General features: G+C 38.3%; 1 protein-coding gene across 1 annotated transcript; it reads left to right on the top strand.

The window, feature by feature from the left end:
- Nucleotides 1-61,070: 61,070 nt before the first annotated feature.
- Nucleotides 61,071-61,586, top strand: LOC131687173 (uncharacterized). Its single transcript, XM_058971226.1, has one exon. The coding sequence runs from the start codon at nt 61,071-61,073 to the stop codon at nt 61,584-61,586; it is 516 nt and encodes a 171-aa protein (XP_058827209.1).
- Nucleotides 61,587-72,089: the final 10,503 nt, after the last annotated feature.

Here is a 72,089-nt window from a genome sequence, read left to right as displayed (position 1 = left end):
CGAGAGTTCATGGAGTCTTTGGGTGCCATTTTTCCAGGATCTGATTCGTGTCTATTTTTGGAATTGGATCCATTATTTTTCATAAAAGTTAATTCCAATATGTATTTTCAATAATATTATCTCAAAACTAGTATTCTCAATTTTCAAATGACATATTTAAATACATGTTTCATTCAAAATTCAGTAGAGATACGTCAGTTTTAAAAAAATGCACCTGGGATATAGTTTTTTCAAAATTTTCGTCTGTTCTACATTAAAATGGAAAACTATTTATAGGGAAACAAAATAGGATTGTCTTCTCAAACCTACACAAATACATTTCAACATTAAATTATCTTGGACACTAACAAATATTTCAATTTAGCTGAAGATCTTATGACATCTTAGAAATGGATATGGAAATAGCAGGATAAAATGATGGTTGGAACTGTGACATTATTTTTGTATATAGGGCGAAATTTTGATTCCTTGCATCTTTATAATAAATAATGCAACTAGTAATTTTTACACCATCATTAGTATAACATGAATCTTGCAAAAGAAGACAAATTTTCACTAGAATTTTGTTATTCAAGAATACAGTTGCTCTCGGTGATCCTACGAGTATAATATGAATATGAATTATATTAGAAATCTATTTTCTCAGTACTAGATAGATTACTCGGTGATCTGTGCATTCATATATCATCCAACGTCTATCTCACGATTGAATGCAATGCTTAATCCAAAGGGTCAATACATCAACTCTGTCTCTGAACCACAGAAAACTGAATAATTTTTTTTTCTCCCTATTATTTTGAAGAAAAATGAGTGAATTTTATATTAAAATATGAGATTTTTCGGTTTTCATAAAGCCATTTTCCGAAACTCGAACTTTTTTTATTTGTTGTGGCTCATCGACTAACTACAAGTTCAAACTTTACAAAACTTATTGAATTTCCCGTATCAGACAATTTTATCGAGAGTTATCATGTTCGCCGCGGCACTCCTCGACTTAGAAATGGTTGGACATCTACTCTTGGAACGCTCGTCTGTGTGGTTCTGTGTGGCTGAAAATATTTTTTTTTTCGTACACAATGAATGTATAAAGCGATCCTAACATTACACAAAAGATCTATTGTTACCTTTCCTTCAAAATTGTAAAACAAAATAACTTTCGTTTTGAGCACTTTACACCAGACGCTCACCATAAAACTTGTTGTGTTTTGACAAAATCATCCATATCTCAGAAAGTGAACAACGTATCGAAAAACAAAAATAATAGTGTCAAATGGTCACGTTATGCCTTTCATTTGAAACTAATTTCGTTAAGATCCGTTCAGCTGTTGCTGAGATGATTACATGACATTAGTGCACATACATTCATACCCACACACAAATACATACAGACAATGTCCCAATTTTTCGAGCTGAGTCGATTGATATAGGAAACTCGGCGCAAAGTTTGAGAGAATCCTATACATTTCTTTTGTAAGACATGTAAAACTGATAAAATTTTAATAACTTTCTCGGATGATTTTACAAAGTTGTAGACAATGATATTTTTATCGGATTCTCACTTTTAGAATAATATTTGAATACCTATTGTACCATCTAATGGTAAAAATGTAAACTAGTTTCATTTTTAATCGTAAATATTCATACAAAGAACTTTAAAATAAAAAGTTGTGTACAAATGAATGGAAAAGGCCTTTCTATCATATCCTAAGAGATGCTTTAGAGATTCCAATTTTTTCGAATGAAATTGTTACACAATGTCTTTATGACATGATGTCATTTTGGAGCACCCGAATGCGTCGAAGTGAAATTGTCGGAGTATGAGGCTAAAACAAGTACGCAGCCAGAAAAAAGTTTCGGGAGGGGCCCAAGAGTTTATAATAAGAATACTGATGTTCAAAACATATGTCAGAAATGATGTTTCGATATACACTGAAATTTTCTATGCGATTTTTGATGCTGTTTTTCATGTAATGCGTTTTTATGCAGAACCTCGATACATTGTATTACCATCATTTGTAGTCGTATTTGTATCTTTTGTAGAGTTTTTACTCCGGGGTTATGTAACAAGACCGTTATACCGTGAAGACAGTATTGTGAGTTGTGTTCTAGTTGTATTGTATCCATGCTAGTAACAGACTGCATTTGGAGATGCATGTTCCAGCAGAATGAAATAAAAAATATGTTTTAACGACATTCAATTAGCTAGACACTGGTTCTCACGGTAAAGAGGGACAAGTCTGTCTTTGCCAAGAGACATGATGTGGACTTGAGTAATTCGTAGTTATGCTGCCTAAGCTCGAGCCCCATCAGCAGAAGACAAAAGTTAAGCCTGTAAGGTATTAAGCCTGTTCTAATGACCCTGCCACTTCTAGTTTTCCGATCTATATACTTCACATCCTTGCTCTCACTTGAGTACTATGGCTCTAAATTTTCATAACTTTCCTTATACAGTAATCTCTAGCTAATTGAATGTCGCTAAAATGTAAAAAAGAAAATGTGACTACATAGTCGAAATAAAAAAGGAAAAAAAAATGAAAATAAAATAAAATTAAAAATATACCAAATGAATTCCTGCAGACAAAAATTGTGCTAAATTTTTATGCTCAGTGTTGCTAAAGGTATGAGCAACGAAGTATGTGAAAATTCGTTCACTCAAAGTGTGCTCACAGATATCCATGAATAACATAGCAAAATGGATTGAACAAACGCCACAGTGGGTTACTATGCGCAAACTGCGAACGAACCATGAAGGTCGAAGGTTCATCACATGGTAATGACTAGCAGGGACTAGCTGGAATTGTACAAAAAATCAATAGATAATAATGCCCTGGAAAAACAAATCATTCAATGTAAAACTCGTGATAATCGAATGTTATTTATTGATCAATACCATTGGCAAACACGTACGTAAATCGAAGCAGAAAATAGAAAGAATGTTAGTCCGACACTTCATATTGCTAGAGGCCTTATACACTACTGCGTACTTCGGAATTACTTCATTGAGTGCTTTGAGTTAAGTAATTGTGGGATCCTCTTCAGGCCCCTTCAAGCAGTACCTCAGTGACGATCAAAATGGCTTTACATCTGGGCGTTCGACTGCGACCTGCTATGCACAACATGACAGAGTGTTTGGAATGTCGCGCTCAAACCGATAGTATTTACACAGTACTATCGTAATCGCCAAAATGGAGAGACGGTGGTTTGTTGCAACTATTTCGATCTTACAGATCCAGAAATAGTGATTGTGAGGCACCCACATTTATTTCTAAGTCAGGAGTACCTCAGGGAAGTTACTTGGGACCGTTGATGTTTCTGCTTTACTTCAACGACGTTCATCTAACTCTGAAGGCTCCACATCTGTCTCTTGCATACGATCTTAAGACGTTTCTTCTCATCCGATCTACTAAAGATCGTAGATTGCTCCAACAGCCGTTTGAAACCTTCGGTGATGGGTGTATCATGAAAAACATGTGTGCAAATCCGACGAAGTGCTCGGTGATCTCATTCTTACGAGAAAAAAAGACCCAGTTTGTTTTAACTGCCGTCTGCTGGATACAGAAATTGAACGCGTTAGCCACGTGAAGGATCTAGGAGTGATATTAGATTCACAACTTACGTTTACATAGCACATATCATAATCTACAGTTAGCAAAGCATCGCGAACACCAGGATGCGCATGTTCAGGATTTCCAAAAATTTTACGGACATTTATTGTCTTAAATCGAGGTACTGCCCTGTGTGGCGGTGAATCCTGGAGTATTGCTGTGTAGTTTGGAGCCCACACTAAAATAACGGTGTTGAGAGAATCGACCCAATGCAAGCCACATGTCATTCAACACGAGTCATTTATACTGGGAAAGCAAGAAAAATTCTTCATAGGTGAAGAAAACTTTCTTGGAAATGGCGAACGGACGATTTGAGATGCGTTTTTATCATGCGTGCCAGCAACAACATTATTCCGTCTCAGTGGCAGATCCAGGGGGAGGATCTTGGGGGTCCGGATCTCCTCCAAAAATCTTCAACTTGTTGAGAAATTTTGAATTAGTTTCAATTTTATATTAGTTTCAAACTTAAAATCATTTCAAACTAAACTTGACACCCAAAACAAAAAATCAATGCTGAACCCAACCTCTCTGATAATTATTCAGCGCACAAACTGAATACAAAGCATTGTACTGGTGGCGCATTCGTCTCCGAGAAAATAAACAACTCAATCGAAGACTTCACCAAACAGTGGTCAAAATCCGATAACGTATACTCTACCATCAGGTGCTGATGAATATAAATGGATATTCTTTACACGAACCTCAACCACGTACGAAAACCGATATTATGCAAATCTTGGAGCTCAACTCCAGATCGCGACAACTTTCCTGGCAAAATCTAGTTTGTTTTCATGGAAAAGAACTATGGTTTGGCAAGGGATCTGTTCCTGTGCCAAGGAAACCAACGTTTTTGTGACAGATTTGGAAGTGTTAAAAATATCATAACAAAGAGATTTTACCCTTTAATTAATCCCACGCTGGGCTAGTCACGTTTTGGCCAGATCTAGCCAGTAGCAGCGGAAGCCAAAATGTGCGACAATGATTCAACGGTAATGGAACACAGCTCATCCTAAAAAAACTGAATCCATCACAGACTATTCCTAGTTTCGTCCAATAGACAAGTAGTGAGCGATCATGAAGAGCGTCTCCAGCGTTACATTGGTCGTATTAAGAATTAGTGTAATCAGCTAGCCAAGACCGTGACTTAAGATGTCGTTCGCCGGCTAATAAGCGGCATAAAAAAACGAGAAAGTCTTAATAATAACGAAGAATGATTCGTGTCTGATATTTTCATGATAATTATGTTATTATCTTTGTTTCACATTCTATTTATCCTTTTCCAAAAAGGTATACGCATTTGGAAGGCCCCATAAACTCATATAAAATAAATATTCAGAAAACAAACTGAATAACATAATTCAAATCAATAAAAAAAATATTTTACATTTTAGCGACATTCAATTAGCTAGAGATTACTGGGTAGGAAAAGTTATGAAAATTAGAGCCATTGTACTCAAATGAGAGCAAGAATTGAAGTATCGATCTCATGACCCTGCCATTAAGTCGCGTAGCCAGTAATTTGGTTTGAAGGGGGGTGGTGGTTTGACGAAAATTGTTGTTTTTTTTTAAAATGCTAAAATTTAATTAGAGTTTCATCAATTATTCAAAATTCAGAAACAAAAGTAGTCTAACATATGCCATTTTAGTCAAAAAACAAGGAGCACCAATATGGAACAGTGTTCAAACCTCTATAGATTATTTTCTTGTACAATATGTCAATGAAGTCAAAGAATGTAAACCTCTAAAGTGGGTCAAATTTTCGAAAACTTTCTCAACAGTCAAGATCACAAAATTTAGAAATCATCTACTTTGAAGGTTTAACAACTGCGAAGAAGTTTCCAAACATAAAACAGCGCACCTTTTGATATACAAATTCTAGTGATTGATTCTCCTATAAGTAATTGTGGGAAATTTACTCTTCAAAAATGGTAAGTAATTTGATGCCTCCACAAAAGATGTTGGTCATTTTGAACAATATTGTTGAAAATATGAAGGCTACATGAATGCAGCATATCATAAAAACATATAAAACAATATTTAGGAAAAAATTAAAGCCAGTTCTCTTCAATGTAACTATTTTGAAAGCTTCAGAGACTCATACCTTGAATGCAATGTGAATTTTATTGTTTGTATACCGCTGAAGAGATTTATCAAATACAGTGATATCAGAATAACTTGTTTAAAAGGTTTTCTTTTACATATAGCCTACTATATTTCGATATCCTGAATATATAAAGTATTCGTGTCATCAACAAGTTTGTTTGAACTAGCATTTTTGAAAACTTTCCTAAAGACATTAAGTCTCGAGCTAAATTTTCTTGAACATTGAATTCTCTATAATCAAGAGAATCAACCACCGAAATTATTTTATCAGAAGATGTGTTGCTTTACGTTGTAAAATTCTTCTTCAGGTGTCATCGAAATTTGACAGTTTCGAATGAAAGTGATCATGACTGTGAAAAAATTATCGAGCATTTATTTTGCTTTCACTATTCAAGCTCCTAACTTAACAACGAGTCCTAGTACACAAAATTTTATAACGCCATTCAATTCAGCACTCAAATATACACTAGCTTGAAATATTGAGACATTCACCGAAACGTACACGACGCACCAACTGCTTCCTAAAGACCGCTCTAAGGTTGCCAGTAAGTTTTTGGTGTAACTAGTACTTGTATTTGCTATTTGCGATAGTAATAAGCCTCCCATTTTTTTGATAAGTGAAGTTCTTTAAACCAATTTTACCAATTCTGTGATCTAAAAAGAATTTTTGAAATTCACTGAATGTGGAAAATTTGGCACCACTTGCATCTACTCAACCTGCGCAAAACGTTGCATAACGCAGGGCTGAATTTTGGAACAACTTGTGTTCTCATTCAGCCCTTCGTTATGCAATTTTGCGATATTATGACAGATCAGCTGAGCGCGGTCGTTCCCTTCGATCGGGAAAGGCCCCGTGGAATTTTGGGTAAATGCGCTAATATATTGAAATTTTTATTAACTCAAATCCTGCTTAGCTGCTATTCATATAATTGATAATACAACAACAACCAAATTCTCATAAAAACATATCCTGACCTGTTAGAGACAACCTGTAGACGTCATTTTTCATCATCTTCCATCTACTTTCCGAAATGTTATTCTTGTTTTAAATCATATTGAGTTTTTGTCACAACTCTACGCAATCTCAAAAAATGAATTTTCAGCAAATGTTGAATTGTATGCTAGTTTTTGGTGAGCAAGTTTACGTTTTATAGACAATCAACCTATTCAAATTAGTTTCCCATTCGAAACATTGTCCCTAAACCATATTTTGGAACATCTCTCCAAAAAAAAACTCATGAAAATTCAGGCAATCATTTTATTAAGTTACAAGTTTCTCTTCCTCCAATTTTCCAAAAATCATCATGATGCTTAAAACAATAGGTTCTCAATGTAATAATTATTGTCATATACTTCCAAAAATATTTTGTACAATATTTAATTAGATTAGTCAGCATGAATATTTTTTTTAAACACGATTTATTTTGGTTTAAGAGGGGGGTTAACCCCCAAACCCCCTCCCCCCCCCCCCTTGGCTACGCCACTGCTGCCACTTTTTGTTTTCCGATCTGTATACTTCACATCCTCACTTGAGTACTATGGCTCTAATTTTCAAAACTTTCCCTACCCAGTAATCTCTAGCTAATTGAATGTCGTTAAAATGTAAAAAAGAAAATGTGACTAACATAGTCGAAGAATAAATAAATACACTTAATATAATTAATAAAAATAAAAAGCAAAAAAATTGATGAAATGAATGAATTGATGAAATATATTTAAATATAATTAAATTTTAGTATTGGACAAAGTTGATAAAGTTGAATCTCATTTCTCGAGCAAGTTAAACATTTAAAAATAAAGCAAGTAGAAATCATATTTTTATTGAAGCAACAAACTGAAATCTTATGTTGGTTTCAGTTCTTGTGTTGTATTAAAAATGACAGCAAATTTTGATCTTATACGTTGCGTTTCTTAGACGATTTTTGTTTAGTTTGTATTTCTACATTAGAACCCTAAATTGAATTTCAAAAAGCACTCAATTTGATCACAATGGTGGTAGAAATAGTTTTCTGTTTGATATCATAGGGCAAATTCTCTGCTTTTGATTTGGCAATGCAAAGTTTTGAAAAAAAAAATCCTTGATCCGTTAGTGATCAATGAAAGTCTTGAAAAATAAAAATAAATCGAGGAAAAAAGATCTTCCTTGGGATTTTGTACATTGAAGTCACGTTTTATACAGAATCTGCCCTTTTTGCAACGGATTTTATTTTGCACGATCTTCCTATATCAAAACGACAAAAATGAAAATTGAAAATACCGCCAACTAGCCCCGGGCTCACCTACACATAATTTTTTGAGGAGCAGTTTCAGTTCCACTATACTGTAAATGCTTATCACACGCATCTTCACGATGTCTTCATGGGTAATAGAATAGTATATTCAATCAAAACTAGCCGATGTTATTAGTCAACCACACACAAATTTAGCAAGAATAAATACGCTGATTGAAGGGCACAATAGTCACAAACCGTCATAACTTGGAAAAAATACTGTAAATCTTCAATCCTACAGACCGGTACGTTGCCCAAGAAACCGCATCTAATTTCAGTTATCACGTGTACACTTCACCACGTCATTCGTTTCTTCAAGGTCATTGTCAAAATACTCGCGCGTCTGCATCACCCGTTTTGGTTTCAGAAAAGTTCGCGGACAGCAAAGCAACAAAAAGGAGACAGTCGCGCCAAGGGGTGCTCCTAAATTAGCTCACAGCGCAGACGAAAAAAAAACGAATCCAAAGAGGGTTACTAAACTGATGGATTTCCAAAAACTGCTAGCAAGCGTGACGTACGAGGAAATTTTCGACAATAACTTGTTTCAGCGCCGTCGAAATGTGAATTATTAAAACCCATTTATCAACCTCTTCGCAGCTCACGAGATCTATTTCTTGATTTTATTTTTTCTATTTTTCGCGTACGTTATTGTTTCGTGCTCGCCAAAATCCTTTTCTTCCGTTTGCGTTGTTGCGTGAAGATTACGATTCATTTGCTACGACGTTCCCTGCTTTAGTAGTGCCATGATTAGATTCGGCTGTGCATATCGACGGCACCTCGAATGGGAATGAAATTTAAAACTACAGAATACTATGCTACGATCGCAATATAGAATGTTTCGGTATCGAATTCGATTCAGAGTAAAATTTATGAAACCTAAATAAAAATTTGTGATGTTGTATGTACTTTTAAAACCTAACTGGGAAACTATGTGAAAATATACATTATTCCATCATCGTCCTACATTGTGAGCATCGAACATCGCGAATTTTCCCTTCTAAACTAGCTTTAAAACGATGCACCAAATTTCGTAACGCGAGAAAGAGCGCGCGGGGTTTTTCCTTCATGCATCCAAGGATTTCGAACTGTTCTATTCAATTTTGCTTTATTCGGTCGGTCTTACGATGGCTCGTCTGTTCAATTCACTGTGAGCATGGCTCGGCGTCTACCCGCTAGGTGTTGTTCCGTTTCGCGTATAGAGGATCCGGGTCCAAAGGGAACGCGAATATTTGGCTAAGAAGGAAATAATCCCGTCCTCCTTTGTATGATAGGTTGGTACACGATGCAAGAATTTTTTAATTGCCTCTTGCTATTCGCCTTGCGGAGCGGACTTCGTAGTACAGCCAAGAGCAGGAGTATGATGTATGTGCATGTACATAAATTATGCTACCTATGCAATCGTTCATTGTTAATTTTCTTTCTTTGTTCGGTGATACATAATTTCGTGAACTGTTGTGGTTGTAGGTTTGGCTGTTTTCCCTGAACTTGCATCTATCGTCGAGGTGTAGTTTTTTCTGCAATGTCGGCTGATGCCTGCCCTTCGATTGTTTTATTTATTTTCTCGGTGTCGTAAAGTGAAATATTGAAGATGTTCAAGCGTATTTGAGGATAATTCGAGATTTTTAAGTGCTATGCTATGGCAATTTAATTAAGGGGTCGTCCTGGTGTTTTATTGGATTTTAGTATGAATGTGAGAGAAAAAACTATTCAATTCTCATAATGGGATCGTTTTCAATAGATGTAGAACGCCCAATTTGGGTATGAATTGCTATTTACATGTAGTTTTTACGATAACATAAATCATTTTCCTTTCTTTCATTGTTTTGCAAGGTTGTGGAATAAAACAACAGATTTTCCCCACAGCTCTAAAGACACAATCATTCTAACTAGTATTTTTGATGAGAGAAGTAAGCTGCATTAGTTACGAAACGCGGAACAGCGATCAGCAAAAATAAAGTATTGAACTAGTCAATGCGATTTACTTTAGTTTAGCCAATCTCTAGATTTCTAATATTTGGCCGACCTTCAGCTTTGATGGTTTGAATCAACGACAATTTTTTAAGTTTTGAATAACTTTTGCAGACCTAGAAACATCTTGGGAATTTTGTTGTCATTTTTTCTGTTTTGGATGCTCTATGATGTATATTTGAATATTCAAATAAGCTCAACATTACAGCGAAGACCCGTTTTTATCAGCACCTTGGCTAATTTTGGATTGACAAAATGGGAACAATAACAAAACATATTTGTACTGTATCGATTTTGTTGGCTATTTTCGGCAAATTTGAGACTAAGAGAAACGAAAGCAATGAAATTGAAAGACGGATAGGTATTCTAGAGCGAATCAGTTATAAACTTAGAACGGAAAACTAGAACTTGGCAGGCTCATATGGGCATGATCGAAAGGAAATGTGAAGAATTTTTTGCCTTCTGCAGAGTAGGAGTTGGGCGTTTCACCCAAGTCTACCGCATGGTCTATGGTAGAACATAACTCATCATCATGTTTTACCGCCGACGCCGCCGATATGAGACCGCCGATATCAGCCTTCTTCGGCTGATATCGGCGGTCTCATATCGGCGGCGTCGGCGGTAAAACATAATGATGAGTTATGTTCTACCATAGACCATGCGGTAGACTTGGGTGAAACGCCCAACTCCTACTCTGCAGAAGGCAAAAAATTCTTCACATTTCCTTTCGATCATGCCCATATGAGCCTGCCTAGTTCTAGTTTTCCGTTCTAAATTTATAACTGATTCGCTCTAGAATACCTATCCGTCTTTCAATTTCATTGCTTTCGTTTCTCTTAGTCTCAAATTTGCCGAAAATAGCCAACAAAATCGATACAGTAGAACCTTGCGGCAATTAAAACATAGTAACACAAAACATATTTGTATATTTCTTTTCAATGAACCGAAGTGGTAATAATATTCTTTTTCAATCCCAAGACATAACCTTATAACCCTGTCTGGTTGACAAAATTAGGTAAAAAACGATAAAATCGGGGGCTGATAAAAACGGGTCTTCGCTGTAATGTTGAGCTTATTTATATATTTAGAATTTTGTCTAGATATATGAGTGATTTTTTGCGCTTACACAGTTCCAGTACGGATATAGCTGTTATGTACTATGTTTACATTGAATAAAAATACAACAAAATATTTGTGCTAAAATGTAACTAGGTACATCGAGGTTGACAAAGCTGTATTCCAGCCCGGGCCCCGTGGTGGTGGAGGAACGCTACGTGGGAAGCTGAGCTGCAAGCAACCGGGCGGGTCATAGGTGGTGGATAATGCTTAATCGCGATAGCAGCTAGTTGTGATTCCCGACCCGAACCAGCAGCGGGGGCTGACTGCGGGTGTGGTAGGACGAGGTAGGACTACCTGTTTCAGTGGTAAAAATCTACCAAACAGGGAACCCCAATTCCATAGTGTCATGCGACCCGTGCTATGGGTAAAATTGTTGAGGGGGTTTAAAACATTCTCAATGGCGAACGGAGCCTGGGAAGAGTTGGGCGAACTCCCCAGTATGCTGCATTACGCAGCGGAACGTTCACTCTACACACCGATTTTTTATTCACCGATGATCCACTTAATTTTGCCGAATTTTTGTTGGCTGGGGGTTTGCTGAGACTCTCGGCTGATGGTAGTTCGGTGAAGTTTTGTTGAGTTTCGATTATCAAATTTCGATGTGTACAGATGAACCTACCCAGAGGCCGTGTGGTATCCGGCCTAGAATTGAGCCACTGGAGTCCTGCTCCCATGTCGTAGGAGGCGACTGAAAGTAGGAGACCCTAAGTCAAGGTGTAGTTTCGTGCCGAGGACTTAATGACTGGAGGGTCTAAAATATGCCAGTCGCGCACGGAGCATTTTGGGTTTTGCCCTTACTGTGTTATGCGAATCTCTGACACAATGTGGACCATTATTTTCTTCGCAAATCGTGGGAATTAAATGATCATGTCCCATTTTAACCTGATATGGCTCGCTATATGCGTTAACATCCCAACTCGCTTGGTGTCCTCTAGTTGTTGTGCAATTTGTGTTGGAGATGAAATGTACTGTTCTCTAATCAACAATGGTTAGAATAACACAAATCAATCTCCAACATAAACGTACAGCAACTATGAATTTATCTCGACTTATGCAGGAAGGTTCCATAGCATTGATTCAAGAACCGTATTTCCATAAAGGAAACTTCTATTTTGGAAAGTTACTTAACACTGCCTTCATTGCTTACAACAAGACAGGCATGACTAACCCACGTGAAATGCCTCGTTCTTGCATTCTTGCAAATAAGGCTATTGACGCGTGTCTCATATCGGAGCTCACAACTCGCGATATCTGTGTTGTCACAGTTACACTGACTGTCGGAAACGTAGACAAAAAATATATATATTGTTCAGCATACCTACCGCATAACGAAACATCTCCTTCTGATGATTTCAAAAGCGTTGTATCATATTGTAGCAGAAATGGGCTTCCGCTCATTATCGGCAGTGATGCGAATGCTCATCACATCATTTGGGGCAGCTCGGACATCAATCTGAGAGGCTCTGAACTGATGGAGTACATAAGTAGTACAAATCTCCATATTCTGAATGTGGGAAACCGACCAACTTTTGCGAGGTCTGGGAGGGAGGAGGTGCTAGACATAACACTTTGCTCTGATAGAATTTTGCATGAACTGGGAAATTGGCAGGTTCCAAATGAAACTGAACCCTCTCTATCCGATCATAAATATATATTTTTCGATCATTTTGATGTCACCTTCAATGTGGTGACATATCGTAATCCTAAATCTACAAACTGGGACCTCTTTTTGGAAAACCTGGCGACTAAATTTCATAGATATTTTCCAACAATTAGTCTAGACTAGACGACTTAGATGACGTTGTGGATACGACAAACTCATTCATATTAGCATCCTACGAAGAAGCTTGTCCACTTCGTACTGTTAAATCGACTAGGAGAACCCCTTGGTGGAGGGCTGAGCTTGAAAGAATGAAGAAAGTTATGAGAAGAGCTTGGAACCGGCGTCAGCGTGATGACTCCAGGGCTTTCAGGTCAGCTCGTAGTGCATATAAAAAATGTCTTAGATCTGCAGAACGGGCTGGCTGGCAAAGCCTATGCACTAATGTCTCTAGTCTGAACGAGGCTAGCAGATTAAATAAAATTCTCTCCAAATCGAATGATTTTCAGATGAACTCCTTAAAAACCAGAGATGGTGTTTATGTGACGGACGAAAAAGATGTTCTTAATTGTCTCTTCGACACACACTATCCAGGTTGTATCGATCCGGAGTTGAACAATGTTCACAGATCTCATTCTGGTGATTCGGACTCGTGGGCGTTAGCACGCACATTGGTTTCCACTGAATCGGTCAAGTGGGCAGTTGACAGCTTTGCTCCATACAAATCACCCGGAAAAGATGGAATACTTCCCGTGCTACTGCAAAAGGGAATTGATATTCTTAAACATGTCTTGAAAAAGATTTTGCTTTCCAGTCTTGCTACCGGGTATATCCCGAAAGCATGGCGAGAAATAACTGTTAGTTTTGTTCCCAAAGGGAGCTATGAAGAAGCCAAGAGTTTTAGGCCTATCAGCTTAAGTTCTTTTCTTCTGAAAGCTTTGGAACGGATAATCGATCATCACATCAGGAACGTTAATTTAGTTGAATATCCACTGCACAAAATGCAACATGCATGTCAGTGTGGGAAATCCACGATCACTCTGCTTCACGATGTTGTTTACAACATTGAGAAAGCCTTCTCGCTCAAGCAATCTAGCTTGGGTGTATTCCTAGATATTGAGGGTGCTTTTGACAATGTGTCCTTCCAGTCTATTCTGGAAGCGACGCGCGGTCGTGGGATACCTGCATGTATCTCAGGTTGGATAAACGTAATGCTTAGTAACCACATACTTTGCTCGTCACTGCGACAGGCTGAGATACGGAAGTTGAGTATTTGCGGTTGTCCTCAGGGCGGCGTTCTGTCACCTTTGTTATGGAACTTAGTAACTGACGGCTTGTTGAAGAAACTCAATGAGCTTGGATTTCCAACCTACGGGTTTGCTGACGATTACCAAATACTAATTACTGGATTTTGCATCGGAACAATCTTTGACTTAATGCAACAGGCATTAAGAGCTGTCGAACAGTGGTGTCGACAAGTTAAACTATCAGTTAACCCAAGCAAAACTCCAATGGTTCTTTTCACGAAGAAGCGAATAACAACCGGGGTTCGTCCCTTGCAGTTCTTTGATTCTGAGCTACTGTGTGCGGATCAAGTCAAATACGTTGGAGTCATATTGGATTCCAAACTGAATTGGTCTGCTCACATTGAGTTCAGAGTCAAGAAAGCGTGCATGGCCTTCGGGCAGTGCAGACGAACTTTTGGAAAGACCTGGGGTCTCAAACCTAAATACATCTATTGGATTTACACGACAATTGTACGTCTAATACTGTCATACGGATGCCTTGTGTGGTGGCAGAGGGGAGAGGTGGTGACAGTCCAGTCAAAGCTAAACCATCTGCAAAGAATGGCGCTCATGGCGTTGACTGGTGCTTTCACCACGACTCCGACTGCTGCTCTTGAGGCACTTCTAAATATCAAACCATTACACATACACTTAAAACAAGAAGCACTATCATGTGCATACAGACTGCAGGTTACTGGGCTTTGGAACAGTAATCATGTTGATCTTGCTACCAGTCATACTCGATTGTGGTCACAAATGGTTACATGGGGTGAAGATATTCTTGCTCCCAGCGATACTACACTCACTTGTGGTTTTCCTTACAGGACATTCCATGTGAAGATTCCCTCTCGAGAGGAGTGGTTGTCTGGCTTTATTGAAAGACAACAACAAACGCAAGTGGTTTGTTACACTGACGGTTCTCTGATGGAGGGACGTGCTGGTACTGGTGTCTACTGTCGTGAAATGAGATTGGAACAATCTCACTCACTAGGTAGATACTGTACTGTATTCCAAGCAGAAATCTTTGCGATTATGTGCGGGGTGCAATCGGCCCTTCAACTGAGTTTGTCCGGCAGAGTTATAAACTTCTGCTCCGATAGTCAGGCTGCAATCAAGGCCCTTAGCTCAGACACATCCCGGTCCAAGCTAGTGATCGCGTGCCGAACCCAAATCGAAGAACTAAGCATTGTCAACACTATCTACCTTGTCTGGGTGCCCGGACATTGCGGTATTACTGGAAATGAATGGGCTGACGAATTGGCCAAGGCAGGTTCAGCGATTGACTTCGTTGGTCCTGAGCCCGCGCTGCCAATTTCGACAAGTTGGATACGGGAAAAAATACGGTCCTGGGCTTCGTCCGAGTACCGCAATTATTGGAGAAATCTACAAACGTGTCGCCAAACAAAGGCGTTTCTAGAACAACCATGCCCAGTGGTTTCGAAAAATCTCTTACATTTTTCGAAGCTCCACTGCGGCATGCTGACCAGGACTTTAACCGGCCACTGCAAACTCAATTATCACATGGCAACTATTCAGCGCGCTGAGTCTTTTTCATGTGATCTTTGTGAATCCGACTACGGAACCTCATATCATCTGATATGCAACTGTCCAGCGGTAGCGCAATTGCGATTTCGAGTCTTCAGCCGTCCTTATATAGACGAAACCATGTTTGGTCGACTGAAACTCAGAGACATACTAAAGTTTCTTATCCAATGTGGTAAAGAGCTTTAGGCTTATTCGCAGGCAAGTTGAACTACTTGTGAGTTTAACTTACCTGTTGTTTATTTTTGTTTTGTGCTGTTATTTTTCTCACCCTTCGAATTCTACTTCCGCACACGTCCTTGTCCTTTCCTTCCGCTCAGGAAATGATGAAAACACACGGCAAGGCACAAATCCCCGACTATGTACGGGGAACGTGCCATTTGAGCCAAAGTATTCTGATTCCTGATTCCTGAACTAGGTACATCGAGGTTGACAAAGCTATCGTGCAGTCCCCATGCAAAACTGACTCAGACATCACTTCATTAATAGTTTAATAACTTCTTGTATTTAAACCGGATTGACTAGCAGCCTTCGACAAAGTTGCAAGCAATTAAATTATCTTTCTTATTTCTACTTACAGTGATAATATGATGCATACACTGCCACCTAGCAGTCAAACTGCGAGATAGTGGATTTTCTCCATGCAAATTGTCGAAAAATCCCATTCAAACTTCAGGCACCTTGGTCCGGTAGCTAGACTTGTCCGATTTGCCTCAAATTTGGTGCAAGTACTTCTGGTGGGACTAGGAATCGACTCAGAGGTGGGCCGATAGAGTTTTCAAAATTTCGTTTTTTTCTAGGTGGTCTAATGAGGAACTATTACATTTAAATGTTACAGATCACAATAAATCCATTACAGATACTAAGAAAATAGATGCCGGGTAACACTGATGAATGCACGAATGTTGGAACGAAACCAACACAGTGATGCAATACGACAGCTTACCCCAAATAATAATCCAGGAGATGAAAGAATTGAATAAGAGACACCTACTTCTATCATCTATAGGCAGAGAGCACTACACACAGACAACCATTTACAAGAATAAAATATATAGTGACACATCTATTTAAGAACCGATTTAAGCCACTTAACAGTGAGATGGGACTTTTCTTACACGTATCACTAGGGTCATTCATTAGTTTGCAGAACTCACGCGAAATAGTCACCCAACTAGAGGTGAGTTTCGAGTCCTGCACGAATAAAACCACGAATAAACTGAATAAATAATAAAAAATCAATAAAACAAATAAAACTTAAAAAAATAATGTAGCAAAAAAATAAAAATAGTTACCAAATTCATAAAATTGGTAGAATGATTAATATAACTCAAATTGATAAAGTAAATAAAACAAATTAGTTCAGCTCAAATTAAAATTGAACAATATTTAAATTAAAGCCATAAAATAAATTAAATTGCTTCAAACCAACAAATTGGATGACATGAATAAAAAGAATGACCGAAGAGAATTCATAATATAAAGGAACTGGATAAAATCAGGAAAAAATAAATAACATTATGAAATTAATAACATAAACATAAACATAAAAGTTATGAATAAAAAGAATAAAATTGATAATAGGAATAAACAAAAAAAAATGATATTGATAAAATTCATAACACAAATGAAATGAATAATAGGATGAAATTAACCCTTTCATGCCCAACTTTTTTCTAGCGCATATGGGGTTCCAAAACCATTTTTGCTTGAAAGTGAAGTAAAGAAACACGAAACACTTGTTTTGATTAAGATAGGGGCTACTCCAGCAGTGCCAGAAGCTACTCAATTTTGCCGTCCGATTCTCCTAACACACCTCCTGCTAAGTTTTCAATAGTTCAATTGGACAAAAAAGGTAGTCGAAGATAGTCTAAATTGATGAGGTTCATCAGTTTATATTTCCATTCATTGTAAGACAACAAAGATATATTAAAACATAATTTTTCATTGATAACTGGAAATGTCTCTGGTAGCACTGCTCCCGCGACATCCAATCAGAACAATTGCAATTACTTCAGTTTTATGTATAATTCTTGTAACTGTCAGCGCTCAAATAAAAGGTTACAGATATTAGCTTCACTTGTCTTTGTGAGGAAACCTTGTCTAACACCAAAATTATAGCCGTGTGAAAACGTTGTTATTTAAAAACAACATGGGTAGGCAGAGGTTAAAAAATAATAGAGTGGACAGAATGTATAAAATAAACAAAATGCAAAAAAATTGGTCAAATGAATAAAAAGCTAAAAATAAGCAGAATAAATTATTAAAATTAAATTAAGCGATATAAAATAGGTGTAGAGTTAAGAGAAAAATCAATGCGATTAATTAATATTCTGGATGAAATAAATAAAATGAATGACTGGAAAAATTAGTCAGATTGTTAAAATGAAGAATGTGAATAAAAGGTATGATCTGGTTAAAGATTAGTAAAATTCCTAACATGAATAAAGTTAAACGATACGAATAAAATGCATGAAACGAATAAGCTTATCGGGATGAATCCAAAGAATGAAACGAATAAAATGAATGAAATGAGCTCAAATGAACAAAATGAATAACAAGAATGCTAAATGAAAAATATGATTATAATAAAATGTTCATATATTTAAAATTAGTCAAATTTTTAAAATGAATAAAATAAACAAAACGAATAAAATACATGAAATAAGTGAACTATAAAAATTGGTTAGTATAATAAAATTTAGAGAAAATAAAAGGATGAATCGAATTGTACGAGTTTGAGAACCATTGCTTCAGAAAGTTCTGGTGTGTTTGTGAAGATCCCATTATTTGGAATATACAATGCACTTGCAAGTGATTCCATTCTTTTATATTGTTACCTTTTCGTTTTCGTTTTTCTTTTCTTGATGGCGTCACTTAACGTTATCTGATGTTGCTAGATTAGATTTAAAGACGTTTTTACGGTTACAGATTCCTGAGAAAAAGATTTTTGTAAAGAAGAAGTTTCAAGTTTTAATGAGGAATTGGATTTCATGCAATATTCAATACAGATACAAAAAGTTGAAAACACTCGTGGAGTATCTTTTTTCAAAATTTTTATTTTCAAACATCAAACAACGTTTGAGATACCCAAGGATTTCCTTAATTATGGAAGGAGAGACTGAGGAGACTTGGTCCTCGGGAAGACTTGATCCTATCAGTTTAACTCAAAGGCGGAACAGAAAACGTTACTAGAATATACTAGAGAGTTGCGTAGTTTTATCTTAACATGATGAATGAATTTCTTTCATACAAAAAAAATTGGAGATTGAGGTTCACTTGATCCCACAAATTCGTTTAAAGTTGATCCCTTTTGCAATGATTTATACCCACCACTGAACTTAACAAAATGCGTACCATAACAATTAAAGTAATTGTTACCAGAAAATAACAAAAATAATTTGACGAAAATGAACGGTTCATCGTACGGAAACGTATCTGTAATTAGTTACTCAGTGTAAATAACAACCCTGAATCCCACATTTGTAGATCCTCGACCATAACATCAGACAGCTTTCAAATAATTGTAAATTTGGAAATTTGCATAAAAATCTAGTCAATACCACAATTCATTTATAACATTGTATAGGGTAACGTGCCTATCGCAACACTATTTCATTAATTTTTAATACTTTTATTTGAGCGCATCGAAAACTCGAATCGAGTGCCCCAATTATTGCACTACCATTTGAACCAATACGTTGAGCAAATATGACAAAAAAGGCATCATTACTCTACATGCTCTTTTAAACATGTTTTTAAAGAGGAATGAAGTGTCCTCAAATTAGGATTTTTTATGATTATTATTTATCCCTAGAAACTATATAAAACTACAAAAATCCTTAATTTTTTATCATTTCACGTTGGATTGAAAAATAGAAAAGAGGATGAAGTCTCCTCAGACTCTCCTATAAATTAATGCTCAGAATAGAATTGAATTAATTTGGAGTAGATGTAGTTTTCGATTGTTGGTCACATGGCTCTCCATAGTGTAACGTTTCGAGCGAATAACTTTTCATTTTCAGGGTTTGAACATAAATTAGTTATAGTTTTCTCACAAAAAAATATTCCATTTTTGTGCGAACTACAAATATTTTCATTTTCTAGTGGAATGTAATATTAAGTTTGTGTCCGCGAGTGGTTCTGCTCTACACTAAAATGAAAAAACTACTTCTAGGGAAACGGCAGATAAAATTAGTTTTTGTCTTCCTAAACCTACACAATTAAATTGCACACATCAAATTCGCTTGGGCATTAACAATTAGTTGATTAAATTAGTTGAAGATATTATGACACAACTTAGTAATGGATAGAGAAATAGTAGTATAGGTATGAGTCGTGACAGTTGCCACGAACATGAAGAGATAGAAATAGAGATGGAAGGAATCGGGGGAGGGAGACGGCCGTTTGAGGAATGGTTAATGATGGTTAGTGCTGTGACATTTTTTTGTATATTGGGCGATATTGTGATTCCTTATTATAAATATGGCACCTAGTTATTTTCACGCCATTACCAGAACAACATAAATCTTGCAAAAGTAATAAAATTTTCACTAGAATTATGGAACTCAAAAATACTGCTGCTCTCGCTATATATATGTATAATATGAATACGAATTATATAAAAAATCTATTTTATTGCTGTTAGGTGGATTACTTGATGATCTGTGTATTCATATACTGCCTCATATACCTCATGACTGAACGGGTTGGCAACACTAATTTTAGTGCGGGTGTTATTTTTTTGGTTGTATGCTGTTCGCAAGCGGTGCGCTTTTGGCTTCGGATTTAACACTTTTGTTGTGAATCCTAACCTTTCTCGCTTCTCTTTTCCCCCATTTTTTTTGTTAACGACATATTGACTCAATATTGAATTGTTGTAACGGCATTTAATTAGCAAGGGACTGGAAGGTGAAGTATATTTTTCACTATTAGGAGCCATAGTACTCAACGGAGAGCAAGGAATTGAAGAAGGAAAGTTTAGAAAAGCGTGGATTAGGGTCATATGAGCAAGATTAAAGTTTCACTGCAGTTTGACAAAAAAATCAAGAGAAAACAAAAAGTTTCACTTGTTTTGGCCAACGAAAAATGTACTTTTCACAATAAATTGTGCAGTTGTTATAGAGTTTATGTCTCATATAACGACATAGATTGAAATTGGACTCCAAAACCATCGATTGTGGAACTTTACTTTGTTTTGATTCAAAAATGATTAGGTCAGTAACCTTTTTACTAAAGTTCTGTAATTGTTGCACATGTTTTGTCCAATACTGTATGTAACGGTCTCAATTTCAGTTATTGGAAATTGGTAAATGAGGCCACTCGTGTTTTGACAAAATCACCCATATGACAGAAAATAATACTGTCAAATTGTCAGGTTAGGCCCTTCTTTTGAAACTAGTTTCGATAAAATCGATTCAGCCATTGGTGACATAATTTCAAAACATTAGTGCACATACATATTACATACATACATACATACACACATACATACATACATCCATACATACATACATACATACATACATACATACATACATACATACATACATACATGCATACATACATACATACATACATACATACATACATACATACATACATACATACATACATACAATAATTGCCGAAGTTGGAGCGAATCCTATACATTTATTTTTTAAGAAATGTAAATAAATGAAAAAATAAAACAAGAAAAAAATGGAAAATAAACTGAAGCAAAATAGTAAAGGACAAATATTTAGTCACATTTTCGGTCCAACCATTTTATAGGGTTCAGTTGCCCATGCAGGAAAATATAATCCTATCTTGCCTTGCTTCGAATAATGTTATCCCAAACCCAACATAAATATAACAGTGGATTTTGAAACCACAATCAGTCGGTGGTAATCGCCGCTTTGGTCACGTTTCCTACAAGAGATTTCTGAGGTAGAACGAGAAACAGATAGAACAGTAACGAGGCGCGATGATGCTTCACAATCGACTGCCAGTGGACTACATTCTGCGTAATGCTTGAGTGGATTTCAATAGTGAAACCACTTCGCGATACACTATTCCATTCGTCAAATGACGAATGTTCATAGCTTGCGATACGATTGGAAATACATCTTATTCAGCGGAGCTGTCACAACATTCATACACAGATTGAGTCCCCTCTCAAGAGGCAAACGAAAGGGGTTATCTCTTCAATTGCCCAGCTCATCATCAGTGTCCGAGATTTGAATCATGTCCAGTATCGAGTGCTGTGAGAGAAACCTAGAAAAGGAACCTCGATTCGGAACTGGTTTCGAAGCAGGAAGAACAATTAATCTTTCGCTTACGAGCGAATATTCTTGTGCTCCGATGCAATATGCAAAGGGAACTAATCACCCCGGCATCTACGCGACTTTTTCAAAGTGCATTGGCGAAAAACTGGTTCGCTGGCCATCTCTTTGGTCGGCATGGTCGTAGATACAAGCGAGCTTACGACAACGATACGACTATGGTGGAGTAACTCGAATACGCGTATGGAGAAGGGATTAATTTTCTTCGGTATTGTTGCAAATCATGTAATGCTAAATGCATGCTTTTGTGCAGAGAAGTGCATGGCAGACCGATCTTCGACGGAGGGCTCGTAGATGTTCGGTTTCGAGAAATTTGGCGGTATTATTAATTACGAAATTCTTTTTTTAGCAGATGAAAAACTACAAAAAGTTGACCATGGCTGGAATGTTCTTTTCTGAAACTTTCATTTTGTTTATTTCGAACAATATTACTAAAGCAATGTGACCATATAGGGGATTTTAGGAAAGATAAATAAGGAAATCTTTAAATGGAAACACTTTTCCAATCCTCGAAATGTATACAAACGCTTTTCTACTAGAACGCTACAGCCTCCTCATGGAAGCGCAAGTGCGTATTTTTGAACTTTTCTGTATCAATTGGTTATTCGGAAATATCGACACTTTTATTTAAATTCTTCAACAGAATTTCCTCAAATCTTTTGTTACTTAACATTTTTTATCTTCATATGTATTGATCAGATCAATGTCATTTTTTGGATTGTGCGTGATTTCGTAAGCTTTCGAAGTATATCTTAAGCAATATTTTAATTGAAGATTTTTTTCGGGCCGTGTGGTACTTTCATGTCAGTTCGAATAAAACTGCTAAAGGTGATTATTAATCAAATGAAGATGTAATACTCAAATATCTTTTTAACGCACAAACACACTTGCCAGACTGAGCGGAGCCATAACTGACGACAGTTCTTGAGTTCCTTTCAGGCAATTCTGATTCTTGGGCATTTGCTCGTAGAATTGTAACAACCGAGTACATCAAATGGGTGATTGACAGTTTTGCTCCGTATAAGTCTCCGGGAATGATGGAAACATCCTAGTACTATTTAAAAGAGGATATGAACAGTTCAAGTATACTTAAAAATATTTGTAGTCTTGTACAGAATACATTCCACTAGCGTGGCAGGTCATAATTCTAAAACTCATTCCCAAAGGTGACCGCGTCACTTATGAGAAGACAAAGAGACTGATCAGTCTGACCTTCCTTCTCAAATCAATAGAACGTTTAATCGACCACTACATTCAGGATGTTAGCTTGCATGCAATACAACATGCATATTTTAGGCGTGAAAGTCTACTATTACTCTGCGACACAATGTTGTTTACAACATCGAAAAAACCTTTTCGCAAAAGAAATCAACCATAGAATTTTTTTATTGACATTGAAGGTTCTTTCGACAACGTGTCTTTCGAATCCAGTTTGGCAACAGCACGATGTCATGGAGTACTTTCATATATTGTCTGCGGATGCCCTCAAGGTGGTGTGCTGTCACCACTTCTATGGTACCTTGTCGCCGATGGCTTGTTGAGGAAACTTAATGAGCTTGGGTTTCCGACATATGGTTTCGCCGATGATTCTCATATGATGATAAGGGCCGGCATAGCGTAGTTGGTGAATCGATTGTCTTGTGCGCAGTTCACCTGAGTCCCAACCGCGCACATAGGGTTAGAAGAGATTTTTCCAACCCCATAAAAGAGGCGAATGACCCTAAGGTTAAAACCTCTGTAATCTAAATATAAAAACATATACTGATCACCGGTATTTGCATTAAGGGGAGTGTCTGGTGTGTAAAAAATCGACTTCTTTTTTATTCTCTCAATTGTTAGTATAGAACTTCTAGAATAATCTCCTGCAATCTCGGTGGCCACGCTGAACTTGTTTTGTGTTAAACAGCCATGCGTTCCTCGCGTGTATTTGCTGTAACACACGCGGATTTCAATCTATCGGCAACTATAATATATACAAAATTCAGAAATGGAAAAATTTTTGGATAATGCCAAATTTTTGTGCATAAGGACACAGGACCTAACATAAAGAAGTATGGTTTTTTAGTGTTTTGGATTTTTCTCGTCAGTAACTAACACCAACTTAACGCTAGTTAGATAAGTCCAAACCTTGTGCGACCACCCCTGGCTGCTACTCCGTTATCGATCTGGACTAGCTGAAGTTGCACAGAGAATAAGTAGATAATTATGCTTGGGAGTAGCGAAACATCTTTCAATGTGCAACTCCTGGTAATCCTAAAGTATTGATCAATACCGGCGCCGGCCAGGCCCGAACGTAGATCGCGGAAGGAAAGGGAAGGAATGGTTAGTCCAATACTTGCTTTTGCTAGAGGCCGTATATACTACTGCGCACTCCACAAGTATCACAGGAGGAGGATATTTTTGTTAGTAAGAGTATAGAAGTTGGCTCACTTCTTCTTTACCGACGCCAGAGAGGTGACTTTATCTGGACTAGATATCGATCCACCAAACTCGTAGACCAGGGACCAACGGCTTTACTTCCCTTCCGAAGGAAGACGTGACCACAGATTTTTCCCCTCAGAAAAATCTCAATGGCCTCGGCTGGAATTGAACCCAGGCAAATTGGAATGAGTGGCGGTCACGCTTACCACTCAACCACCGGCGCCGTCACATTGGCACTAGTTAGACACTAAAATCCAAAAAGTCACACTTCTTGCGTGAATGCTAAACAACTGGCTTATACCGAGTGATGTCTCGATAGTTAGCACAGAAGTACTGTCTGCCGACGAGAAATGTGAACCGAAACCTTTTTTGGTATAAGAACCAAACGCCTGCTACTATGGAAAATTCCCGATTGGAAAAAAATGGATATGGCCAAATTGTTGCTTGTACTCTCTAAAGGAGCCAAATTAGAGTAAATCTCCTAATTTATGCAATTGGTGCACAATCCAAAGTTAAGTCTGATGTTTTGTGTTTCGGATTCTCCTCGTCAGTACCTAACATATGACTGGGCTGCTCGCTAGATACTAAATCCAAAAAATGGTATGCAAATTACGTATACATTCGAACGACTTGTCGGGACTGATGTCCTGATGGTACAGAAGTGCTAGTTTTTACTGAAGAGTATAAAAGTGAACCGAAACTTTTGTGGCTATCACGCTAATGTGGCAATATGCTTATACTCACTAAAGGAGCAACTGGATTTAATGTTTACCTAGCGGCCCAAACACCTGTTAGGTACTGACGGGGATAAACGAAACAAAAAAATCGTCAGACTTAGCCAAATTGTTGTGCATAAGAACACGAGACCTAACATAAACATAAAGTATGTTTCTGATTCTCCTCGTCAGTAACTAACAGCAACTTAATGCTAGTTAGACAAGTGTTGTGGCTCTTGAAGGTGCCATCAGGAGAGCAGGCGTGCAAAGGAACAGTACCATCGTCACTCGGTCGCATATGTTCCTAGGATTTGCGGACGATATTGATATCATTGGAATCGACCGCCGAGCCGTGGAAGAGGCATTCGTGCCTTTTAAAAGGGAGACAGCAAGAATTGGTCTCACAATCAAAACCAGCAAGACGAAGTACATGATAGCTGGAAGAATACGTGGGTCCAATAGTGGTGTTGGTGGTGAAGTGGTGTTAGGTGGTGATAAATTTGAAGTAGTGGAAGAATTTGCGTACCTTGGAACTTTAGTGACGTGCGATAATGATGTTACCCGCGAGGTGAAAAGGCGTCTTGCAGCTACAAATAAGGCTTTTTACGGACTTCGTAGCCAGCTGAAGTCCCGTAGTTTGCAGACGAAGACAAAATTCGCGTTGTACAAGACATTGATAGTTCCGGTTGTACGGCTAGGAAACGTGGACGTTAAAGGAAGTCAATCGTAGAGCGTTCGATGTCTTCGAACGTAAGGTGCTGCGAACAATACTCGGCGGTAAAGAAGAAAATGGCATCTGGCAGCGTCGCATGAATCACGAGTTATACCAAGTATATAAAGGAGTGGACATTGTCAAGCTAATAAAAAAACGGCAGGCTGCGGTGGGCTGGTCATGTGGCACGAATGTCGGAAGAACGACAGGCGAAGATAATATTCAGTAGAGAACCGGGAAGATGCCGACGACTCCGTGGCAGGCCGCGTACACGATGGCTATTTGCAGTGGAAGAGGACCTAAACGCACTCAACGTTCAGGGTGACTGGAAGAGATTGCCCCAGGACCGGGTCCAGTGGAGGAGAATTCTTCACTCGGCGTAGATTCAACGAAGCGAATTGTTGCCCATCAAGTATCAAGTAAGATAAGTTCTGTTATGAGTGCCCGGTCCGTGACAGCATATTCGACACACACACTGCAGCTCAGTTTTTAACCATCCTCGAAAATGCTAAATCGGTTGATAAGATCATCGTACTAGGAGATTTCAATCTACCCAGCATTTCATGGAGATCTTCCCGCAATGGATTTCTTTACCCGGATTCCGATCACTCCGTTCTTCACTCAGGGGTGCTGAGGCTTCTTGACAGCTACAGCTCTGCCACGTTACTACAAATTAATCCTATTGCCAACGAGAATAACCGCCAGCTTGATCTTTGTTTTGTCAGCGATTTCTGCTACATTAGTAGTGATGGCTCCCTCCCTCCTAGTGGAACCAGTAGCACATCACCCACCATTGATCGCCACGATCGATAGCACCCTGGCGTACGATTACAATGTTCCTCTGGTCCTCGTCTCATACGACTTTCCCAAAGCTGATCATCGCAGTATCGCAGACCTCTTCTCCACTCTCGATTGGCTAAATATTCTGGACCCCGAAGATGTTTATACGGCAGTTCAAACATTTTCCAACGTTTTGGGTTATGTTATTGACAGACACGTCCCGAAGATAGTTCGGCCATCCTTGGTAAACGAGCACGATGCGATGGCTGAGGTCCATTAAGAGAGCTGGTCTGCGGAGGTTTACCAAGTATCGCACAATTCCACTCAGAAACTATTACGTCAGTCTCAACCATGCTTATAAACGAGCTAGTCAGGATTGTTTCTTTCGATATCAGCAAAACACTCAGCGTAATCTCAAGTCGCACCCAGAACGTTTCTGGAAATATATGAATGAGCAGCGCAAGGATTCCGGACAGCCGTCGTCTATGACTTTCAACGGCCGCACAGCTACCACATTCTAAGATATGTGCAGACTTTTTCGGAGAAATTCGCGAATGTGTTCTCAGATGAGGCCTTTACAGTAGATCAAATTGAAGTCGCTGTTAGTCAAGTTGCGGTTGTGAGCCAAACTATAAGCGCTATCGATGTCAATGAAACGACGATTACTACAGCTTGTTCTCGGTTAAAATCGTCTTTCAATCCGGGACCCGATGGCTTCCCTTCAGTACTTTTGAAAAGGCACATCGACGCTTTAGCGACTCCACTTCTTCGCATCTTTAGAGCATCTTTTGCCAGTGGCATCCTTCCATCCTACTGGAAGTCCGCGAATATGTTTCCAGTCCATAAAAAGGTAATAAGCGAGACGTCAATAATTACCGGGGAATTACTTCATTGAGTGCTGTCTCGAAGTTGTTTGAGCTGGTGATTATGGAACCTCTTCAGGCTCATTGCAAGCAGTACCTAAGTGACGATCAACATGGCGTCACGTCTGGGCGTTCGACAACCACTAACCTGCTTTGCCTAACATCCTACATAACAGAGAGTATGGAATGTCGCGCTCAAACCGACGTAATCTATACAGACCTAACTGCCGGTTTCGACAAAGTGAACCATGACATAAGAATCGCTAAAATGGAGAAATTTGGAATTAACGGTAATCTGTTGCAGTTGTTTCGATCCTACCTTTCAGGTCGAGAAATAGTAGTTGTCATTGGAGATTGTCAGGCACCCATATTTACTTCTACGTCAGGAGTACCCCAGGGAAGTTACTTGGGACCGCTGATGTTTCTGCTTTACTTCAACTACGTTTATCTAGTTCTGAATATTCCACGCCTGTACATCGCAGACGATCTAAAGATGTTTCTTCTCATCCGCTTTACTGATAATTGTAGATTACTCCAACGACAGTTTGAAACCCTCGCTGACTGGTGTAACACGAACCGTTTGTGTGTAAATTTAAAGAAGTGCTCAGTGCTATCGATCTCACGAAAAAAGACCCGGTTTGTTTTAACTACCGTCTACTGGATACTGAAATTGAACGCGTTAGTCAGGTGAAGGATCTAGGAGTGATACTAGGCTCGCAATTTACGTTTGAACAGCACGTCTCCTATACAGTTAGCAAAGCATCTCAAAGGCTGAGATGCATCGTCAGGATAGCGAAATATTTTACGGACAGTTCTAGAGAAAATTTTCAAAAGGACGTAAGTAACATTGAGAGCCTCTCTTTGTTTATTTTCTCTTTCGTTTATTACGACGTCATTACAACACTTTGTACTAATTCTCCAGTACATATCGAAAGCCGACGGTTTTTATTACAATATTATGCAAAGAGTAGAGTAGTAAATGTTGAAATGGCCGAGTGATGAACAGAAGAGAAAGACCCCAAAGAGAATATCTCATTGTTACTTACGTCCTATTGAAAATTTTCTCTAGATTTATTGTCTCAAAGCGCTGTACTACGCTTTGTCGCGCTCAATCCAGGAGTACTGCTGAGAAGTTTGGAGACCAAACTATAATAACGGTGCTGAGAGAATTGAGTCCGTGCATCGACGCTTTTTACGTTATGCGCTTCGTAGGTTGCCGTGGGGAGATCCCGTCCGTCTGCCAAGTTACGAAAGCCGGTGCCAGCTGATTAGTTTGGAACCCCTGCTTGTTCAAAGGAATACAGCAAGGGCTTTGTTCGTTGCGGATACTTTGCGAGGTCATCGGGATTGCCCAACCATCTTGGAACAAATTAACATAAATGTCACACCTCGAACAACGCGTAACAACCTTATGCGCCGGTTGCCATAATTATAGCATGCATGGGGCCATTACTGGCCTACAAAGGATCTTCAACCGAGTCGCATCAGCTATCAACTTTAATTTGTCTCGCCCAACTCTACGTCTACGATTTTACAGAACCTTCAACGGACCCGTTAATTTCGGCTGATTCCTTCATTGTTGTTTTTTCACTGTATTGTTATTATTTTTATCAAATTTTTTTAACGATTTAAGACATCATTAGGGCTTTGAATTGCCTGTTGGTGTATATATGACAAAGACAAATACAAATTCCGGAAAGGAATGGGAGGACGAATTGGCTAGAGTGGGCGAAGCGACTGACTTCGTTGATCCAGAAGTACATAGAGATTTTGTTATCTTTAAAATCATCTTCGAATTTCTCATGAGATCCAATCTTAAACTTTGATACTGACTTATCACTTATCAAGAAAATAACGCTACCATCCTTTGAACTTTTTATACATATGGACAGGGCCGTCGAAAGCCGCGCCGGGCCCCGGGGTTTGAAGTACTGACGGGCCCTACCATATATGACTTCTTATTTCACTATCGATTAGAGAAACTACACGGATGCAACCGTTGCAATTAAACTATTTGTTATGAAAATTGTTTATTTGACACGATTCAACGCGTTAGCTTAACAGAGTCGTCAGTATTTTAAACATGTAATAGATGGAAAAAATAAAAATTAATAAAGGAATATTTGTGTCTGGCCATTAGAATGACTTGCGTCCGATTTACCATTCCAATTGGAAACCTTTTTTGTGGCATTGCCATACAGTCCATATCGGCATTGTTCATGCTCCCTTGACGCACAATAATGCTGCCCAGAATCAGAGCTTAGAAAAATTGGCATCCCTTCGTGAGCTTGAAAGAGAAACAAAATTCAATTCATGCCCGTCGCGATGAATCGAATGTTTGGTTTGTTTCCCTCGTCCTTTGCTTTTCGGTACAACGCATTCATGTTCGCATATGTTCGGTTTCAGGAGCAAACTGAATCTTGTTTCTATGCTAGCTCGTCGCTGTTGTGCTATCTTATGACAAGCGCCATTTAGCACATTTCGAGAAAAACGATTTTTAAAGTTTGAGATTGAATATCTTGAAACTTAGAAATTGCACAAACAATTCAAAGAAGGCAATTGATGCTTCTATCTATTCTGTATTAATCTCTCAAATATTACGAAGATCGGTTGACTATGTTGTGAGTTTTCAATATAAATGTGAACAAAAGTCACACTTACACGTGCCATAGGCGTGTATTGATGACAAAATGTGTAGGGTGTCATAATCGTGCATGGAAAATTTTCCATAAAAAAAAATCAGCAATTATTAACTTTTATTCATATCTTTGGCTTCATTTGGTCTATGAACAATCGATGAGATGCATTTTGAAGGAAATGAGTGAGGGAATCTAGAAAAAATAGTTATTTTTGGTTACAGTGTTGCCAAATATGCTACATTTCCAGTTTAAAACTTAACTTGCATTTTTCTCACAATTCGTGCAATTTTGTTTTGAAAATGAGTATGCCATTGTGTTTCTCAGATAGTTTTACATATAAAAACATCTTTTACATCAAGATAATTTGAGCCAATCCCTAGACACAGTCAATTGAAGTAAAAAATGAAAAATTTCTCAGCACGTTTCTCGCTATATCTCAGTAACCAAGCAGGTTGTCAAAATTCTGTAAACGCCACTTTGCACAGTGGTTCAAAACAGCGTTTGGAGGTACTTAATTCACTGGAGTCAAAACTGTCCATATTAGTGATTTCACATATCCTACTATGTTTGTGTGTGTAAAAAGCGCCATCTTTAGGTGATATTATCTTTTTCAAAAAATGATCATAGTAGGCTATAGAAAATTTAACTTTTGAACCGAAAGAGATAGCGCTTGGCTGTCTTCGACAAAGTTGTAGAGGAGAGTATTTTTATAAATTTTGCAGAAGACATGTTGTCTCTGTCATTCATAGTAATCGAGTTATGAGAAGTTCTCTATGGTGAACTCCTTCATTTCCTATTTTTACTCATAACTTTTTTATTTCTAATTTTTCGCATTAACAATGTTCTAAGGTATTTTTTATCATCATAAAACACACAACTTTTCCGAAGAGACCAGATAGCTGTGAATGCTGTGTAAAGACTTATAACTGATTTTGATTTAATTTTGGCCTGTTTTTGAACCCGTGTGACTTCACTATCGGAAAAAATTGTAATTATACTATCAATTATTCTAATAGGACTAGGTTTCTAGGACCTAGGACCTACAAAACAAAAGTAAAATTGTTTCTCCATAAGCACCCGTTCAAAAGTTATACACTTTATGTCTGGCCTTCCTTTATGTCTGGCCTTCCTGAAGTCGCGTGCATGGCTCACTGAACGAGTAGGCGCTGGTGTTCAAAGACGCTTTCGCTTGATTTCCTGAGTGACGCGCACTCTGTGTACTAGTGCGTCTACCGGTAGGTTAACACTGATATTGAATGATTTTCCAATGGGTGCATTAACCGGCTGGATATTTTCAAATATTTCAGACTATGGTGAAGGCAGCAATTTTATGCATAATCTTTTTTGCCCTGAAGCTAACTTTCATACGATAATCTGGACTGAGATGAAATTGTATGTCACCCATTGGAAATCGGTTTTGGAATCAGTTGTTACATTTGCGCTGACATTCAGAGAGAAAACATTCCGAATGCGATGACTGGGATCCAACAGCGAAATCTGCTGTTAAAAGACTGAGACAGAGAGTTGTGAGAGAAAGAATTTCAACTTTTGGTGGAAACTAATGGGTAGAATAGACATAAGAATAATCTAGTTAAATTCCCATATTTTCTGCATCAAATGTGTACACTGCAACCTCCATTTACGAACCAAGCCAAGGGTTCGTAAATTAAATTAGTTCGTTTTTTGGGATTTAGATCGTAAAAAAAGTTCGCTTCACATTCTTATTAAAATTCGTTGGTTGAGCAATATTATCGATAACCCTAACAATATGGGTATTTCCGGAACGGGCTTGACAAGTACATGATGAAAATGGATATTTGGTACCTTTTTGAAATCCAGGATGGAGACTTCCGATTGAACAATAATCTCGATAACCCTAACAATTTGGGGATTTTTGAAAAGGGCTTGACGAGTAGATGATAGAAACGGTAGCTTGGAGCTATTTCGAACAATATCTGTATAAACTATGAGGGTATTTTTAAGCGGGTTTGATGAGTAGATGAGCGATGCCCTTTTGAAGGCCAATATAGCGTCTTCTGGTTGAGAAAAGTTTTCTATAATCATATCATTCGCATCACAAATCACTATACCTATATCGATTATATGATTATCTTATTTCGAAAACGTCAATATTTTAGGTTATAATGATGTATTAACTGGAATTCGCCATCTTGATTTTCAAAATACATTGATTTTCGTCATCTACTCATCAATCCTATTCCGAGAATATCCAACTTTTATTAGTGACAGTTAGCTAGGAATATGATAAATTGTATACCACTTCATACTGCACACTTTGAAAAACACTTGCGATAAATGAAACCAGAATGGTTCAATTGCACTGTTAAATGAATCTGATTGGGTTACGTTCACTTTTTTCAGAAAACCATTGGAACGTATTTGATTGTAATATATTTGCAGTGTCAACAGAAACAATAACCTTCAACAATTAAATTAAAATAAATTTAATTCGGTTAAAAATGCGGGCCCCCAAAACAGACCCGGGCCCCAGGGTAGTTGCCCCCTCTGACCCCCCCTCTCGTCGGGCCTGCATATGGATAATGAAGCTTAGCTCTATTATGGTTTTATTTAACCAAGTGGGCTAAATTGAAATTTATTATATTTATATATTTTGAAAAGAAAAATAGGTTTTTATGTCCTTTTGAGAAGAAATTACAACAGCAAATTTCACTCAAAGGAGCTTTTCCCTACTTCTTAAAAAAGCATCAACTAACAGATAAATAATAAATAACCAGTTGTACCACTGTCGATAAGTTGGATAAAGCACAAGATTGATTCGCTCTTGGGCTGCATCCGAACATGACAACAATTGGCGTAGCTTGCAAACTTGCATCCAAACAAAGACTACTCCGCCGGATGTGAGTCTGAATATGTCAAAGAATTTGCTGCAGTTTTCCAAGCACAATTGCAGTATTCTAGTCAGGGTACTGACTGAACGCTATTGCAAACTCAACTATCACATGGCTACTATTCAGCGTGATGAGTATTATTCGTGTGATCTTTGTGAATCCGCTTACGGAACCTCATAACACTTGATATGTAACTGCCCTGCAGTAAAACAACAACGTATACGGATTTTTGGTTCTCCATACATAGATGAACCTCCGTACAGGGAGCTTCAACTCAAGGATATGCTATTGTTCCTAACCCAGCGTGGTAATGATCTATAGGCTTTATTAGTAGGGTTCATTACTTCTTCAAGAGTGAAGAATGGAGGCTGTTTATTGTTTCGTGTTGTATTGTCATTTGTCATTTTCCTATCGATTCTTGCCGCATTTTATTAATATCTTTTACAATTTATGAAAATCAAAAATGATGATTCTTAGCACTGTGAAATGTTTTGTTATCAGTCATCATTATATCAGAAACATTTTCACAACGTTGGTGGAACTCACACTGATAATATAAATTCGTAAATATAATGAAATCGATCATACAATGCAAGAATTCATTCGTTGTTTTCTGCAACGAAGTATTTTCATGCATTGCAAATAGTAGGTTTCGTTCATTTCATGAACAAGAATGCATGCTTGGTGAACGAAAGCTTTCGTAAATTTTACATATTTAATGTACCCTGCAAGAATATTATCGTTGATAATGACATTATTTTTCGTGCATGAAACGAAATGTTTTGTTTATTTTAATAAGCGTTTGTGTATACCGTAAACCGGGGTGACATTGATCACTTTTCGAAGTAATGATTACATAATTTTAGACGCAACACATTTTTTTAAAGTGTAGTATTTTTACACCATGCACTGATGTATGGAGAACAAGATTGGATGGTTTTACCTAAAATTGTCCGCTTACAGCTATTTTTCCAAAAATGATTTCAAGTTGAAGTCCGTTTTTGTATTCCGGAGTGACTTTGATAACCTGCATGTTCACCCACATTAAGTTATGGATGTCAATGTTTTTCATTCAAATGTTTGTTTAAACTAATTCTGGAAAGGTACTCATTGTTAAATAGATGTTAATTGGTATTATACAAAGTATTTCAATGTACTGTAAAATTCGAGTAACCAAAATTCGTATAATTAGTGTCCAACTAGAATTAAAGATTCTGAAAAGCTTTAAAACAACTAAAATTGTTTATTTCAGTGCTTTATCAATATACAAAAAGTTTCATCCATTCTAACACGTTGGAATATTGAACAATAAAAAAAATGTTGCAAATTTTTGCTTAAAATAATTTGAAATAATTGCCAACTAGTTTCACAGAAATTGTATTTAAAATAAACAAACTCTTAAAAGTAAATTTGGAACATCCCACTCTAAAGGAAAATAAAAAATCGCTTGTAATTTATTACTCTTGCACAAATCTGAGATCTATTTGTTTTATAAAAATAGACACTTTACGAAGCTTCGTAAAAATAAGGTAAAGTCAAATTTCGGTTTTTGTAGTTTTTGTGCCCAAAAACCGAACAATATGCTCAAAAAGTATAACAAATCAGTATTTAATAAGTTTGGAATAAAGATCATTTCAAATTAAAATGATTCGGTAGACTATTCTGGTTTAATAAGAGATCTACGAAAAAAAGTTTCGATTGATCAAAGTCACCCCAATGATCAAAGTCACCCCGGTTTACGGTATTACGTTGGTGGCACGAATTCATTTCGTTTATTTTAGAAAGGTTTTTGTATATATTAGCCTCTTATTGTTTTCAGTCGACCTTTTGGGATCGATGTTTGACAACGCCGATTTTTTTTAATTTAAAAATAATCAATGTGGCCAAATCGATTCAATTGTGGTACGAAGAAATTGTACGCTTGATGAACGAAAGTTTTCGTAAATTTTACTTATTTAGTTTACATTGCACGAATGTTATCGTTGATAACGACATTATTTTTCGTGAATGAAACGAAATGTTTCGTTTATTCTAATGAACGTTTATGTATATAACGATTTCATTGCTCACACGAACTTATTTCGTTCATCTTAGGAAAGTTTTCGTATTCATTAGCATATTATTTTTTCAATCGATATTTTAGGATCGATTTTTGACAACGACGATTTTTTAACTAACTAAAAGGATCGATCTGGCAAAATCGATTTTATTTCAATCTGCTCACCTCTTTTGAGGATTAGAAAGATTGTGGTGTGAAGTAATGGCCGCTTGATGAACGAAAGTTTTCGTAAATTTTACATATTTAGTGTACATTGCAGGAATGTTATCGTTGATAACGACATTATTTTTCGTGAATGAAACAAAATGATTCATTTATTTCAATAAATGTTTGTGTATATTACAAACGACTTCGTTGGTCGTACGACTGCATTTCGTTCATGTTAGAAAAGTTTTCGTATTTAAAAGCATATTGTTTTGACATTACTCCGGCAGAGAAAAGCTCAAACTTCTTCATTCAAAACCAACGAGCAGTTCGCGATGGCTCAACTGAATCCGGACAGCTCCAGATTCTGGATCAAGCGAAAGAGGTTAAGGAAATCTTGCTGAAACCGACGGACACGGATACGGCTACTAAATAGTCAGACCGAGACCGTCGTGATGATCAACAATCATCTGACGTATAGCAACAATTACTACATAATGAAGCTCTTTTGACTGTAATGGAATGATCATTTGAACATTCCATCTTTCGCCGACGGTAGTCGTCTATTAGTGTCAGATACTTTAGTAGATCGAAAATATGCGACGAAGCTTTTGTAAACAGAATATAAAGTTCATGGTCCCTTAGCTTAAAACAACTTCTGCGCATAAACCCGTGTTCTTTAGTAGATCCTTACTGTTTTGTCAGCGTAAACGTCACTCAAGGTTAATAAATTTGTGTTAAGTTTACTAAGAAACATTGTCAATTCTTAACCGTTATGTGTCCGACGCGGTACCTTTTCAGGTTTCAATTAATAAAATTCTAAGGTTTTACCCATAGCTGGAAATTGAAACTTTGTGACATCTTAGAACTTCAGTAAGTCAAACTTTTGGGTTAAACATATTTTTGATACAGTAAGGAGGAAGTGAGGAGGGCCTCCTGTTATTTTTACTACTTAACAGACCGGTACCCACAAAACTGAAATGCGAATGACTAAGACAATTTCCAACCGATTTCAACACTTTTTGATGTTGTGGATTCAGTAACTCATCCACTTTTAGACATGACTTGAAATGAGTCGGGTTACTTCATTCAGTTCCCGGGAATTCGGATTTCTGGAAGCATGTTCCAGTGCTGGGATACTATTGGTGAATTTCAATGGAATACTGGCAATATGTGTATCAAAATTCTTGGAATTGCTTCAGTAGGCTGTATCTTGTGGTTTTGGAAACATTTGGTGATTTGACCCCGGAACAGACATTACGGAGCAGGTTCCCGTAGAGCCGTGAGTGTCCATTCCGAGGTCAAATTGCCATATGGTCCGATAACAATAAATAACAGACTTCCGAGACATAGTTTTGATACTCATATTGCTAAGACATAATAAACATTTACAAATCATACCCTAGTACTGGAACATAGCTCCAGAAAATCCGTAAAACAAGGAACCAGATCCATTCATCCGGTGCAATTTCACAGGATCAAAAAGTGGACGAGCTCTTGAATCCAAAACATCTAAAGGTGTCAAAATCGGTTAAAGAAAGTCAAAGTTATGAGCATTCCCACTGAGACGTCCAAAAAATTGTTTCAAAATCGTTCAACACGGGTCCAACGATGGACGTTCGTTGAACGGTTATTTGGACGATGTCAAAATTGGTCCAACGAATGTCCTTCATTGGACGATTTTGAAACCAACCGTTCTTAGAGGGTTTCTATTTGTGGGTACCCGGGTACCCACGTCGGTATGTTAAAGGTGTTTTTTTTGTTGAACACAACGGTTAATAACAATACCAAAGATTTGTCCTAATTAGTTACCAAAAATATCCTTGAGTAACGGTTTAACCATCAGCTAGCCCCTCGTCGTCATAAATCAAATCCAAATACAACTGTAATCGAATATCCCCACAGCAGTAGAAAAAACTCTGGATCAACATGGTCAAACGTTGCCTTCGGGAAGACAATCGCGGGAAGTTTTTTTTAGAGAAGCAAACTCTTCTTTCCTGCAACAAGTCTCGCTAAATTCCATCTCGCTGGCCACTGCAGTTTTCCTTTTGTGCCTAGCAAACCCAACCCCTCGAAGGTGATAATCTCTCTCTCGCATTCATTCCTCTTCCCGAGGGGGTTCGATGGTTGGATCGTCGTCGATTCGAATGGAAGAAAGAGGAAAAGGGGGCTCCAGTGTGTACAGCCGCATCCCAAGTGCAATTTGCATTCTATTATATTGCGAAACAAAGTCGCTTGTTTATAATCCTTGCTCGGTGTAACGCGCATCCTTTTCATTCCAGGTTTTCTTCCTTACGGTGCCGCGATGCGCTTCCACGCTAATATTTTTATGTTGTTTCCAAGAGAGCAGCAATTTATACGGATAACTTGTATCGAGCGTGTACTCCGCAAACAAGCATACTCAAAAGTAATTCATTTGCACTCGTGTTTCTCAGCAAAGACCGTAAGCGATGGAACAGGACAAGGCCCAGAGATTAGCTTGCAAGGCGATTGCCTTGCATCGTCAGGCGCGCGTACTGTTGCTAGATGACTGAGTTTTGCAAGGGTTGCGATGAAGCTACATGTTACATGGCTTGAACAAACATTCTGCGGCATTTTTTACGAAACACCGAAAAAAATTACTCGCGAATCAGTGTATTTTTCCTGCCCTTATTGTTCTCATTATGTTTTGTCTTTCGCGGAATGAAGTTGAAATACATTGTTTATGTAGAACATTTGGCTTAAGAAGGCGGGTTAATGCGGTAAAAAAGGCACATTTAAAAATGATGTGGCAATACAGAGAGCGTTAGTATATTCAATTTCCATATAATCCATATAAAGCTTCTAATTTGGAAAAAAATAACTGCCATTTTGCAACCGGTTTTGATGAAATAGTTCGTTGGATGTGGAATTAAATATAATCTCTCAAAGGTCAAGATTCGGAGGGTATATTAAATTGATCAATCAAAAATCAGTAACATCTGGCTCAAATGGCACGTTCTCCGTGTTGATCGGAGATTTGTGCCTTGTCATTCTTTTCATCATTTCCCTGATGGGAAGAATTGGGGAAGTGTTAAGGTTTGGGGTAAGGAAAACAACGACACAGAACAATTAAAACAGAGCATTCTGCACCCCCGGAAGGATGCTGAATGATCTGCAGGTGCTACAATAGCAGAAATAAACCTTCCAACCCCCGGAGGGACTTTGAATTTTTATTTAAACAGTGAGAGGATATATCAACACTCCCGAAGGGATATTGAGATAACAAAACACTATCATCCCCAAAGAGATATTTTTATTCAAATATGGTTTAAACTATAGCTCTTTACCACACTGGGTTAGGAATAGCAACATATCCTTGAGTTTCTGTACATAGGTTCATCTATATATGGAGAACCAAAAATCCGGATACGCAATTGCATTAGGGACCATTCATAAATTACGTAACGCGAAAATTGCCCAAAATTGACTCCCCCCTCCCCCCATGCAACAAATTGTCACAAATTTCTTCATCCCCCCTCCCATGTTACGTAACAAATTCCTTGTTGTACCCCCTCCCCCCTAAAAGCATTACGTAATTATCAAATGACATGAAGTTCCGTATTCGAATTCACAAATAATTCTCAGCAGGCTAAATAGTAACCATGTGATAATTGAGCTTGCAATGTCCAGTCAGTGCCCTGACTAGAAAACCGCAAATTTGCTTAAAGAAATGCGACAATTTGTTTAACATTTTCGGACTCACATACAGTAGAAAAGTTTGTGTTTGCACGCAAGTTTGCAAGCTACACCAATGGTTAGCATGATCGGATTCAGCACAAAAGCGAATCTTGTGCTTCATCCAACTTATCGACAATTGCTTCTGGACCAACGAAGTCAGTCGCTTCATCCGTTCTAGCCAATTCGTCCGTCCATTCATTTCCAGTAATATTGGAATGACCGGGTACCCATAGAAGGTAGATAGCATTTGAAATGCTAAGTTACTCGAGTTGAGTTCGACATGCGATTACTAATTTCGATCTCGAAACTTCCGAACTAAGTGCTTTCAGGGCATCCTGACTGTCCAAGCAAAAATGCATTTTTTTGCTTTAAATTTCCTATTAATGTGCCGATTACACCCCACACAGAATCGCGAAGATTTCTGCTTGGAAAACTATACAGCATCTACCAAGAGAATTAGATTAGTTTAATCACATTTCACGACAATAGACACTTAAACAGACTCGGTCCTCCAACAAAGAACCATCAGCGTAACAAACTGCATATTGTTCAAGTTGTCGCTCCATCCAGCCAGATAGGCATTCTTCGCGAGGAAAAATTTTCACATTGAAAGTTTTAAAAGAAAGTTACATGTAAGTGTAAGGTCACTGAGAGCAAGTGTATATTCATCCCAAGTAACCATTTGGGTCCACAGTAGAGTGACAAGAAAAAATGACGCCTATCGGCCCACCTCTGAGTCGATTTCTAGTCCAACCAGGAGTACTTGCCCCAAATTTGAAGCAAATCGGACAAGTCTAGCCTCCGGACCAACGTGCCTGAAGTTTGGAATGGAGAAAACCCACTTGCGCGCATTTTCGCCGCTAGGTGGCACTGTATGCATCATATTATCACTGTAAGTGAAAATAAGAAAGATAATTTAATTGACTACAATTTTGTCGAAGAATGCTAGTCAATATGGCTTTGTTAGAAGAAGTTATTAAACTTTTAACGAAGTGATGTCTGAGTCAGTTTTGCATTGGGCCTAGCAGTGCATGGTTGTGTATCGGTACTGGATTCCAACCAACTATACATTTTTGTGAGATAATGGGTAGATTTAGCTGAAGAGTATGTTCAGAAGGATTGTAGTACGTGATATGAGTTAGGTTTTGGTTAGACAATTTTAGTTACACTTGTGACCGCATAGAGGGCGCCAACACTAACTTCTAAACGGAGGAAGATAGGACTTATATGTTTTCTACAATGTTTTAGAACAGCCATTTTTCAGTAATTCTTCCGTATATCTCAATATTCTATCTCTCTCTATCTACGTTTCCTTGATTCTGAAATCGATGTGAGCTGTCAAATTAAGTTTAGAGTCGAAAATTTCCCCAACGTACTTAACCCTCCCCGATCAGAACGTCATAACAGAAAACTATAAAATTTATATCTCATGTTGCTATTTATTACTCACTGTGTTATCTTTATGATATCTCAATTAGTAAGACAAGCAAACGTATATCAAGATTATATCTTCTGGTGATATCATTGGATTATTAATATGAACTTAATGCACGCATATAACGATGATGTTATTGTAAGCCATATATTCTTTTACAATTATCTTTGAACGCTAACGGTAAACTTTGATCAATCTTTACATTACACAAATGTCCGTATATTTGCTAATTCACAGAAGTCTCTTTTTGTGCCTTGTTAGTGAAGTTTTTAAAGATAATTTTCGATATTTTTTTTGATTTCCTAATATTTCCACTAAGATATTCAAAGTTCCATGGTTTTGAGTATAGTCAAGGTATAGATGCAAGTGGTAGAGAAAATTTTCAGTAATGTGTTTGTTTGACTTACTTGGACTATATTCGGGGAACGTGCCTTTAAAGCAAATATATTCTGATTCCTGATACTTGGTTGCAGTTTGATTAAGAGATAACATTACCTAGTTTTTGAGACACTCGTCCAACACACAACTTCGAATATAGGTCGTATGATTTCAATGTCATAAAAAGTTTTGGATCCGTAAAGTTATGAAAAAGCTTCTCTAAAGATCAGTGGCGTAGCCCCCCCCCCCCAACCAAAATTAATTGGATTGAAAAAAAAATTGATGCTGACGAATTTAATTTAATATTCCACAAAATATTTTTGGAAAAATATTCTCTGATCACTACATTGAAAACTGTGTTTAAAGCGTCATGAGAACTTTTGGAAAATTGTGGGAAGGGGATCTTGTAACTTATCTCTTAGCCAAAAGCCCATAGTTGTCAAATTACTTCAATGTAAAATAAAATAACTGTCTGAATTATTATGAGCTCATTTTTGGAAAGATGCTTCAAAATATGGATTAGAGACAATTTTTCGAATGGGAATCTAAATTTGAATAGGTTGATTGCATATAAAACATAGGCTTTTTTACCGAAAACTTACATACATTTCAACATTTGCTGAAAATGTATTTTTTTAGATTGTGTAGAGTTTAGACAACAATTCAATATGGTTAACAACAAGAATAACATTTCAGAAACTAGTTGAAAGCTGATGTAATTTTGTCTCTAGCAGGTCAGGATCGGTTTTATGAGCATTGGATTTTTGTTGTATTATCAACTATATGAATAGCCTCTTAGCAGGATGCAATGAATGCCGTACTAAAATTTTGTGTGCCACGTACTAGTACTGCAAGTTGTAAGGTTGACAAATGAAGAAAAGTAAAATTAATGCTCGATAAATTTTTAACGGTCACGATGACATTCATTCGAAACTGCCAAATTTCGATGTTGAGTAACATTGAAAAATTTCAAAACGTAAAACTGTTCATCTGCTGATAGAATAATTTTGACGGTTAATCCTCCTAGAAGTAATTATAGACAAGAATTACTCTTCAACCAAATTTGGATCGAGAGTTAATGTCTCCAGCAAAGTTTTCGAAAGTGCTATTTCAAACAACTTTGTCAAAGACATAAATATCCCACATATTCAGAGTATCGAAATATAGTAGTAGAAAACCTTTACAACAAGCTATTCTGAAATTACGGTATTTGATAAATCCCTCAGGGCCGTCGAAAGCCGCGCCGGGCCCCGGGGTTTGAAGTACTGACGGGCCCTACCATATATGACTTCTTATTTCACTATCGATTAGAGAAACTACACGGATGCAACCGTTGCAATTAAACTATTTGTTATGAAAATTGTTTATTTGACACGATTCAACGCGTTAGCTTAACAGAGTCGTCAGTATTTTAAACATGTAATAGATGGAAAAAATAAAAATTAATAAAGGAATATTTGTGTCTGGCCATTAGAATGACTTGCGTCCGATTTACCATTCCAATTGGAAACCTTTTTTGTGGCATTGCCATACAGTCCATATCGGCATTGTTCATGCTCCCTTGACGCACAATAATGCTGCCCAGAATCAGAGCTTAGAAAAATTGGCATCCCTTCGTGAGCTTGAAAGAGAAACAAAATTCAATTCATGCCCGTCGCGATGAATCGAATGTTTGGTTTGTTTCCCTCGTCCTTTGCTTTTCGGTACAACGCATTCATGTTCGCATATGTTCGGTTTCAGGAGCAAACTGAATCTTGTTTCTATGCTAGCTCGTCGCTGTTGTGCTATCTTATGACAAGCGCCATTTAGCACATTTCGAGAAAAACGATTTTTAAAGTTTGAGATTGAATATCTTGAAACTTAGAAATTGCACAAACAATTCAAAGAAGGCAATTGATGCTTCTATCTATTCTGTATTAATCTCTCAAATATTACGAAGATCGGTTGACTATGTTGTGAGTTTTCAATATAAATGTGAACAAAAGTCACACTTACACGTGCCATAGGCGTGTATTGATGACAAAATGTGTAGGGTGTCATAATCGTGCATGGAAAATTTTCCATAAAAAAAAATCAGCAATTATTAACTTTTATTCATATCTTTGGCTTCATTTGGTCTATGAACAATCGATGAGATGCATTTTGAAGGAAATGAGTGAGGGAATCTAGAAAAAATAGTTATTTTTGGTTACAGTGTTGCCAAATATGCTACATTTCCAGTTTAAAACTTAACTTGCATTTTTCTCACAATTCGTGCAATTTTGTTTTGAAAATGAGTATGCCATTGTGTTTCTCAGATAGTTTTACATATAAAAACATCTTTTACATCAAGATAATTTGAGCCAATCCCTAGACACAGTCAATTGAAGTAAAAAATGAAAAATTTCTCAGCACGTTTCTCGCTATATCTCAGTAACCAAGCAGGTTGTCAAAATTCTGTAAACGCCACTTTGCACAGTGGTTCAAAACAGCGTTTGGAGGTACTTAATTCACTGGAGTCAAAACTGTCCATATTAGTGATTTCACATATCCTACTATGTTTGTGTGTGTAAAAAGCGCCATCTTTAGGTGATATTATCTTTTTCAAAAAATGATCATAGTAGGCTATAGAAAATTTAACTTTTGAACCGAAAGAGATAGCGCTTGGCTGTCTTCGACAAAGTTGTAGAGGAGAGTATTTTTATAAATTTTGCAGAAGACATGTTGTCTCTGTCATTCATAGTAATCGAGTTATGAGAAGTTCTCTATGGTGAACTCCTTCATTTCCTATTTTTACTCATAACTTTTTTATTTCTAATTTTTCGCATTAACAATGTTCTAAGGTATTTTTTATCATCATAAAACACACAACTTTTCCGAAGAGACCAGATAGCTGTGAATGCTGTGTAAAGACTTATAACTGATTTTGATTTAATTTTGGCCTGTTTTTGAACCCGTGTGACTTCACTATCGGAAAAAATTGTAATTATACTATCAATTATTCTAATAGGACTAGGTTTCTAGGACCTAGGACCTACAAAACAAAAGTAAAATTGTTTCTCCATAAGCACCCGTTCAAAAGTTATACACTTTATGTCTGGCCTTCCTTTATGTCTGGCCTTCCTGAAGTCGCGTGCATGGCTCACTGAACGAGTAGGCGCTGGTGTTCAAAGACGCTTTCGCTTGATTTCCTGAGTGACGCGCACTCTGTGTACTAGTGCGTCTACCGGTAGGTTAACACTGATATTGAATGATTTTCCAATGGGTGCATTAACCGGCTGGATATTTTCAAATATTTCAGACTATGGTGAAGGCAGCAATTTTATGCATAATCTTTTTTGCCCTGAAGCTAACTTTCATACGATAATCTGGACTGAGATGAAATTGTATGTCACCCATTGGAAATCGGTTTTGGAATCAGTTGTTACATTTGCGCTGACATTCAGAGAGAAAACATTCCGAATGCGATGACTGGGATCCAACAGCGAAATCTGCTGTTAAAAGACTGAGACAGAGAGTTGTGAGAGAAAGAATTTCAACTTTTGGTGGAATCTAATGGGTAGAATAAGTATCTAGTTAAATTCCCATATTTTCTGCATCAAATGTGTACACTGCAACCTCCATTTACGAACCAAGCCAAGGGTTCGTAAATTAAATTAGTTCGTTTTTTGGGATTTAGATCGTAAAAAAAGTTCGCTTCACATTCTTATTAAAATTCGTTGGTTGAGCAATATTTTCGATAACCCTAACAATATGGGTATTTCCGGAACGGGCTTGACAAGTACATGATGAAAATGGATATTTGGTACCTTTTTGAAATCCAGGATGGAGACTTCCGATTGAACAATAATCTCGATAACCCTAACAATTTGGGGATTTTTGAAAAGGGCTTGACGAGTAGATGATAGAAACGGTAGCTTGGAGCTATTTCGAACAATATCTGTATAAACTATGAGGGTATTTTTAAGCGGGTTTGATGAGTAGATGAGCGATGCCCTTTTGAAGGCCAATATAGCGTCTTCTGGTTGAGAAAAGTTTTCTATAATCATATCATTCGCATCACAAATCACTATACCTATATCGATTATATGATTATCTTATTTCGAAAACGTCAATATTTTAGGTTATAATGATGTATTAACTGGAATTCGCCATCTTGATTTTCAAAATACATTGATTTTCGTCATCTACTCATCAATCCTATTCCGAGAATATCCAACTTTTATTAGTGACAGTTAGCTAGGAATATGATAAATTGTATACCACTTCACACTGCACACTTTGAAAAACACTTGCGATAAATGAAACCAGAATGGTTCAATTGCACTGTTAAATGAATCTGATTGGGTTACGTTCACCTACTTCAGAAAACCATTGGAACGTATTTGATTGTAATATATTTGCAGTGTCAACAGAAACAATAACCTTCAACAATTAAATTAAAATAAATTTAATTCGGTTAAAAATGCGGGCCCCCAAAACAGACCCGGGCCCCGGGGTAGTTGCCCCCCCTGACCCCCCCTCTCGTCGGGCCTGAGTGCGGTAATTAAATAATAAATTCACATTGCGTTCAAGGTGCCTTTGAAGCTTACAAAAAAAATAAGGGAGCTGGATTTAAAACAAATAATTCCCAGATATTAAAAGGACTCAAAAACACAAAGAGTAATTCCATTTTCAGGAGCTAGCATCAATTCGGCGCTAGCTTAGTCCGCCCACCAAGTTAGTGTCGGATTCTGATGAGATGAAGTCGAAACGCAAGTTTCAGTTCCATCAATCCATAATTTAGTTATAGGTTTTGTGTTCTCAACTCGCAATGATTGTTTCAAACAATTTTATCCGTAGCGCAGAAAAAAAAAGTTTTCGCCTAAATTTTTCTTCACTAAGAAGAAATATAGCAGGCCCAGTCCATTTAAATCCCTATATGTTGAATTCATGTAGCCTTCATATTTTCAACAAAATTGTTTGAAATGACATTATCAAAAACTTTGCTGAAGGCACCATGTCTCTTAATATTTTTGAAAAATTAATTCACCATAATTACCTCTATGAGAGTTGATCACTAAAATTTCTATATCAAAGCAGGCGCTGTTTTATGTTGATAACTTCCCGAAGTTGTCAAACCTTCATAGTCAAGGATTATTATATTAGGTGATCTTGAACGTTGAAATTTTTTTAGATCATTTATCCCACTTTAAAAGATCGCAATTTTTGACTTCATTGACATATTATACAAGAAAATAATCCATAGAGGTTTGAAAACTGTTCCATGTTGATCTTTCTTGTTTGTAGACTGGAATGACATCTGTTAGACTACTTATGTTTTTGAGTTTTCAATAATTTATCAAACTCATATTAAATTTTAACATTTTTTCAAAAAATTTGCTATTTTCATCAAAACCCCCTCCAAACCAAATTTCTGGCTACGCCACTGCTAAAGATTATTATTTTCCTATAAAACTTATTTCGTAAAAGATGCACGAAGTATTAATCACTTCAGATGAAATAAAGAAACGCGAATTGAAATAAAAAAGCATTTTTTGCACTATTTTTTGGTTTAGTCAAATGAATATATAATAAATTTGAATATCGCGAAAACGAATTTTCAGAGCATAAAAAACTGGCGGATATATACTGATTTCAAAATTTTTCGTTATATATTTTGAGGATCTTCGAGGATCTTCAATCCGATTTCTCCAATTCATGCGAATTTTTCATAAACAATCAAAACTTGTTTTTTGAATTACCAAAGTGTTGCATTTTTTTTTATTTGATCCCCCGTATAAAAATGTTTGAGTTTTCTTGATTGTTGTATATTTTCATTCCACGTAACATCAGTTTCACATTTTACGGTTGAAAGGCAATAAACAAAGCTGCTTTGAATGCGCATATGTTCTGAGGTTTTCGCTGTATTCGATGGTGTTTCGTTCCTCTTAAAAATCATCGAGCTTACAAATTCTCTTGATAATCAAGATACTTGAAGATACTTGATTCAATATTTCAAAATGACCTTAGCATCCGAAACCTTTCAAGTGGACAAAAATCATAAGCGAACAGAAATTTCTGAATATATATATATTAGGGTGGCACGAGGATGTATGAAAAAAATTGAATACCGCAGAACCAAGTTAGAAAAATTCGTAATTCTTCAACGAACTCCTACGCTAAATCTGAATCAAATCTGTTGGAGCATGTTTTAGCACAAATGATTCTAAGTTTTTATGGAGTATACTATGCGAAAATAACACATTTTCATTAAATTCATAAATATGCCGCCTGGTGCCCCTCAAAAATATATTCTATGCTATATTCTATAGATTAGTCATGTAAAACAACTTCTTCCAAAGACAGTTCATAGCTATGACTAGAAAAACTCTAGAAAGAGAACTGCGGAGACTCCATTTTGGATCGATTGGATTCGCGTTTAGCTGTCAAAAAACGAATCCAAACGAACATTGCCTATCCTTATAACATTGGACGTGTTGCCATACAATGCCGGGGCATACGTTGCCAAAAATGCTGTTTTTCTCTCCGCAGTTCTCTTACTAGAGTTTTTCTAGCTATGACAACTGGTTCATGAGTTATTGCAAAATTAAATTTTCGTTGCCCTGAAAGTTATGAAAAAAGTGCTGCCTCTGGATACCTGGTGAGCTGAACCTTCAATCAAGTGAGTCTTGACGTATTTGTTGTGGTCACCAGTACCGTTGGTGTGAAGCGGAAATACAGTCCAGATGGTATCATCGGAAACATGTGATCTAAAGGACTTGGGATCGAATTGTAACATAATTATTTTTATGTATTTTTGTGTACAATAATATACGTTGAGCAAATTAAAATTAAAACGAGACTGAAATGGGAAAGATTCCCGTTATTTTGAAGCTTGACTGATGTTCACCACATCCCTGTGGAGCTGGAACTAGAGCTGCTATAGAGTGCCACGTAAACTGAAGGTAGGTCAATTGAGTAAGCCGGGTAATATCTATCACTATACGCCATCAAGAGTGTCTCCGGCCATGAAGCACTATTTGATTTTAACCATAACTTTTGAACGAATCATCCAGGGATTAAAATTGGAGTAGCATCGTGAATATAACGTTAGAACATAATTTTGCAAAAATAAAATAACACGTCAGAAATAACGGTTATGATCTCCCTTATTACATTATTTGAAGCTAACAATTCTACATAATAACGTTCCCGCTCTACAGGCAGCAAAACAAATTAAAATATTAAAAAATTAAGAACTGAACTCATGTCCTTCAGATTAACTATTTATGACGCTCGCATCTAAACTATAAAACCGCCTATATTGATAGCTGCCTAATTCGGTTTATGGCTAGCATATCACGGTTAACTTGATTGAAGTATCAGCCAGAGTATCCAGAAAAATTCAATTTTCACCAACGGTGTAGACACTTACACATTGTATAAAGAATAACTTTTGAACCAGAAATCGCAGCCTATTACACTCTTCGGTGAAGTTGTACACGGTACTCGTATCTATCGGAATTAGCATAGCATATATTTTTAGAATACATAGGAACGTGTCTACGAGCTATTAAATAATGTGGATCGTTTATCCATGTTAAATCACATACCAACTTTAAACCATTTGTGCTAAAATATAGTGCAATAGGTTGCAAATCAACATTTTGCAGGGTTGAATGAGGTCGTATAGCGAGTAGTTTTAGATCGGTTCTACTGAATTCTAAAATTTGTGCCACCCTATTAGGCAGCTGTAGTGGTGAGTAAAACTGTATGAAAACAAAGCGTATGACAAGGAAAACAAACAGTCCTTAGGCTTTGGCAAAGTTCAATGTGTACGTTCTGGAAACATCTTCTGCATTTATAATCGTTTTGCCCTTGACGGATAAGGGAATATTATGCTAACATTAAACATCAGTCGAAAACAACGTCGTAACTTCCCCATCAAACTCATAATACCCAGGTTCAAAGCGCTATATCCACAAATAACAATCAGCCAGTATGTATGCAATCGTTTGACAAAACCATAAAAAGCTATTGCTACATGAAGGTTTTTGCTTCCAAACGAAAAGCGCCTTAATGTATGCTGTATTTTTCTATTCTATTCTATTTTTAGACCTGCACGCTAAATTCGTTGATATTATACAATAGGTAATACAAGCTTTATTGGCCGTGGGAAAGCCTAACAAAATTTGTTGTAATGCTGATGGAAGCCTGTCACAGGTTGTCATATTTTTGATATACACTAGAAGAATTTATGTTATATTTTCTGATATTTTTCCATCTTACGAGACCAGAGTTATAACACGACTGTTGTCATAACAAAGTAACACAGTATGTAATAATTTTGTAATTTCTTTCTGATCGGTTCAGCATCAGTCCAGGAACTCCTGTGTCCGGTTCCGAAGGGCAAATTACGATTTAGAGGTCATTCCCATCAAGCGACATACAAATCCCATTTCCTCGAAGAGCAATGATTCCGTTTTGAACTCATATGGCCATTTAAACATTAGTACCGGAACACCAGTGTCTGGTTTTGGAGGACCGGTTCAGATTTAGAGGTGCGATACATCGAATCACACTTTCTTGACAAGATAAGACTGACGGAAGAACAGAGAGGCCATTTTGTTACACATGGCCATCAGTTCAGATTTCCATCATGCGACACGTCAAGTCATACTTTCTCGGTGAACGACTGCACAAAGAGAAACTTGAACGCAGAACGACTGCACAAAGAGAAACTTGAAAACGAAAAAAAGAATGATCTGTGCACCAAGAGCTGTACAATTTCGCGTAAAGAGTCACCTTGAAGAGCTACTTTTTGACGTAGGACTACGTCTTTGTTTTCGATATGGGGGTGCACTCTGCAAATTCTACAAAAATGGTATGTAACGAAAAGTGGTCCAATTTTAAACGCATATAATTCAGCCATCTCACGATAAATTTTCAAATTTTTTGCACAAATCGCCCCGAAATACTTCTAAGAATAGAATCCAATAGATAAACCCAAAGATTTTGATATCATAGCATTAAAAAATTAAATAATATACAACCTTGTCAAAATATCGCGCATTAACACACAGAAGATAGCGCTTCCCAAGCCCTGTACGACGGATTGGTGTACCTAGCGCGCTACGCTTCTATGAATGACGTCATCATCGACTATTTAAAGAACGGACTTGGCCAGACACGCTCAGTTCCCTGTTGAACGGCTGGCGAAGCAAATCACTGCGCTGTGTTTTTTACAGCCAGTGTAGCTGAGCTAGAAGTCTGTTACACTGGCTGTGAAGGGACGCTACCCTGTGTCGTCCAACAGGCGACCGCTCCAACTGCTTCCTAAATGCCGCTGTAATGTTGCCAGTAAATTTTTGGTTTAATTAGCACATGTATTTGCTATTTGCTCTTGAAATTAAGTAATGTAGTGGTAGTAATAAGCTTTCCATTTTAAACGCAAGGACAATTTTTAAAACAGGATTTGATTCATTAGTTTAGCTCATCCCAGCAATTTTATCAATTCTGTAATTTAAAAGGAATTTTACGGAACTTGGTGAATTTGGCCCCACTAGCAACTGGTATAATCAACCTGCACAAAGTGTTGCATAACGCAGGGCTGTTTTTTGGAACAAAATGTGTTATCATTCAGCCCTTCGCTATGCAAAATCACGATATTATGACAGATGGGCTAAGCGCGGCCGTTCCTTTCAATCGGGAATGGCCGCGTTGAATTTTGGTGAAATGCGCTAATTGTGTCGTGGTGGTACTAGTTGTCTCTTTCGATTTACCCATCATCATCAGCGTTGACTCATTTTGCATTGTACGCTTGGGTTCAATGTTTGGGGCGAATGTGTTGGTAGGTAGGGGAACTGGCGGTATAATGAACACGTTAAGCAAAGTCATTATTTTCTAACTAATAAGTGAATGAGATATTACAATCACCTTATGTAACATAATCACCTTATGTTTATTGTTAGACATGTTTTGTACATATCTGGTAAAAATACTTCGTCATAAACACATTTTTTCAAACATGATTCTTGATTTCTAAACATGTCCAAAAATGAGACATGTTTATAGCGAGTGGGTAAAATGAACATGTGGCGGTGGTAAAATGTACAGCTTCTGATGATCTGCAAAATATTCTGTATGTATGCAATGCGCAGCGTTAGAAAGCATTTTCCGATCAATGCTAATATCTCAACAAATCATGAGCTTTGCATACACACAGGGCATTTTGCAGGCAAAAAAAATTGTCACAGGAGAATTGAATTTTCATGACGTAATATTAACCATTTTACAATCCTGTGGCATCGAAACACATCTACAAACTTGGGGTTATCCATGGGTGTTTGAACTTTTAGGATCTGTTTGAGAGCAACTAGAAAGCTTGTTCTATACATGAGATGTGATTATATTGTCTAAAATTTGATTTTTCTTCACCGGTCCGGGTGTTTTTTTCCCACACACTAAGTACTAAGAAAATAAATATTTTACATTAAGTAGTATAGTCCTACGTCTAGTTCGTGCAACCCCATAGGGCTGCCCCTTGTAGTTTTTGTGCCTCTCCTCACTGGAAAGCAGGTAGGAAGGCGAATCAAACTACAATTTAGATAAAGATTGATCGGGAGAATGTTTTTAAAATGTTTTTTGGTTACCTTCTCTGCTTCCGTGAGCGTGGGACCAAGATTCACACTAAAGAGCCTCTTTATTTCTACTCTTTGAGGTGTGCAGCCATCGGAGTGAGAAGGTTTATTGTGAAAGAGAAGAGCGGTTGTTTGCATGAAAAGTGCAAAGAGTGTTTTTTTATTCTTCTCTTTATTTGCTCTGAGATGCATTACATCCCTGATAGAACGCAATGGTATTTTTTCAGGACATCTTTCTTTCTCCCTCCATGGGAATCAACCGTCCTTAGACGATTATAAATTGCCAAACGCGTTGCATTTTAAAAATTCTCGGAACATAATACAATTGCATTACGAAACCACTTCTTTCAACTCAACCACGAATACAAACAGCAAAGCAGACATGCATTTTCAGATACCAGCGGAACGTCAAGCGTCAATTGAAATCTAAGCCCAAGTCGTTTTGGAAATATGTGAACGAGCAGCGATAAGAATCCGGCTTACCATCTTGTATGTCATTCAATTGAGTTGTAGGCTCCGACACTAAAGAAATTTGCCACGTGTTCTCCGACAAATTTTCAAGCATTTTTACCGACGAGTGGTTAAGTGCGATCGTGTGAACTGAGTCGTAGCCTCACGTTGCGCACCTTGATTAATACATAACGCTTCTGCACGGCTACTTGGTCATGTTTGAATTCGTTTTTTTGTTGATTCCAAATTGATAAAAAAAGAAAAATAAATTTCTGGTCTTTAAATTTGGTCCGTGCTGTTGTCCTATATATTCATTGATTGAAAAATTTAATAAAAAAACAACAAATGTCGTTTTTGCCTTTCTCATATAAAGAAAGGCTATGCAATCACTGTAAAAATCGACTTTTTAACCGAGGCCCGGAGGGCCGAGTATCATACAACATTCGATTCAGTTCGTCGAGATCGGCAAATGTCTGTGTGTGTGTATGTATGTGTGTGTGTATGTGTGTGTGTGTATGTGTGTGTGTGTCATTTAAACTCACACAATTTTCTCAGAGATGGCTGAACCGATTTTCGCAAACTTAGTTTCATCTGAAAGGTATAACGCTCCCATAAGCTGCTATTGAATTTTTAGTTGATCCGTCTTCCGGTTCCGGAGTTACGGGTTGAAGAGTGCGGTCACACAGCAAATTCCCATATAAACTGGTACCACCATAATGTTCAAATGATGTAAAACATATTAAAATTGATGTAACATTACTCTAGTTTGCGGGTCTGGATCACTAATGATCAATCAAAGCAGCTTTGACCACATTGGCCACCTATGACGGTTCATGACGCCCTCGGGGAACCCGATAAGTTCCTAAGCTAATATCACACCCATTCCACAACGAATTCTCTACCGATTTTTACGAACTTAATTTCAAATGAAAGATACAGTAATGCCATTGACTGCTGCTGAATTTCATTCGGTTCTGACTCTTGCTTCCGGAGTTACAGGGGTGTTAGTAAGGATACACTGGAATTTCCCATATAAATCGGTACAATCGTAATACCTCAGAGGCTAAAAACTATTGAAATGGTCACCAAATTACTTCTAATCGCAGATCTAGATCACTGATTGCCAATCAAACATTCTTTGAATATATTGTCCACTATCGACGATTCCGGAAGTCCGGAATTCCGGGCATATTCCACAATTAAAGTCACATCGGTTCTTCGGTGATGACTGAACCGATTTTCTCAAACCAAGTCTCAAATGGAAGGCAAAATATGCAGTTGAGTATTGCGTAGCCGCCCCTTCCCTCCTCCCCGCCTTGCCCTTACACCACCCTCCTTCATCACTCCCCTCTTCTTGGATCACCCTCACGCCCAGATTTCCTTCATCCACCCCGTATACCGAAATAAGATGAAGGATTTCTGACGCATCCTCCACACCCACTCTACTAAACCCCCATTCCCTACACGTTCAAACGCATTCCACCAACCTTTGCAAATTATAATCACATGAAGATAACATTGAACTCATGCTTATTAAGCTAATTAAATATTATTCTTTTGCCTTTCTTATATAGAGAGGTTATGCAATTGCTCCAAAAACCGACTTTCTAACCGATGCCCGGAGGGCCGAGTCTCATATAACATTCGACTCAGTTCGCCGAGATCGCAAAATATCTGTGTGTATGTATGTGTGTATGTATGTATGTGTGTATGTATGTGTGTGTATGTGCGGATTTGTTAACAAAATGTCCACATCGGTTACTCGGAGATGGCTGAACCGATTTTTACAAACTAAGATTCAAATGAAAGGTATAATATTCCCATAGGTTGCTATTGAATTTCATTTTCAACCGACATCTTGTTCCGAATTACGAGTTGAAGAGTATGGTTACAGAACAAAATTTGTTGATTTTTCCAAATCGGTTTCTCGGAATTTTCTGAACCGATTTTGACAAACTTAATTTTAAATGAAAGGTCCATCAGCTGCTGTTGAATTTTGTGTGGATCCGAGTTCTGGTTCCTGAATTACAGGGTGATACGTACGATCACGCAGCAAATCCCGATTCTAACGAATTCTGCGATGAATGTAAAAAGGTGATTTTTTTTCCAAAATGTAAACACAACTGTTGAATTTGTAGATCTAGGTCCCCAACAGTCATTCAAAGTCTCTTTGGCCACACTGGCCACCATCGACGGATCCGGAAGCATCCAAAGTCAGAATAACGGTTATATTGGTTTCTTGAAAATGGCTAGATTTGCTCAACTTAGTCTCAAATGAAAGGTGTTGCGTCCCCAGAAACTGATATTAAATTCCATCTCCATCCGACTTCCAGCACCGGAGTTACGGGTTGTGGAGGTCGATCACATAGAAAACTCCGATTCAAACCGATACCGCGATGAATGCAAAAAGGTGCTCTTATATATACTTACCAAGTGTAATAAGAATGAAAGACATTTCCATAAAGTTATATTGTACGAACCAGCTATTAAATCATAGTTTGGAGAAATGAGAAAGGCACAATTGCACCTCTAGGTGGATTAAAACAGGTTTTTTATATTGGTTTAGTTCGCTGAATTTGGTAAACATCGTGAATCGTGAAGTGTTTATAGAAATTGTTTGAGTGTATACAAATTCTCTGAATTTTGAAGTATTTTCCTAAATCTCATACAACATCCGAAGCATCATTCTTAAAGTTCATTAAGATTCTCCGAAGTTTGACAAAAATACTATGACTAATCAGGGTTTCGTACAAATTGTCGGATATTCTATGGATCTCCTTGTAAGTTAGCAATCTCCCGAAATTTACTTTTAGGATACTTGTAGGACGTCCTTGAAGCTTTTGGATTCTTTTCTTACTTGATAGGTTTTCACGATGCATTTAAGGCTTACTTGAAGTTTGGAATAGTGTGCTGTAGTTTGCAGAACAACTCGGAATAGCACAGAACCTTTCTATACTATGCAGAAGTTTCTTGAAACCCGTAGAACTTCTATAAAATTTGTCGTATATTGTTGAAGTTTACAAAATCAAATGAAATTTTTGGTTGTTGGGTGTACGTACTATCGAAGGTACGAATTATCGAGGGTACGTACCTTGAAACGCTGTTTTGAACTACGGTGCGTTACGACGAAAGAACAGAAGAGTTCTCGAAATTTACAATACATATTTAACATTTCTTACTTGAAATTTCATTTTAGATTTTGAGACATTCTTGTAAGACAGAGATGAAGAGTAAGTTTCTAATGTCAATGATTATAACCAACGTCGAATGAAATGTCTCGTTACGCTATTATTCTACTTACCGTCACAGTCCGATTTATTGAACAAACAATCCTTAACCTTTTTATCGATGACTGCACTCACCGCAACGTAGATGTTCAGAATAATCTACCTCGTTAAATCAGCATTGGCAAACCTATCGTCAGCTCTCTCATGAGTCGTACATTCTATATTCTACACTCTAGTTAGATTTTCAATCGTACAAATCGTCACTATTACAGCACCAGTTTAGATTTTAATTGAAAAACTGACATGCAACATTTAGCTACATTTACCACTTCAAGCAACAATCCCTGCCGTCCCGAGCCCTGCATCGTCAGGGGTCACCAGCGATAATATGACAGTAAATACCCTCCCTCTGACAAGCAAAGGGTGGGATCGAATCGGAAACTAAATCGGTTGTCCCCGGCGCAAGTTGAAATTCGAAGCAGCAACGCAGCGACCAGTCAATGACTCTGACATGTGATTTGAATGTGTGACATGTTGCAGGTTTACAAAACCGTTTTGTTGGTTGGCACAGACAGTCGCCATCCAGGACCACCTTAATTAAACTAGCTGGTAGGAAAAAAGAGAAGTCAATCAACTGGAAAAATGTTTCATCGAAAGTATGTATAGAAGCAAACTCGGTGAAGTGTCATCAGTGGTGAAACTTGCTGTAGGTCGGGAGAACAGATTCCACCCTATCCTCGTTACATCGTGTCATGTTTGCCGGTCGTGCGCTAACTGCTGCCGTGACTGCTGCCGTACGGTAAACTGGGCCAACGGGCTGAGATTCGGAATTTTCAACTGTTATATTTTACGTTTGTATTTCCAGGAAACTAGACCATTGCAGTGAACCAAGCTGTGAAAAATCAAGATCAAGCCGGGGACGGAAATACTCATTGTCAGAATGTAATTCGATGGTCCCGTCACTCGAAAATTGTCTCCAATACCCACAGTTCTATAAACACTAGGTGAGCCAAAACACAGAAGCGGACATAACCATCTTAGCACCAACAAGCATATAACAATAGCGAAAAGCTGCCGTTACTATCCCGCATATTGATCCTGATCGTTTGGACTTTTCCACGTGCCTGTCCCAGTGCACCGCATATCAGATCTAGATTTCCAACCGTGTGATGAATGAGAAAGTGCTGAAGAGTTCAATCATTGACATTGAGAGCAATTATGCAGTATATGCGAGCTGCTGCAGCGCACAATGCTCGAAACTGTCACCTATGGTGGTTAGGGGGAACGATCGATACCTAAACGATCGGAAGCAGCGCAAAGGAAAGTGGGTTTAATGTCACTTTTAGATTTATGGTTATTCTAATCAAACAGCATAATACTGCTGGTGGTCAATGGTGTGCTGCGGATTGTCTTTGGTCACTCGATTCGGGATTCGTTTCCTAGTCTGACAGTTATTACTCACAGTTCAAAATGGGCAGAAACGAGAGTGAATGTTGTTTAGAGATACAGGAAAAAAACATCTCTAGAATCGATATGTATTTATACTCCGATCGAAATAGAGCTACGAAAACAAGTATTTTAACTCCAGAATAAAAACTTTTTCATATCGTGCAAATGCTTTTTCGAGAACCACTTAATTTTCATGATTATAAAAAATATCATGCATATCATGGTTTCGCACCTCGATGTCGTCTCATCAACATAAGGTAGAACCGACTTGGTCACCTGATGAACCCTCAATCCAAAAAACGGAACACGGCTTATTTTCTCAAACGAACTGGTCCTGTGTGAAGTCGACCTAGATGTTCTGATTGCCTATAAGATCATAGCGTCCGTTTCAAAGATATTGATTAAATTTATAAAAGCATCCCGGTGTCACGTGGAAAATAGGATTATTCTAGCTTCCCAAATCCGGAAAACACTTGATAGGATAGGATAACATTGATAGGATAGTTATCGACACTCCCAATAAGATTGGAATATTTTATGAATTTACAAAGCTAAAATACATAAAACACAGCTTAGTCAAGGAAATGTGTTGAGTTGAGCAAAAGAAAAGCAATTAAAATTGAGCTTTAAGTGGATATCAACATCAAACAAGACATTCAAGTCTAAAATTCTCTAAAAATAAAAATTTAGTAGACAAGCTACTACTAAAGTACTTATAATTAAAAACATTCAAAATGATGATTATCCTCAGTGTTAGCATTAGAAAGTGAATTTTTTTATAACGTGATAGTCTTAAGAACCTTTGTAACATGTTATGTAAAAAAAACCCCGGCGTAAAAAAGCTTTTGCAAATGCCGTGTCAAATAAACGTTTTATGAAAAAAAACTACTAAAGTACTATCTAAGTACTAGCATTTTTGCTCAAAACGTTTCCTTCTTTTCGCGATGATTGGTCAAGAATCGAAAAATCTTTGCGATATACTGTTTGTGGTATAGCTTATCCTCCTGCAGCCAACCCAGTTGATACTTTATTTGTTTCTCATTAGGTACCACTAGCATGGCAGTACCTAAAGTTCAAATCTGATTCCGAGATCTGTTATCTTTAACACCTTTCTTCACACCTGTGCCAAGCCAAGACTACGCTCCCAGATGTTGAAATCAAAGAGCTACCACATCTCGTATGACTAATTAAATCTGTGCGACTGACAATTGATATGATATATGCAAATCTGCAGTCTGTGCATAATCCGCAGCAGCATCTCAAATCTAGATCCGATTTCGAATCGATTCGAAACTGTCTGTAGTGAAGCGAGTCCATTCCTGTCACCTGCTTCCAGCATACTATGTTTTCCTTCCCTCAAAGTATACATTTCAATCCCAGAAAATCCATAATCTCAAGCTGATCCTGTTTCGGGCTGGTGGCCAAGTAGATTACGCTTTCGGTTCGCTTCTAATTACAGTATGCAAATTTTTCTCTTCGTAACCGAGTGAAACTGTAACCGACCGACGGACGTCGCCAGCAACAAGTGAATCACGGACAACGGGCGGAGATCAGAGAAAGGATTATCCCGGCAGATGAGCCCGCCAGAAGAATGTGGTTTCAATTTAGCAAACAAATGTTATTCGGAAGATGTACGGTACGAGGTAGATTTCGGGGGTGTATTATTTTCATTACTAATCAGTCCGTTCTGATGGTCTAATGATTGGAATGGGATCTCCAAGGTGGTCACATATCCTAGCAGAATGGGTTGACTGGTTCTTCTGATATTTCTTTCGATTTTTTTCCGTTCCTTTTTTGCTTTTTCTGTGTTCACTTTTTTTATGAATGTAATTTTTTTTAAATTTTTCATATTATTACACTCTGTTATATTAAATTGTTTATGAATGCTTCGTTTATAAAAGTTTTCGCTCAGTGATATTTTTTGGCTCTGTGAACAATTGCACGAGCAATAATATCAGATTATGATCAATATATTATGAGTCAGGAATAAGTTTACGGAGTAAATTAACAACCTCGTGGGCAGAGTTGCTTGAAGTGTGAATAAGATGAAGCCTGTGAAATTGATTAGAAATATTTCCAAAATAGATGAACACATAAAACAGACCGTGATCAATAAGTTATTAATCAAGAAACAGTTCCCGCAGTATACATTGATCCATGAAAACCATTCACAGTTATGTGAAATTTGATCACGTGGAAATATTAGAGCCATGCACAAAACTACACATTTTATGCCCTATATCCGTAATCCTCGACCTCGGGTAAGCAAAAATCACCAGTTTATATAGAAAATTTCTATGTGACTGCAATAATCAACCTGTAATCCCGGAACCAAAAGTCAGATCCGAATGAAATTTAAAAGCAGTCAATGGAAGTATTGATTTTACATTTGAAATCAAGTTTATAAAATCGGTCAAGAATTTGCTGAGAAATGGGTGTAATATTAACTTGGGAGCTTGACAAGTTCCCCGAGGGCATGAGGAACCGTCATAGGTGGCCAATGTGATCAAAACATCTTTGATTAATCATTAATGATCTATAATTCAACCAATATTACACCAATTCAAATATGTACTACTTCTTTTGGGCATCATTATGGTACAAGTTTATATGGGAATTTGCTATGTGATCGAACTCTTCAAGAGATTTCAACTTGTTGGAAGCCCTGGCGAAGGTTGATGTAAGGCGGCGCAGTGCTGCCTGTCTGAAGTCCAGAAAACGCGTCCAGATAACAAGATCAGGGGCAGTGCGTAATATGATATTCCGAGCGGCCAGGGACAGCTTTAAATGCGAGATAGTGCTTAGTAATTCCACCTGCTACAAGAAAGTGTGCAAAGAAGTCGACTCTAACCCCAGGGGCCGTGTTGTTATTGACAAGATCAAGGGCCCAACTTTCCAACCTGGCCACCTATACCTTACGTCGATGCAATCAGTGGCATTTCTGGTGACAATCGAGTCTCCAACTCCAGGCCTCTTATAGTGGCAAAAGGGTCGTAAGCGAAGAAAGCTCCTGGTTCGGATGTTATCGCCAACGTGGCAAAGACTGCGATCCTAGTGTTTCCGGACATATTCAGGATCGTTCTACAGAAATGCCTGGACGATGGCTACTTCCCGGATAGATGGAAGATCCAGAAGCTGATGTTGCTGCTAAAACCAGGGAAGCCAATTGGAGATCCAGTATCATATCGGTCTATATGTATGCTGGATACTCTTGGTAAACTACTGGATAGGGTCATCCTCAACAGGCTGACGAACTATGCTGAAAGTGAGAACCCTCTCGCAGAGACAGTTCGGGTTCCGCAAAGGGAAGGGAGCGCGGAGAAAGCATCGAAGCAAAAAAGAATGGGTAATCGCTACTGCGCCGTGTTAACGATAGACGTGAAGACGCGTTCAACAGTGTCAGCTGGGGGCGATCACCGTAGCGCTGCACAGAATGCGGGTTCTGAACTATCTATGCAAGGTTCGGTAAAGTTACTTCCAGAACCGAATACTGGTCTACGAAACGAACATGGGCCAGAGGTCGATTATGGTCACGGCGGGAGTAGCTCAGAGGGCTTCATACTCGGCCCAACGACCTGGAATATAATGTACACCGGACTGTTAACACTGGAACAGGGGAGTTGAGATCGTCGGCTTTGCAGATGTTGCTCTGACGATAGCAGGTGGGACCCTTGAGAAGGTGGAGATGTTGACGGCAGAGACAATAGGCATCGTGGAAACCTGGTTGGCTGACGCCAAGTTGCAGCTGGCTCACCACAGGACGGAGATAGTGCTGGTCAGTAACCGAAAAAAATCAACGTGTCGAGATCAGCGTCGGGGGAAAATCCATCCAATCGATGCGTGCGCTGAAGCACCTGGGTGTGATGGTCGGCGATCGGTTAAATTACAACAGCCTTGTCGACTACGTATGTGAGAAGGCTGCGAAAACAACTAACGCATTGACAATGATTATGGCGAATAACGGAGGAGCATTGGCGGCTCCAGGAAGGGGCGGGGTTGGTGTGGTCACGTCCCCCCCTATTCGAGCAGAAACTGGTGAAAAGACATTTACCTTTTCCTACTTCAACATGCAAATATTCTAGAAGTGATCAACAAGGTGATCAGTTTGTTTTGTTCTTTGTAACGCTTTTTTACCCAAGTAAAAGACAATTAAATTTGGTAACAAACGTAATTTTGAATTTATGCTAGTAACAAGCAAAGTATAGTTCTACTAGGGTTGTGGTACCGGTAATACCGGTAACGAAAATCCGGGAATCCAGACGGGCTCGTTGTTGTCCATCTATAGGATGTTGTGTCCTGTTTCGCGTGCGTCGCGTTTCTATAGAATATTACTAACGTAAAGTTAAAACTTGACGAGAATAAAAATGCCATCGCCTCCACAAATCTATCCGGTGATAATTGAAGTTAAATGACACACACATCAGTAGAATGACGCAGTATAAGTAAACAGTTGTTACACTGGACGTAGAAAACGCCTTCAACAGTGCTAGTTCGGCTACAATCGCTGATTCGCTGCACAGACTGAGAGTTCCCGAGTGCCTCTGCAGGATTCTTAGGAGCTACTTTCAGAACCTGCAGCCGATATACGAAACTGATGCCTGAAAAAGAAGTGTAACCGAAACAGTGGGCGTTCCACAGGGCTCAATGCTCGGCCCAACTTTTTGGAATGCTATGTACGACGGAGTGCTGGAACTGAGCCTCCCCAGGGCCGCGAAGGTTTTGCGGACGACGTGGTGCTCCAATTGATCGGCGAATCACTAGAGGAAGTAGAAGTACTCGCAACGGAGGCGAGAGATGTTGTGGAAGATTGAATGATCGAGGAGAAGCTGACGTTAGCTCACCACAAAACCGAGATGGTGTTGATAAGCAACCGCAAGGCAGTGCAGCTGGGTTCGGTCGGAGCGTGTATCATAAACTCAACGCGGGAAGTTAGACAACTGGGAGTAATGATAAACGACCCACTAAGCTTTGATAACTACATCGACCACGCATGCGGAAGAGCCGTAAAAGTGATCTCGGCACTATTTCGGATCATGACCAACAATTGGGCGGCCAGCAGCAGTAAAAAGCGACTACTGGCAGGACCTGTATGGGTAACGGCACTGCAGACGACGCGGAACACACCGAACTATCTCGTCAGAGGCAGCCTACGTGCTGGAACGATTCCCATAAACCTTCTATTCGAGTGTTATAGGGGTCGTGGCACGAGAGGAGTCCGTAAACAAGCCCGAGCTGATACCTTAAGAAAGTGCAACTTCAGGGATAAAGCAGTAAACGGTAGATGGACACATCGACTAAGTCCATACCTGTCGGTGTGGATGAACTGAGCGCATTGTGAAGTGAACTCCCACATGACACAGGTATTGTCTGGGCACAAAATAGGTTCTGCCACGCGAGATCATCGCGTGCGGTGATGCAGAGGAAACGCCTGAGCACGTGGTCTTCGAATGCCCGCGATTCGAGCACAAGCAAAATGAAATGAGAACCATCGTCGGTGAGGACGTTAACATGAAGAATATTCTCCAAAGAATGTGCACGGACAACGAAAAATGGAACGGGACCAACAGAAAAGTTGTTCAGATCATGCCAGCGTTGCAACGAAGATTGTGAGAGGAGCAACGACCAGCACGTAGCAGTACATGGCTTTGGGTCATCGAGGCACCGATGAACCGAAAGTTACATTTCAACCGGAATCGCCGGACCGACATTGACACTCGACAAGTCAGTCTGTTGAAGAGAGAGAAGGTAGACCAACAGGTGCGACCGTAGTAGGCTAGCTCCACCACCGGGGAGTAGACTGAGTGCACGCATCGTCGACGATAGATCGTCGGGGCACAAGAGAATCGAAAGTCATTCTACCCCGGAATCGCAGGACTGACCTTGGCACCTAACCGACCAGAATCGAGATAACGGTTTCGAGAGGACTTTCGACGTCGGGAAATTTCTGTGTCGGAGTAGGCTAGGCCCATCGCAGGGGATTAACTCGAGTAGATCGTGAAGTAGCAGCGGCAAAAGGCCGTCGGTGCGGCTGTGAACTGGAAATCAACCCTCCACCCAGAATCGCAGGACCGACCTCGGCATATATCGAGGTGCATCGGTTTCGGTTCCCACTGCTGGGGAACTCTTCGTCGGAATAAGAAAGATCCACCGTCGGCAACTATTCCGAGTAGTCCGTAGCGAATCGCCGGCTGGAATCGTCGGGCACCAATGAACTGGACGCAATCCTTCACCAAGAATCGCTTGACAAACATCGGCATTCTGTCGGACTGCCTTCAAGCAAGAATAACGCGTCCGTCAACGGTTGCGGGAGTCATTGTTTCGTCGGGAAACTCTCCGTTGAGGCTAGCTCCACCACCGAACACGACAAACCACCAGTATAGGGTCGTCGGTGTACCAGTGAACCGGAGGCCACTCTCCAACCGGAATCACTGGATCGACCACAGCAGCCAACTGGTCAACGCAGAGAAGAGCGCATGAATAATGCCGTGCAGGACTGATATGGCGGTTATGAGACCAGCGAAATCTAGCACGACCAGCTGGACCTGGAGTTCAGTGAAGTGTATGAGCACAGCCTCCCCCCGAAGTAGTCATTTCAAATGGAATCCGGGTGATCAGGCAAATGTCGGACTCCTTGATGGAGGTTTGAATTATCTTTTCTATTCTGACTCCCTCACTCTGGCACACAATCAGTAGTATGGTCTAACTATTGAAAGTGCTGGGTCGGTATAAAAGCTTTACCACGAAGTAAAAAAACACACAGCTGGACCCCATTGTCGACCATTGAAGCAAGTCCTTGCTGTTATGACAGCTGGCTAGATTTGGCCATTACGTAATTGGGCTGTCATGGAACTACTGATGCTGATTTTCTTGCCACAGGAACAATTTTCTTGTTAAACCATTTTTTTCGAGAACAAATTTTTATCTGCTAGAAACCATGAGCAGCCTTGTAAAATTCTAGCCCTGGATTTATTTGAAATGGGTTTTCGCATAAATTTCATCGTCGATCAAGACACATTCTTCAAATTTCGTCAGCACCTGGCTGTACAGCTAACAGACGCGGGTTCTGACCAGCCCCTGTTGTTTGGGGCTACTGTTAGGTCGTTTATTTGCTCGGTGACATTTGTAGCCTCCTCGAAAACGGATTCGCTGCATAGTTCAGTGTTCAGTTTTTTCACCATAATGGCATAGATTTTTAACGAATAAACTAAAAATCAATTGTCCTAAGTGACTTTCTTGTTGCGAAACCTATAGACTTTTCAACTGAGATTGATCGAGTTACTCTAACCCTTCAAAGGCGAGGGGTCTGAAATTTCGATTTTAAAATGAACATTGTACAATTCGTAATACGTAATAAACTTATTTAATGATTATCAGTTTTGTTGGTCAACTTTGGTTTGGAAAGATTTTGAGTTTGAATTTAATATAAAATTGAAACTAATTTAAAATTTCTTTATAAGTAAAAAAAATTGAAGGGGGTCCGGACCCCCAGGACCCTCCCTCTGGATCCGCCACTGATTAAGAGGTTGGATTTTAATCAATTATGGTCAACGAGTGAGAAATGACGCTTCTCAACAGACTGACCTTTATTGAATGTGGTTGAATCAATACTTGTACTTAGACTTGTGCTAGTTTGTCTCTGATTTCGTTTTCTGCGGTTTTTCTGAAAATACTAGCTCCAACACGAATGCTGGAATGATGTTGGTCAGAAAAACTGCCCCATGACATCAAACAGAATTTCTTTTTGTGTAATCAGTGAAAGTAAATTTGAAATTCATTGAGATGTTGAAATTTCTTATTGATAACAAAGCAATTTGACGTTTTTCAGAAGAAAAATAAATAGCGCAACAAAATTAGAACAAACTTTAATATCTTATATGTCAATCGTAACCTGAAATTAAAATAACATTTAGATTTGAAGTTAATATTCAAATATTATTTCGTTTTTGTGTAAATGTTTTCGGAGTTTGTGTTGCTAACAGACCTGCTGTAGTGAAACTTTTCATATCACCCATTGTATCCTGATCGATTGCGTAAAATTGGGCTTGACTATCTGGAAAACAAAAACATTCACCACGTGTTGTTTATGTTAACAAAATCAATAGCGAAATGGACTCCCTGGCGATTAATAGACAAAAAATAATTGCATTCAAGGATGATTTGATTTGTTTTACTATTCGCATATCTCTAAATACGAACCGTGTTAAGAAATAAGTTTCCAAAATTCGACACTTTTTTGTCAGAAAGGTGTGCCTCCCCTCCCCCCTTTGCCAGCCGCCTCGAGCCGCCTATGCGGAGAAGCAAGAGGCAGGCTCCTGGTAGGTATCTTATTCTCAATACTGATATATGGCGTACTGGCCTGAGCTGCTGCGCTGAACTCAAAGCGGAACCAAACGAAGTTGACAAGCACGTTTCGCATAATGGCTGTTCGTGTCGCGAGTGCGTACAGAACGATATCGTCGGGGGAGGCATGCGTAATTGCCGGGATGATTCCCATCTGCACCACTCTGGCTGAGGACATGGAATGCTACCAATGGAGAAATGCACGTAATACAAGGAGACTGGCCCGAGCGGACTCGTTGGCCTAGTGGCAGCAATAGTCGGACAACGCGGAGAAGGGTAATTTAAGGAAGGAAGGAAGGTGGACCCACCGGCTCATTCTAAATGTGTCTTCTTCAATTTGAAGCAGTTTTTGTACGTGCACGGATGCTTACGGAAGTACTTCGTCACCCCTTTGCGAAGAGTGTGTGAACGTGCAAGAGACACTGGAACATGTGGTCTTCGAATGCCCTTGGAAGAAGTCCGAAAGGGTATACCTGGTGTGACAGTGAACAGTATCGTTGAAGAAAGCATATTTGGTGTGCGTTCAATAGAAGTATTAACGATCATACTCTCCGAGCTGCAGAGAAAATGGCTAAGGAATAAACAAAGGAGCACCACCGACTAGAAAACCGCCGTGAAACAACAAATCGGGTTCGGGAAAAATACCGCCGAAGGGGAACCTTCAGCCGGAGTAGACTAGATCCACCGCCAAGGACCAGTTCTCCGGAATCGCCAGACTGACCTCGACACCCTATCGAGTAGCTTGTGTGTCGGCTAGATCCACAACCGGGGACTAGTTTGAGTAAATCGCGTCGTGCAGATAAAAGCGGGTCATTTGAGCGCCAGTGAACCGGAAGCTACACTCCACTTGGAATCACTGGACAGACCTCAGAAGCTACTGGCTAACCCGTTGAGAAGGCTGGGTACATTACCGGGACTAGATCGGGACAAAGCTTAATGGCTCACGGAAAAAGGCATCGAGATCGAGATAAATCCACCGCCGTAAAGTAGATTCTAATTGCTGGGAGCTGTCATGACAGACATCGCTATCCAGAGAATTTCCGCCGCCGGGGAACTCTCACTCGGAGTAGGGTGAGTTCACCACCGAGGGCTATCCGAGTAGATAGTGATATAACTTGGAGCTAAATGGCTCTTGAAATCGGCAGCTAAATGGAGAGACAGCAAGAGAAGAATCGAGAGTTGAATGGCTCAAAAGTAGAGCAATTTCATAGATAAAGTGTGGCTCCGAGAGAGCGGCGGAAAACTCGTGAGCAAAAGAAAAAGGTGCGAAAAAATCTCGACGAAGTATTCTGGTTGTAGTTGAAAATCGAAATAATGAACTTGCGCCTTTCGGTTTTTCTCCTATTTTCACCGTACGCAACTGAAGCGCAACTGGTGTATATGATGCGCAACTTGATTCTCTAACATGTACACAAGATGCGCATTAGTTGCCCACTCTGCAAATAGGGAAAAAAGCAAAAGGCGCAAGTTCAATATTTCGATTTTCAATTGAAACCAGAATAATACCTTGATATAGAATAACGAACAAAAGAGTAAGAAGTTTAGTGGCTAGGCGCGAAAGTGAGTCATAAACCCCAAACAGTGCGAAAATACTACAAGCCAGGTTTTTGAAGTTTTTTTAAGCTTACTATAAAAAAGCTATTTCCCGATCTCGGAGAACTGAGTCGAATGGCATAGGAGACTATGCTCTTCGGGCCTCAATCAAAAATTCCGAGTGATTTCATAACCTTTCTACATATATGAGAAAGGCAAAACGTTTGATTTCGATTAGGTATTGAATCTTGACCCAATCGCTGGCCATTAATTGTAATTAGGTTTGGAGTACATAATAAACTGCTCTAATGGAAAAGACGATATAGAGCTGAGCTCTTTAGCCAACAGTCGTATGTTCGAGCCCTGGCCAGCATTCCTAGCCATGGAATTGTCCAGTATACTAAGAATAGGCTGTATGATTTCAAACAATAGAAATGACCTAGATGGATTATGTGTACAAAATTTGGGCAAAATCTCGAGAGATTGTCTTACCATGTCTTCCCTCTCAATGCGCAACGGGGGGCACCACTTCCGCCACACTACCCCAACTTTTTCACAAAAACGTTAAAAAGTGATCAATTTTAACGCCTTTGACGTCAGCAAAGTACCAAACAACCAGCAGCAATGGGAATGATGATGACGCACCCGGGGAAGGATGAATCAATTTGCATTTTACGACATCTCAGCGATGTTGCAGACATTCTCTGATGGGATGATGATAGTCTTCTTTAAAGTGTTATAATTATTTCCGTTGTAAACGGTGTGGCAGTGCATGGTCCTCATAGCTAAATTGCCAAGGACGGTACCGATGCGGCGATAAGTCTTTTGAGATAGATTATATTGCTACATAATTGTATATCATTTCGATCCGCTATAGCACAAGCATTCAGCAGACGACGTGAGAACATCGCTGCTACTTATTCTATTTTGCTTCCACTGCTTGCTTGCGTAATAGGATGATATAACGAACGAATTGAAGTTTGAATGAAATTCTACAATGAGCAGGAAATTGCCTTGTAATAAAATTTACTTACCGTAAGGTGGGAATTTCTTTTTGATCACTCACACAAAAAAATTATGAAATTTAAACGACATGTAAACCAATACGAATGTAAACATACAAAGATTGAATTAAAACTTTGATTGAAAATTACGTTAAAATCAATGCACTCAATTGGAGCATCAAAAAGCATACATTTTTACACTTTCATTCGTGTAATATTACATTTCATTCATTTACAGCAATATGCGTGTAAAAAATACATTGAAGTGCATTGGTTTTCCGTTTGAAGAAACTGTAATTTTCAATCCACGTGTAGAATTATAATAAAATTCGTTGAAGAAAGCACGACAAGTCGTGTGGATTTTTGGTGGAACTTAATTTTACATTTATATACATGCTCAAAATATGTGCATGAAAATAAACTTAAAATTACAAAATATTTTTTTCTGTGCTTGTATGGGAAGTTCTGTTGCATTGTCAGATAAATATTAAGAGCTTCGTAAACTATTCACAATATATGAATTTCAAATAAATTTGTTTTAAATAATAGTTTTTGATTGTTCCAAATATGGTAGTTTATTTTTTTTCATATTGGGTTACTCACTTTTTCAAACAACTTTTTTGATCCATAAGTTTATACAATTTAACGACAAAATAGTTGGCAAATCGCTTACATTTACATCGTACGTAGTTCACCTGGAGATTTTCCTAACCCGAAATAATAAGCGAATGAAACAGTTAAAATCTCTATAATCAAGCAAAAACAGAAATTGCAGAAATCGGTATACTAATTTCAGAACCCTAAACTAATTCAATTATTAATGCGTCGGAAACTCGTTTGCTATTCGTCATAAACTAAACTCAAACAACTTCGTAAGTAAACTAAATCGTAAACATTCTTCATATACCCATTTACTCACTTGCCGAAAATGTACATTTTGAACTGCTCCCGGATCCAGAAAGCGACCCAAATCAACCTCTTGCTGCTCGCCGTTGTGAAAACCAAACTGATTTAAAAATATTTACGCACTTGAACGAATTCGAAAAACCAACAGGACTATTCTGCACCAAAAGTCACGTAAATGAAATTAATTATAGGCTTGAATCAGGCATGACTATGATTTCTTTATTTTCAAGCGGTGCGCATTATTTTCGACTTGTTTTCGCGTGTTTTTTTCAAAAAGGGACCATTTTCTTCGGCCAAAAAAATCTAATCAACAATGGGTGCAGTCAGAATGTAATGAAATGATTTTTCGAAAGTGCTATTTTCACCTTCTTCGATCAATATTGAATAAAGGTAGAATAACGGAGCCCTGGAAGGAAAATTTTTCACTTCCCCTTTTCCGTTCAACAGCGTACAAATGAAGAGAGAGTCAAATTAGATTTTGGTATTGCAACAAACCACTTCCTCCTTTCCAGAAGTGGTGGTGTCGAACGGGACGATTCCTTGGGATTAGATGGTTACGCCGCGGTCTTCTGATCCCTCCGTTCCAAGTCCTTCGCCTGTTTGAGAAGCACTTTCTACGGAAGGGGAACTTTCTCTGCCAACATATAATTACTTCACGCTGCGCTGCCTATTGTCTAAGAATTATGTTGTTGATGTGTTTGAGGGAAGACCGTAGGAGCTTTCTTTCGATATCGGTTCTATCGGGAATAAGCGTTGCTACATCGGGATAGGGAAATCGATGATAATAATAATAATCGTAAAAATAATAAAATAAATTTCATCAACATTTTGACGATTGACAGCACCGAACTCGAAACGTTCGAAAGCCGCTGGAAGACTTCATCAAAATCTGTCAGTTACATCATTAAGGTAAGATAAAGTGTTGCTCGTTCAGGCGAGCGGTTGTCCTGCCCTGCCAATGCCAGCTCGTAAATTGTTACAATTTATGAAGTGTGCGAAAATTGATTACCGATCTTCGACGGCGATATGACTGTTGTGCTGAAGATGAGCATCCACACCTCCTTTTACTGGCTCACAGATAATCGTTCTCCCGTAACCACGACATACTTGACACTTGGAGTCATTTGACGATTCGATTGGCTATCATCACCAGGAAAAAATCAAATCCATCACATAAATTTCGAACGTAATGTCTGTCGATTACTGGTATTTTTGGGTAACGTTATTTTGTAATTGCCTTAACAAACCCAAAACATTGCAGATGATCAAACCAACTGTCCTTGCTACCATCGTGTGAGAAAAAACCACAATAATGCTTACCTTAAACACTTAGTGATGAGGATTTTAGCCAAAATTTCACACTGGAAAATTTTAAGGACGTAGCCAGCCATAGAGCCCGAAGGGCCTGGACCAGCCCCCTCTTGAAACCAAATAGAAAAAAATTGTAAGCCAAATAAAAATGGAAACTACCCGAAGTTTGGAGTCTCTAAAAACTAGTGGTGAAGTAAAAATTGAAAGGTAGCTTCATTGTTCAATCTCCCAATGTAGATTTTTTTTTCCACAAGAAAATCTAATTTTTCAATGATAATTACCAAAGTATCAAGAATTGTTTTTCAAAACTTGCAATTTTGCTTTTAAATCCGTTATCGACCTTTTAACATTTTTAAATCTTTTGGCATCAAAATGAAACTTTTCGTCGTTTTGGTTTTGGTTGTTTTAATAATCAAAATCGAAAGCCAAGAATTTACCCTATCAAACAAAAAACTAATTCTACCAACAATAGAAAATTCAATTTGACGGAGAAATACAAACAAAACTGTCTTCTAAGACACGCAACACATGTATTTATGTAATGAGATCGAAATTTCATGCCACTTTGAAAATAAAACAAGAAATGAAACCAAATTAAGATTTAAATTTTTTTGCATAAAAAATATTGCCACATGCTTTAATTTAAACATTTGGCTTTGCTCGGAAAATGGAATTCTTTTTATCCGAAGGTGATCACGAGGATTCTCGTAGATTTAACAACTTTTCAAATATACAATTTTATAGTATTGATCATTTAATGTATTTGATTAATTCATTAATGTAATTTGTCATATTTTTTTTTACTTTTTTACGTAACTAGATCATGGGACTCAATTAACGGTGAAATCTGTTTGTTTCGCACTCCCATTTTAACACAACAACAATTCTTAGTCTTATCCGTCGCAAAAACCGAGTATTCTTATCACATGAACAGATCCCTTTCCAAATCATAATTTGCAGAATTTGTGCTACAGGATTTGATTAAAAATTGATTTTGCATCTGATTCATCGTCGACAATTGAATCAAATCAATTGAACTTTATCAGCACCTGGTCGTACACAATAGGGGTTCGAATTTTGACCGCCGTGTGTTGTTTGAGGTTTCGGTCGGGTTTTTTATTTGCTTGATAACACTTGTATTCTTTTCGAAGGAGTATTCGTCAGCAGTACAACGGTTAATATTCAGTTTTTCCAACTGATCCTGGGTTGTTCGGAAAGTGCAGTTGCGGACAGTTATGTGAGTTGCATTCTACTTTTTAGCCACTCAACACACAGTTCTCTTAGAATAATCCGGTAGTTTCTTCCCATACTCATTCGAAAATAAACGGAATAATGTTGTTGCTCGCAGTTATGGAAAAAATCGCCGTTTACCATTTACAAGAAAGCTTTCTTCACCTATGAAGCATTCGGCTTTCTTTCCCAGCATTTAGTTAAAGCAAACCGGGTCTTTCCTTCGTAAGAATGAGGTCACCGAGCACTTCATCGGATTTACACACATGTGGTCCGCGCTACAAAAATCAGCGGTTTCTATCTGTTGTTGGAGTAATCTATAATCTTCAGCAGAGCGGATGACAAGTGATCGTCTATGAAGGACAGGCGAGGAGTCTTCAACTGTAAGTGACTATGTGCCTGTCAATCTCCAATGACAATTCACTATTTCACGATCTGTAAGAAAGGATCGAAACAGCTATAACAAACAACCGTTGATTTAATATCTCTTCATTTTAGCGATTGTTATATCATGGTTCATTTTGTCAAAAGCGATAGATAGGTCTGTGCAAATAACATTCGTTTGAGCGCGACGTTCCATACTCTCCATTATGTTGGATGTTAGGTACAGCAGGTTAGTCGCAGTCGAACTCTCAGACGTTTTGGACTGGAAACATGTTCGCGGATAAGTTGGCATGGGAAAATTCATTCACTCGCGCGACTGTTGCTAACTGTGGATCACAAAGTAACCACAATTTTGTGCTCACTAAATAACGATGAACAACGCACCAAGGTTGAAAAGTAAAAACTTCACAGTAGGTCACTAGATAAGAAAACTGCGAATAAACAGTGAAGCTTAAAATTTTTAAGAGCAGCATTAATTGTTCGCTCGTGAATGTTTATCACGTAGCTTCGCGAAGCTCATAAAGGTTTCTTGATGCATGAATAAAACATACCCCCTATTTTTTCGCAGGATTTGTGCGTTATGGGTAGTTTTGTGATACACTACATGTAATTTGATCTACTAAAGTTTTTTTGCGGTCATTTTTAGCGGTGCATTGTTGCAAATTTTGAAAAACGTTGATTATCGGCTAGTTTTAAAACGGTAGATGGTTTTCCAAGCATTAATTATTTTGTAAGAATATGAAAATAAAATAAAACTATGTAATGAAAATCATATGCAAACCGCGAACCGCTCGAGAAGAGCTTCGCGAACGAAGCCATCCGCGTTGGGGAAGGATAGAAAAAAGACGCAATTGATGTGCTTCTTCGTTGGTTGTTATAGCTTTGGCTCGCGTGTGTCCGTAGCTACAGGTTGCTAGGTATCATTTTCGAAGCTAACAGAATACATCACAACTGAAGAAAGCTTGCTTGTGAAGTGCGAACGAACAGTTCACGATGCGATTTTTCCCATGCTATTAACCAGCAAGATAGCAAAATTCTACTGCCAATAGATGCGCTAAAGATGTGAAGAAGCGAATTCACTAAAACGTCGATATTCCTTTTTAGAAATACTGAACGGGAGCT

This window comes from Topomyia yanbarensis, chromosome 3 (assembly GCF_030247195.1).
Source record: "Topomyia yanbarensis strain Yona2022 chromosome 3, ASM3024719v1, whole genome shotgun sequence".
NCBI lineage: Eukaryota > Metazoa > Arthropoda > Insecta > Diptera > Culicidae > Topomyia > Topomyia yanbarensis.
This window is presented reverse-complemented; position numbering and strand designations above follow the sequence as displayed.

What these genes read in the sequence shown, in the direction of transcription:
- LOC131687173 (XM_058971226.1), top strand. Translation starts at nt 61,071, where the DNA reads ATGATCGAGGAGAAGCTGACGTTAGCTCACCACAAAACCGAGATGGTG.